This window comes from Pantherophis guttatus, chromosome 9 (assembly GCF_059756535.1).
Source record: "Pantherophis guttatus breed Tessera chromosome 9, ASM5975653v1, whole genome shotgun sequence".
Classification (NCBI taxonomy): Eukaryota; Metazoa; Chordata; class Lepidosauria; order Squamata; family Colubridae; genus Pantherophis; species Pantherophis guttatus.
This window is the reverse complement of record NC_142071.1, coordinates 28,728,770-28,800,858: the sequence shown is the minus strand read 5'-3', so window position 1 is coordinate 28,800,858 and position 72,089 is coordinate 28,728,770.

The window sequence follows — 72,089 nt, the reverse complement described above, 5'->3', positions numbered from 1 at the left end:
CCTTCCTTTCCTTTCCTTTCCTTTCCTTTCCTTCCCTTCCCTTCCCTTCCCTTCCCTTTGCTTTCTTCGCTTTCTTCCCTTCCCTTCCCTTTCTTCTCTTCCCTTTCTTCCCTTCCCTTCCCTTCCCTTCCCTTCCCTCCCTTCCCTTCCCTTCCCTTCCCTTCCCTTCCCTTCCCTTCCCTTCCTTTCCTTTCCTTTCCTTTCCTTTCCTTCCCTTCCCTTCCCTTCCCTTCCCTTCCCTCTTTCCTTTCCTTTCCTTTCCTTTCCTTTCCTTTCCTTTCCTTTCCTTTCCTTTCCTTTCCTTTCCTTTCCTTCCCTTCCCTTCCCTTCCCTTCCCTTCCTTTCCTTTCCTTTCCTTTCCTCCCTTCCCTTCCCCTTCTTCCCTTCCCTTCGCTTTCTTCCCTTCCCTTTCTTCCCTTCCCTTCCTTCCCTTAATTCCCTTTCCTTTCTTCCCTTCTCTTTCTTCCCTTCCCTTCCCTCCCTGACGGAGGAGAGATGAGGAAAATGGCTTGGAAGATAGCCAATGAGACGCAGAGAACTGGGGATCGGAAAGGGAGGGATTGGGGGGCAAAGGTCAGTACTGACCGCGCAAGAGCCAGGGTCGGATCACTATGCTCAATAAAGAGAAAATTTCCTTAAAGAATCAGCAGTTTGGAAATTCCTTTATTTTGAGATAGCATCGAAACCTGACACCGCCCTTCTCCCGAAGGACTCAGGGCGGTGAACAGCCAAAGGTAAAAAAAACACGAAATACAAAAATTTAAAAGCAATTTAAAATATATTAAATAATTTGGCCCAACAATTTAAATACCCCATTAAAATTCAGATTAAAATTAAACAATTTTAAAAATTAGGCCAGCCCGGCTTGGTGAAATAAGAAAGTCTTTAGGGTCCGGCGGAAAGTTCGTAAGTCCGGGATCGTCCGTATCTCCGGGGGAGCTCGTTCCAGAGGGCAGGTGCTCCCACTGAGAAAGCTCTCCCCCTGGAGGCTGCCAGTTGACATTGTTTGACCGACGGCACCCCGGGGAGCCCCTCTCTGTGGGAGCGTATTGGCCAGTGGGAGGCTCTCGGCAGATAAACCTACAGTCCCAACTACCCACTGCAGGTAGCATGCATATAACTGTCCTTTGTTACCCATGCATGGGACAAGAACTGGATTAGGAGCTGTGGTGGTACAGTGTTTAGAATACAGTACTGCCAACTACTTCTGCTGACTGCCAGCTGCCAGCAGTTCGATCCTGACAGGCTCAAGGTTGACTCAGCTCTCCGTCCTTCCAAGGTTGGTAAAAGGAGGACCCATATTGTTGGAGGGGGCAAATATGCTGACTCTGTAAACCGCTCAGAGAGAGCTGTAAAGCACTGTGAAGTAGTATATAAGTCAAAGTGCTATCGCTATTGCTAAATCAAGATCGCTGAGGTCCTTTCTGCATTCTGCATGGTGGAATATATCACACGGTGGATGAAGAGTGTTTTTCACTGCCATCTACTGGGAATGCAGCTCACCGACAGCTTAATTTCAGAAGGCCCCACGTTATTTCTCTGAGTCGTTTCTGCTTTCTGTGTCTCTCTGAGCCTTTCCTGGCAAGGATGCTCCCTCTCATTTCACAGTGTGAAAAGTCTTTGTAACATCCAGGAGGACCCAGATTGTTGGAGGGGGCAAATATGCTGACTCTGTAAACCGCTTAGAGAGCAGCTGGAAAGCACTGTGAAGCGGTATATAAATCTAAGGGCTATTGCTATTTCATCTGCAAGCTGTCCTTGCAAATGTTTGCAAATTAGTTGCTGTTTTAATCCATCTAATAAATCCCTCGATATAGATGGTGCAAGATTGAGTGATCTTCGGTGGACTCCGCCTTGGACACGATTTCTGCGCATCCGAAGTTTCACCTGTGGGAGTTCTACCCAATACAGAAAGACCATTATTGAGCCCAAAATTATGGTTGCAAATCATACCAGTTGTTAATCTGGTCATCACATGACCGACTTGAAGAGATGTCACGGTCACACAACACACATATGTGTGTCTACGCTCTCACACATCAACACAGAGACGTTTTCCCCAGTGTTTCCTGGAAGGAAAGGACATTTCTCAGTTCTCCAACAGAACCTGCTGCAAATCCTTGCTTCTCACGTCATTACGGCTGTGGGAAACCAGCAATCTTGATTAAAGAGGCCTTGGGATTATAACAACTCGATTCCTAGAATATTATTGGCATTCTAAAAACCTCAGCTTTTATTGTCCTAGGATGCGATGGTTCTCTGGAGAGAATGTGGCCATTTGTACTACCGGCAATTAAATTAAGAGGGGGGGAAAACTGAGCATGGACAGCATGGACATAATTGCACGCCTTTGTGTGCAAGTGGGTTTCCTCTTAGGAAAACAAGCCTGAGCAGCAGACTAAGGAAATGCTATTCCTGGTCAGTCTTGAGTTACAAATATATTCCCACCAACTCTGCCGGAGAGTGGGCACGGCCAGCCCCTTAACCCCGCGGGCTCTGCCACGGGGAAAATAAACCGCCCAGCCAATTTGTAGAAGTGAATCTCCCAGTAGGCACTCAAAGACGAAGGACGACCTGCTGTTAACTAAGCCAGCCCTGCTAAAATAATTTCTTGAATGCAAGAGTCAAGGGCTGCAACCCGACCAAAGAGGAAGGAGAGAGAGAGAGAGGAGGAAAGGCAGAGAAAGAGAGAGAAAGGGAGAGGGAGGGAGGGGGAGGGGAGAGAGGGGGAAGAGAGAGAGACAGGGAGAGGGAGAGGTGTGTGTGTGTGTCTATGTGTGTAAGAGAGAAAGAGAGAGGGAGGAGAGGGAGAGGAAGAGGGTGTGTTTGTGTGTGTGTGTGAGAGAGAGAGAGAGAAAGAGAGAGGAGGGAGACGGAAAGGGGGAGAGAAGGAGGGTGTGTGAGAGAGAGAAAGAGAGAGGGAGGGTGTGTGAGAGAGAGAGAAAGAGAGAGAAAGAGAGAGGAAGAGAGGGAGGGTGTGAGAGAGAGAAAGGGAGAGGGAGAGGGAGGGAGAAAGAGAGAGGGAGAGAGAGGGAGGGAGAGAGAAAGAGAGAGGAGGGAGAGGGAAAGAGGGAAAGAAGGAGGGTGAGAGAGAGAGAGAAAGAGAGAGGAAGGAGAGGGAGACAGAGGGAGGGTGTATGTGAGAGGGAGGGAGAGAGAAGAAGGAGAGGGAGACAGAGGGAGGGAAGGTGTGAGAGAGAGAAAGAGAGAGGGAGAGAGAGGGAGGGAGAAAGAGAGAGGGAGAGAGAGGGAGAGAGAGGGAGTGTGTGAGAGAGAAAGAGAGAGGCAGAGAGAGGGAGGGGGTTTGTGTGAGAGGGAGGGAGAGAGAAAGAGAGAGGGAGAGGGAGGGAGGGAGAGAGAGAGAGAAAGAGAGAGGCAGAGAGAGGGAGGGAGTGTGTGTGTGTGTGTGAGAGAGAGAGAGAAATAAAGAGAGTGAAGGGAGAAAGAGAATTTTCTCCTTTGGATAGTACTCATCTTTTGTTCCACTTCTGCCACAATTCAGTTAAAGTGGAATCATTTGGCAGCAAGGCCATCTATATTATAGACAAAATCCTAAATGCGTATAAAAATAGACAGCAGCACACCAAGCTGCAATGGTCATCAGTGTGAAAAAAAGTCATAAGTCACTTTTTTTCCCGGGCCGTCGTAACTTTGAACGGTCACTAAGCAAACTGTCCTAAGTGGAGGACTGCCTCTATTATTTTAGTCTGCTGTCTTTTAAAAATTCTCTTTGTGAAAGTAGAGAGGCTTTCACTATATTAACCTCGATTTTACATAATTATTAATTTAAAGGTCTTTTTTTTAAAAAAAAAAATTCATTCTGCTTTTACTCTCTAATATGTACATTTTACAGAAGCGGGCAATTCTTTTTTTTTTTCCCCTGATTCATGTCTTTTATTTTAATTTTTGTAAAAAGTTTTTTTATTTTTCTATTTAAACAAACCACACGTCATAAATTATTCAGTGCGTCATGTGAGTACATATTTTTGTGTCATCTTATTCCTCCTTTACCATCATTTCCTTACTACGTTTCTATCTTACGTTTACATTTTAATTTATTACATTTTTTCCCCAAATTTCTTACATTTATATTAATTTTTATTATATCTCATCTCTATCCATTGATAGAGTTGCCCCCATATCCTGTAATACTCCGATTCTTCCTTTCCTTGAATTGCCGATGTTATTCTATTCATTTCTGCACATTCCAATATTTTCTTAATTACTTCTTTCTGATGCAACTTATCTTAATATAAGCCAGTGGTGAAATGTAAAATTTGTTACTACCGGTTCTGTGGGCGTGGCTTGGCGGGAGGGTAATGTGACTGAGTAGGCGTGGCCAACTTTTTTTTTTTTTTTAAAGAAATTTTAAAAGCATTTTTTCTACAACTTGTAAGCCGCCCTGAGTCTCCGGAGAAGGATGGCATATAAATTAAATTTAAAAAAAAAAAAAAAACTTCTTCGGCCGAAGAGGTCGTAAAAAAAATGCTTTTAAAAGCCTCTGATGATCAGGCAACTCAGCTGGGATTGTCAGAGCCTTTTAAAAGCGTTTTTTTACAACCTCTTCAGCAGAAAAAAATGCTTTTAAAAGCCTCTGACAATCAGGCAACTCAGCTGGGATCGTCAGAGGCTTTTGAAAGCATTTTTTTTTTCGGCCGAAGAGGTTGTAGAAAAAATGCTTTTAAAAGGCTCTGACGATCCCAGCTGAGTTGCCTGATGGTCAGAGGCTTTTTTTTCTTTTAAAAACATTTTTTTCTGCAACCTGTTTGGCCGAAGAGGTTGTAAAAAAAAAATGCTTTTAAAAGCCTCTGACGATCAGGCAACTCAGCTGGGATTGTCAGAGCCTTTTAAAAGCATTTTTTTTCAGCCGAAGAGGTTGTAGAAAAAATGCTTTTAAAAGTAAAAAAAAAAAACCTCTGATGATCGCGGGGCTCAGCTGGGCATGGGGGGGGCGCAGGGATTTTTGCTACTGGTTCTCCGAACCACCCGCCTCCATCGCTACCAGATTGGGCAATCCGGTCCGAACCGGGAGCATTTCACCCCTGATATAAGCTCTTCTTTTTAAAAAAGAACAAAAACAAAAAAATCCATAACCAGCCTTATTGGCTTATCACCTTCGCTATGTACCTTTTTCAACGCTCTTTTAAAAATTTTATATTTTGCAGATTTGACATCCAAGAAAAGAAAAGAAAAAAACTCTCAGACAAAGGGCTTTGTTTATCCTCGTAGGTGGCTTACGAGTTGGAAATGAAATGGTGAAGAATTTATTTTACATTCAAAAGTGGTCACAATTGCAATCCGGTGGGATAAAACGGGGGTTTTTTTTATACACTGTTCACCGTTTAATCAGATGCTTATCTTCCCCATCGCCTGTTTTTTTCCCCCCCTCCTTCATTCATTTAATCTTTCAAAGTCAAAATTATCTAATATTAATGTTCTCCCCATTACTGTCTTCTCAGAAGAGAAAAGAGGTGGGGGGAAAGTGGGGGAGGTAGGTTGTCCACCGAGACGAGAACCTTGGAAATTAATACAATATTTGCTCAAGATTGATTTTAGGCTGCAGTGCCCACAGATCGCAAAACCCCATCTGTTTAAAAAAAGAAGTATCAAATACTAATTATCTAAAGAGAAGAGCCTTTGTGTGGCAGGGCGGAAAAAAAAAATGAAGCTGCGTGCTGAAAGAGAAATGCAGAGTTCATATCAGGTTTCTGTTTTCAGGGTGTGTTTGCGTTTGTGCAAATAAGTTAATAAGAAAATTAAAAGAGAGAAGAAGAAGAAAAAAAACTCCTGATACCTATTGGAAAAGCGGCTGTTGGAGAAGGGAATTATTCATCCGTGAAACAGCAGGAAAGATGAATTCATCCCAAGAAGGAACAGCGGTGCTGTTTCAAATCATTGGGACTAGCAGAATATTGGCAGCCATTCTACAACAGCTCCTTAGGGTACCCGCGAGAGCCCCTCCAAATTTGTTCCATATCACCCATTCGGTATCTCACAGTAGAGTTGCGTGCCGGTACTTTATTAACTGGAGCACTAGATTGGATAGTTATCACTGCTGGAGGTGACATTTTGAGATAGATTTGAGGGAGGAATCTTTCAAGCAAATTATCAAAGGAGTGAACGTCTTCAAAAGCAAAATATGGATCGTTATTTATGTTTGTTACACTTGTATCAGGGGTGAAATCCAAAAATTTTTCCCTACCGGTTCTGTGGGCGTGGCTTGGTGGGCGTGGCAGGGGAAGGATACTGCAAAATCCCCATTCCTTCCCCATTCCTGGGGGAAGGATATTGCAAAATCTCCATTGCCTCCCATCCTGGGGGAAGGATACTGCAAAGTCCCCATTCCTTCCCCACTCCTGGGGGAAGGATATTGCGAAATCTCCATTGCCTCCCATCCTGGGGGAAGGATATTGCAAAATCTCCATTCCCTCCTGTCCTGGGGGAAGGATATTGCAAAATCTCCATTCCCTCCTGTCCTGGGGGAAGGATACTGCAAAATCTCCATTTCCACCCCACTCCAGGGGAAGGATACTGCAAAATCCCCATTCCTTCCCCACTCCTGGGGGAAGGATATTGCGAAATCTCCATTGCCTCCCATCCTGGGGGAAGGATATTGCAAAATCTCCATTCCCACCCCACTCTGGAGCCAGCCAGAGGTGGTATTTGCCGGTTCTCTGAACTACTCAAAATTTCCGCTACCGGTTCTCCAGAACCTGTTAGAACCTGATGGATTTCACCCCTGACTTGTATATGTCCCCCCCCCATCTCATATCAAGTGAATCTGGGCGGTTTAGAACCATAGAGGATGAGACATGGATTCTTCGATCACTGGAGGTGGAACTTCTGGAAGATCTGGCTTAGGAGAACATCTCAAGAAAGCAAAAGAACGTGATGATTTAAACCATTTTCTCCAGAGTTGAAAGGGACTTTGGAGGTCTTCTAGTCCAGCTCCCTGCTCAAGCAGAAGAACCTATACCATTTCAGACAAGTAGTTGTTCAATCTCTTCTTAAAAACCTCCAGTGATGGAGCACCCACAACTTCTGGAGGCCAGCAGTTCCACTGGTTAATTGCTCTCGCTGTTAGGAAGTTTCTCCTTAATTCCAGGTTGCTTCTCTCCTTGATTAGTTTCCATTCATTGTTTCTTGCCTTGCCTCCTAGTGCTTTGGAAAATAAGTTAACCCCTCCTTCTTTGTCGCAGCCCTTCAAATTCTGGATGACTGCTATCGTATCACTGCTAGTCCTTCTTTTCTCTAGACTAAAGGTAAAGGTAAAGGTTCCCCTCGCACATACGTGCTAGTCGTTCCTGACTCTAGGGGGCGTTCCTGACTCTAAGCCAAAGAGCCAGCGCTGTCCGAAGACGTCTCCGTGGTCATATGGCCGGCATGACTCAACGCCAAAGGCACACGGAACGCTGTTACCTTCCCACCAAAGGTGGTCCCTATTTTTCTACTTGCATTTTTTACGCGCTTTCGAACTGCTAGGTTGGCAGAAGCTGGGACAAGTTACAAGAACTCACCCCGTTACGCGGCACTAGGGATTCGAACCGCTGAACTGCTGACCTTTCTATTGACAAGCTCAGTGTCTTAGCCACTGAGCCACCATCCAATTCCTGCAACCATTCTTCGTATGTTTTTGTCTCCAGGCAAGGACCTTGGAGGTCTTCTAACTCAACCTCCCGCTCAAAGAAAAGACCCTATACCACAAATGGGTCTCCAATCTCTTCTTTAAAACCTCTAGTGATGGAGCAACCACAATTTCTGGTGGCACCACTGGTTGGAATGGTGCGGTGGCTTAGAGGTGGAGCTCTCACCTCACAATCAGGAGGCTGTGAGTTTGATCCTAGGTAGAGGCAGATATTTCTTTTTCTGGGCACAATGAGAATATATCTGCGGAACAAAACTCCGCATTGGTGACAGGAAAGGCATCCGGCCATGAAAACACTGTTAGCTCCATTCAGTTAGCCAGACTCCACCCTGCAAGGAATTATGGGGTCGTGAAGATGATGATGATGATGATGATGATGATGATGATGATGATGATGATGATGATGATGATATGTTTCCACTGGTTAATTGATCTAATGGTCAGGAAATTTCTCCTTAGTTCTAAGTTGCTTCTCTCCTTGATTAGTTTCCACCCATTGCTTCTTGTCCTACCCGCAGGTGTTTTGGAGAATAGCTTGACTCCCTCTTCTTTGGGGCAGCCCCTGAGATACTGGAACACTGCTATCAAGTCTCCCCTAGTCCTTCTTTTCACTAGAAATGTCATAATTATGCAGATAATGAATATAGCTCCCTTTCAACAATATCCCACTTGTTCTGGAGAAGAGGCACGCCAAATAAACTGGAAGGTTGACGATCTCAGCTTTCGTTCCCACAATCATCACTTAAAAGGATTTCGGTAGAAATTCTGAGATAGTTCTATTTCTGGAGTCTTGGATATTGTTGCTAGAGTAGGCTCACATTGCTAGGGTAGATCTCAGTGGTCTGATCTCATGGCGATGTGCCATGTGTTCACAGTTTCCTGCTGCTTGTCTGCTTTTCTTGTTGGAAGCTTATCCTGCCAAAGGAATCTTTTAAAAACAAAAAAAAAATATTCTTGTGAGATACATCATTGGTTTATACAGTTTAGACCCGTCAGCATTGACTATCAACGTCTCTTCCGCGTTTCAGACTTTCAGGAGTCTTTCCAAATCCTATCAGAAGATGCTGGAGCATGAAGCTAAATCTTTTGCACAGAACAGATGTGAGCGAGTACCGAATTATAATCTTGATCTTCTCATACGGTCTTTCCATGCTTTAGGAAGAGTGGCAGTGAAAACTGGGTCAGATTAGTCATCGCCGAGGCTTCTAAAGTAGAGCAGTCTCGAAGGTGCTTTTTCAAGAGCAACTGGACTTTGTTTTTCCTTGAAGATGTTTCGCTTCTCCAGAACTGAAGAAGCTTCTTGGATGAGGAGCGAAACCTCTTCAAGGAAAAGCAAAGTCCAGTTGCCTCTTGAAAAAGTACCTTGACTTTTCCTTGAAGACATTTTGCTTCTCATCCAAGAAGCTTCTTCAATTCTGGAGTTTCAGTTCTCCAGAACTGAAGAAGCTTCTTGGATGAGGAGCGAAACCTCTTCAAGGAAAAAAAGAAAGCCCAGTTGCCTCTTGAAAAAGCACCTTTTCAGGACAACCACGACCTGGATGACTGAGAATCTCCGTAGACATTTAGAAAATCCTTGTGTTAGCATTTTTTAGGCTAGAAGGAAATGTTTTGGTTTCAGGTAAGCAAAAGGCCAATTAGAAAACACAAAGGCTCTGTAATATACTCCACAGAAGGGAAGAGAGACGGAGTCTCCCTCAGGATAAAACCAGACAGTTCTTCAATACAGAAGTCTAACTGTATCGATTAACAGAAGATTTAAAAATAAATAAATCTGACCTCTGCTCTCAAACCCAGCTGGGTTTCCAAACTTCTTAAACTTACTTAAGCAACATTTCTGTTATTCACATATAACGTTCTAATACACCCATACCACACACACAGATAGATACATAAAGACTCTTCATTTCACACAAGGCACAATGTCAGTTCTGCTCTTTGATGCAGAGCTCATCTTCAACGATTCTTTCCCCATTCCAAATTTCTCCCAGAGCAACCGCTAAAAATAAACCTAGATTTGTTGGTCAGTTGTATGTGAAAGTGTATCTCGGTAAACATACTGTACATGTAAGTTTAGAGCAGGAGTTTCCAATCTTGGCCTCTTTAAGACTTGTGGACTTCAACTCCCAGAATTCCTTAGTCAGGCTCCAACCAATCTTGGCCTCTTTAAGACCTGTGGACTTCTACTCCCAGAATTCCTCAGTCAGGCTCCAACGAATCTTGGCATCTTTAAGACTTCAACTCCCAGAATTCCTCAGTCAGGCTCCAACCAATCTTGACATCTTTAAGACTTCAACTCCCAGAATTCCTCAGTCAGGCTCCAACCAATCTTGACATCTTTAAGACTTCAACTCCCAGAATTCCTCAGTCAGGCGCCAACCAATCTTGGCCTCTTTAAGACCTGTGGACTTCAACTCCCAGAATTCCTCAGTCAGGCTCCAGTGAATCTTGGCCTCTTTAAGACTTCAACTCCCAGAATTCCTCAGTCAGGCTCCAATCAATCTTGGCCTCTTTAAGACCTGTGGACTTCAACTCCCAGAATTCCTCAGTCAGGCTCCAACGAATCTTGGCATCTTTAAGACTTCAACTCCCAGAATTCTTCAGTCAGGCTCCAATCTTGGCCTCTTTAAGACTTGTGGACTTCAACTCCCAGAATTCTTCAGTCAGGCTCCAATCTTGGCATCTTTAAGACTTGTGGACTTCAACTCCCAGAATTCCCCAGCCAGCAAGTCTTAAAACTTGCCAAGGTTGGAGAGCCCTGGTCTAGAGAGTTCTTCAATCTACTTGTGGGTCATTTGAGGTGTTACACAACAGATACGTTTGGACGGAACACCGTACCCTACCATCTATATAACCCATGTTTGGGAGAAGTAATCCGAGGTCCTTTCCCTTTAGTGCAGGGAACGACTTACAAAAATGGCATTTCGTGACTTACAATAAATCCTGAAGAAGATGCTTCTCTATGCTTCAAAATTCTGTTAGCAGCTCTGAGTGTTTTTAAGCACACAGTTTAAAAAAAAAATTCTGGAAGAATAAATCAATTTAATTCCCTAAAATAAATTCACTCCCCAGTCTTCAATGATGAAAAATTCCTAGGAAAAAGGCCTTTGTCTCCATCCTTCTTGGCAATCGATTGTTGGGCCTATCACAGAGGTGAGAATAATGATCTTGTCAAAAGTCCCTAGAAGCAGAGCGACAGATGGCTGGGTCAGCATTTGAGGGTAATCGTAGATCATCACCTTTTCCTCTGCAGGAAGAAGGGTTCCTCCAAGGTGTAAACTCTCTTTCCTTCTCTGGAGGTTGCAGGCAAGGGTGGAGAAAGCCCCATCAAACATCAGTTGAGAGCTTGATGAGCAATGTTGTGTTTGCAGTTGAAGAAGTAGGAAAGAGTGATGAAGTCAGGATAAGAAAAGACGTATTCCAGTTGGTTGCCAGGATGCAAGTTGGCTCTAAATCCAAAGAAGTTGAAGGTCCTGGGTCTATTTCAACCAGTGTTGGTTGGGTGCGAGTGTTGTGGCCCACCAGCGGCCAGCAGATCTGGCAGCAGATTCGGACAGTGAGGAGGTTGGGGAGGAGCATGGGCCAGTCCTGGAGTCTGGGAAAGGCTCTGATGAGGGCTCTGCGTCGGAGGCAGAGAGGGGGCCAGGGCCATCTGACAGTTATCAACTGCCTTTGGAGTCAGACATCAGTGAGGCAGAGGAACAGCTGGAGCCTGTTCCCAATCTGCGCATGCACAGATTTGCCAGATGAAGGGAACAGCTAAAGAACAAGGGTCGACTTGGGAGTAAGGCCACAGGTGGATGATGAATGGCCCCTCCCAGAGGGAATAAAAGAGGAGCAAAAGGGGAGTGGAGTTTGCAGGAGACAATTCGTTCATTCCTGCATTCTTGCTGAGTATTGCAATTGGCCTGGCCACTCTCCAAGCCTGATAAAGGTCGGTAATTGTGAACTATCTTGAAAGGCTGTGGGAGAGAATAGACTTTGCTGGAGAGGAATTCACTGTTAATTAAATAAAAGGGGTTTATCGGGACGAGGACTCGGCTTCATGCTGCTAGGGAAGACTAGGTCAGAACAGCGAGAATTTGCACTCCAGGAAATAGACGGGTCCAGAACAAACCAGAAATTTAATTGAGATAAAATAATGAATATACCTTCAAATCAGTCTGTAATTCTCATCCAATGTTGAGAGCAACCGTCCCAGTCAGGAAAGGGGGTCAAGCAAGGAATTAGTCTGGATTCATTCCAAAAACACAAGAGGACAAGGTCTGACTCCCCCTCAATGCCTTCGAACTTTACCTGGTCTTTCCCAGGCAAAAGCCACCAGATTCAGAAGATTCCTGTAGAATAGGCGTAGAACAATAAAGTAGTTAGTTTGAACTCCACCATATATGGATCTGTTTGTTTGCACCTGACATTAATGTAGGTTTTCAGGCAGTGAGACAGAAGTGATTTGTATCACTTTCTACTGAGGTATCTTTTAATTTCTCTGATTAGTCTACAACCTGGATAGTCTATAGCCATGATAGCAGTATTCCAGTATTTGAGAAGTTGTCCCAAAGAGGAAGGGGTCAACTTATTTACCAAAGCACCTGAAGCAAAGACAAGAAAGAATGGATGGAAACTAATCAAGGAGAGAAGCAACCTGGAACTAAGGAGAAACTTCATAAAAGTGAGGACAATTAACCAGTGGAACAGCTGGCCACCAGAAGTTGTGGGTGCTTCATCACTGGAGGTTTTTAAGAAGAGACTGGACAGCCACTTGTCTGAAACGGTATAGGGTCTCCTCCTTGAGGACTAGAAGTCCTCCAAGATCCCTTCCAGCTCTATTCTGATTGTATTGAATTGGAAATTTCCTCCTCCATCCAAGTACTAGACAAGGTTATCCCTGTTCAGCTCCTGAGATCAGCCGAGATCCATCTGGCGTGGCCCCCAGGTGTCTATTCATTCAATACATTTAATATAATTATTTCATGAATTTAATAATTTTCCCATTCTTCACCTTAACCATTATAATTAACTGGCAAATACTGGTGGGATTCTGGGAGTAGTATTCAAAATTTTCAGAGGCCCCGTACGGCGTTGAATTTTAAGTTGTGCATCCCAGCTCTGGACCGTTCCTGAATTATCCTTTTAGAATTGTTGGAAGAATTGCAAATTGTTCTCCCTTTCATTGCAAACTCCATTGTGCATCCAGGCCTATAATTAAGTAGAGACATTTAGGTTCCTAAAAATGTGTGCAACACTTCCTTTAGTATGAAATTTAAAGAGAAAGAGAAAAAAAAAATACAAGCAAATTATCAAGACTGTGACAAATGGGCACTATTGTGGTATGATTCATGGCATGCCAAATATTCACTGTAAAAACGTCATTGGCGACCGCATCAACACAGAAAGGATAAACATGTCATTCTTTTACACAGGAAACTGGAATTATTTCTAGGGAGACAAGCCTAAAATGATATACTTAGCTGAAAATGCTGAAACCCCCGAAGTTTAAGTGCAGGTGAGATCATGTTCATTTTGCTTTGAACATGAAGAAGGATGAAATCGGGGATATAGTTTTGCTCCTGGTCTCATCCTAAACGTTCTCCTCCAAAATCCAAGTTGCATTCCTGAAGTTCATCAGGTCACTCTAACACAACCAGGGACACACTGCTGATGTTCAAGTCAATGATCTTGGTTTGTGATGGAAACCCCTCAAGCAGTGGTGAAATCCAAATATTTTTACTACGGGTTCTGTGGGCGTGGCTTGGTGGGCGTGGCAGGGGAAGGATACTGTAAAATAGGGGGGCATTTGCCCAGATTCGTCTGGTGCGCCAGTTGCGCCCCTACCTGAACCGTGATGCCCTACACACAGTCACTCATGCGCTCGTCACCTCCCGGATCGACTACTGCACTGCTCTCTACATGGGGCTGCCCATGAAGACTATTCAGAGGCTTCAGCTGGTGCAGAATGCGGCCACGCGGGTAGTGATGGGACTGTCCCGACACTCTCATGTTACATCCCTCCTGCGGGACCTGCATTGGCTACCAGTTGCCCTCCGGGTGAGATCCAAGGTGCTGGTAATCACCTATAAAACCCTACATGGCTTAGGCCTGGAGTATTTGGCGGACCATCTGCGGCCAGTGACAGCTCCCTATCGCCCGGTGCGTTCCCACAGAGAGGGCTTCCTTGGGGTGCCGTCGGCCAGACAATGTCGGCTGGCGACCCCTAGGGAGCAGGCCTTCTCTGTGGGCGCACCTACCCTGTGGAATCAGCTCCCCCTGGGGCTCCGGGTGGCCCCTGACCTTCGCTCTTTCCGCTGTGGCCTTAAAACATGGTTGTTTCGCCTGGCCGGTTTGGACTGAAGGGGTTTTAGAGGAGATTTTAATGGTTTTTATAGTTTTATTGGGTATTTTTTTTTTAAAAAAAAAATGAACTTTGTGTGTTTTATTGTTGTGAGCCGCCCTGAGTCCTTTCGGAGATAAGGTGGCATATAAATCCAAATAAGTCCAAATAGTAAATAAAATCTCCATTTCCACCCCATTCCTGGGGGAAGGATACTGCAAAATCCCCATTCCCTCCCCACTCCTGGGGGAAGGATACTGCAAAATCCCCATTCGCTCCCCACTCCTGGGGCCAGCCAGAGGTGGTATTTGCCGGTTCTCCGAACGGCTCAAAATTCCCGCTACCGGTTCTCCAGAACCTGTCAGAACCTGCTGGATTTCACCCCTGCCCTCGAGGCACAGACAGCAATCAGAACTAGGAAATATGGATGCAGTGATTAAAAGACAAGCTTTTGAATCCACCAAGTTGATGATGCTTCAAATTAGCCAAAAGAGGGCATAGCTTCTCTTCAGACCAAGAAAATCAGGTGTTATGGACTACCTATGAGTCCTGCTCTCCAGAACTATGTTCACCTCTTCTGAAGGAAGTTCTAATGAAACCTGAGCTACTGTCTACTTAACATTTATTTTATTGTCATTCCACCGCATCATATTCTGATACTATTCTATTTAATGCAGTGGTGAAATGTAAAATTTGTTACTACCAGTTCTGTGGGTGTGGCTTGGTGTCTGGGGGTGGGGGGGTAATGTGACTTGGCCAAGGCATTTTTTTTTACCTTGGCCAAAGAGGTTGTAGAAAAAATGCTTTTAAAAGCCTCTGACAATCAGGCAACTCAGCTGGGATTGTCAGAGGCTTTTAAAGGCATTTTTTTTCCTACAACCTCTTCAGCCATAGAAGTTGTAGAAGAAAATGCTTTTAAAAGCCTCTGACAATCCCAGCTGAGTTGCCTGATCGTCAGAGGCTTTTAAAAGCATTTTTTCTACAACCTCTTTGGCCAAGGTAAAAAAAAATGCTTTTAAAAGCCTCTGACGATCAGGCAACTCAGCTGGGATCGCCAGAGGCTTTTAAAGGCATTTTTCCCCCCTACAACCTCTTCAGCCGAAGAGGTTGTAGAAGAAAATGCTTTTAAAAGCCTCTGACGATCCCAGCTGAGCCGCACGATCATCAAAGGCTTTTTTTTTTTTTTTTGCTTTTCTTCGGCCAAAGAGGTTGTATAAAAAATGCTTTTAAAAGTAAAATAAAAAGCCTCTGATGATCGTGCAGCTCAGCTGGGCATGGGGGGGCGCAGGGATTTTTGATACCAGTTCTCTGAACCACCCGCCGTCATCACTACCGGATCGGGTGATCCGGTCCGAACTGGGAGCATTTCACCCCTGATTTAATGGGTTCTTCTCCCGTTGCCTGATCATATTTTGGTTCTTTCCTCATTTTGCAAGCCGTTGCATGAAGACTCAACCTTAAGTGACAGGAAGAAGGGACTCTCCGTTCCTGTAAGCTGCTGATGGGTTGAAGAAGAACGCAGGAGAGCCCTTCCCACCTATTATTTCAAGGAAGCATGTTCTCCTCTTTTCATTTATGAATTGTGCCAAGCAGATGACAGAACATGCTCCTGCATTTAAATCAAATGAGAGTTTCAGGTTTCTTCTCAACACAATAGATTCTTCTGGGATATGGAGCATAAAACCTTGCTCGGTAGCAATAGAATATTGTAATTTTTAATGCCTGCAAAATTTCATGTTCATTTATGACGGCATGTATTGATTGAAAGAGCTCAACAATGAGTAAACGGATCAGCGTAGTTGGAATAAATAAATACATGTACATAATTTGCCAGCGGTCTTAATGTTCCAGGACCTCCAATTCAGTAATGAAAATTTTCTGGCCATTCTTCCTTTCTTTAGATCAGTGTTTCTCAACCTGGACAACCTTAAGATGCTTGGACTTTAAGACTGGCCGGCTGGAGAATTCTGGGAGTTGATGACTACACCTCTTAAAGTTTGCTGCTTTAGACCAGCCGTCACCAACTGGTGGTCTGCGAGAAAATTTTGGTGGTCCGCAGAAAAATTATTTGCATTTTTTTATATTGCACTAAATCAGGGGTCCTCAAACTACGGCCCCTGGGATGGATACGTGTAATGAACGCTTGTGTTGTTGCAGAGAGTCTCCCCCTTCGGGGTCTTTTTGTGTGGGTTGGAGGGGAACAGAAATAGTGAAGAGCCGGAGACCTTGTTCCAGGGGGACTGCAACATGGCCTGGAAATTGGCTGACCATTTCATCCCGCTGAGCCTCCAGGCGCCAGTACCTGGCCTTGCACTCCCGCAGGTCTTCCCTCTGCTTGGAAAGCCTATGCTCCTAGTCCTCAGTGAGGAGCTTCTGTTGAGCCTCCATCTCGGTCAGATCCAATTTGAACTGAGCTCTTTTGCCAACTCTTTCTCGTGGTGGCTGCTTAGCTCCAGCAACTGCTTCCTGTTGGGGCCCTGAGGAGCCCGGGTGGGCAGTCGAGGAGTGGCTGGCAGGCGAGGGGTGAGTAGAGGCCAGCGAGGCGCCCCTCAACATGAGTGACATTGAGTTGGTCATGCCCACCCAGTCACATGACCACCTAGCCACGCCCACCCAGCCAGTCATTAGACAGATCATATTAGTGGTCCGCGGGATTTAAAATTACGAATTTAGTGGTCCCTGAGGTCCGAAATTTTGGTAATCCCTGCTTTAGTCCATGTCCTATCTTGTGGGTTTGGCCAAACCTATTTACTTCTGGTGCTTCTTCAAGATCTTTGACTCCAAGCCACACGCCTTAAATCCCAGGAAAGGTGTAATTCATAATCCACATTGAAGAAAGTATTCCAAACAATTGGTTCCTCTTTCATTTTTAGCATTACCTGGAAAAGATCTTGCAAACTTTTGATCACCACGATGTAAAAAAGATGTGGAGATTCTAGAAAGAGTGCAGAGAAGAGCAAGAAAGATGATTAGGGGACTGGAGGCTAAAACATATGAAGAACGGTTGCAGGAACTGAGTATGTTTAGTTCAGGGGGTCTTCAAACTTGACAGCTTTAAGACTTGTGGACTTCAACTCCCAGAATTCCTCCTCCAGTCATGTTAGCTCAGGAATTCTGGGAGTTGAAATCCACAAGTCTTAAAACCTGCCAAGTTTGAAGACCCTTGGTCTAGTTTAATGAAAAGAAGGACCAGGGGAGACATGATAGCAGGGTTCCAATATCTCAGGGGCTGCCACAAAGAAGAGGGAGTCAGGCTATTCTCCAAAGCACCTGAGGGCAGGACAAGAAGCAATGGGTGGAAACTAGTCAAGGAGAGAAGCAACTTGGAACTAAGGAGGAATTTCCTGACAGTTAGAACGATTAACCAGTGGAACAACTGGCCTCCAGAAGTTGCCTGAAGTGGTGTAGGGTTTCCTGCCTAAGCAGGGGGTTGGACTAGAAGACCTCCAAGGTCCCTTCCAACTCTGTTATTCTATTCAATTCTACCTTGGAAAGCTTCCACCATCTACCAACAAGAAACCATCTCAGCAGTCTGTTAATTCCAAGGAGCTGACCAGGAGAATGTCCCAATGGAAATCAACCCATCATTCGGTGGAGTTCTGTCCATTTCCCAAACGTAATGACAACGATCTACAAAATCCCATCTCACAGACCCAGAAACAACCCAAATTTCCCTATACTGGAGCCAATTTTTTTTTTTACCACTATTCATAACTGGAGCAGAACCCAGCTGTGGTATCGCTGGTGTGCATATTTATTTTTGAATTGTTTCCCTTCCTTCCTTCCCTCCCTCCCTCCCTCCTTCCATCACTGTCAAAGATCCAGACTGTGTCAGCATTGTGCATCATTTCTGCCACTTAACAGTGGTCTCCTCTAATAATAGGCTAATAATCATAGCAACTTCCTGAGGTTACTGCCTGCCTTCCACACCGATTATATGTTGCAAATAAATATACTTCCTTCTGCATAGTGGGGTCAATAATTAAAGTTCTCGCTGGCTCTTTTTTCTTGTTCCACTTTCCTGTACTGACATGAGCCGATGGCAGATGAAATTGCAGCTTCTTGCTGCTCAGATAGAAGTTCTCAGGGGGTTCCCCCCCTCTCTTTTTAAAGCATTTGCTGAGTCCATTAATTTGTGGCTGTTTTGCCTGTGACAAAGACAAGAGTTGGGCTGCACTCTAATTAAGCTGTGCTAAAAAAAATTCCTAAATGGGAATCGAACAGGGAAAGAATGGAATAAATTAACAGAGTTGGAAGGGACCTTGGAGGTCTTCTAGTCCAACCCGCTGCTTAGGCAGGAAACCCTACACCACTTCAGACAAATGGTTGTCCAACCTCTTCTTAAAAACTTCCAGTGTTGGAGCATTCACAACTGCTGGAGGCAAGTTTTTCCACTGGTTAATCGTTCTAACTGTCAGGAAATTTCTCCTTAGTTCTAAGTTGCTTCACTCCTTGATTAGTTTCCACCCGTTGCTTCTTGTCCTGCCCTCGGATGCTTTGGAGAATAACTTGACTCCCTCTGAGCAACCCCTGAGAAATGCATGTTACTGCTAGGAAGAGGAATAATCCAGTGGTGAAATCCATTTTTTTTTTTACTACCGGTTCTGTGGGCATGGCTTGGTGGTCGTGGCATGGCATGGCTTGGTGGACGTGGCTTGGTGGGTGTGGCAGGGGAAGGATATTGCAAAATCCCCATTTCCTCCCCACTCCAGGGGGAAGGATATTGCAAAATCCCCATTCCCTCCCCATTCCTGGGGGAAAGATACGGTAAAATCTCCATTCCCATCCCACTCTGGAACCAGCCAGAGGTGGTATTTGCTGGTTCTCCGAACTACTCAAAATTTCGGCTACCGGTTCTCCAGAACCTGTTAGAACCTGCTGGATTTCACCCCTGCAATAATCCCCCGTTTGCCATGGATCACTTATTTTACTGGGGAGGCTGGAGCCCATCATCACGTGGAGCTAAAGCAGCAAAGTCGTTGTAACAGTTCGGGAATTGCCCAGGAAGTCACACTGAGCTATCATCAGCTAAGCTAAGTGAGGAATTGCACCATCGTTAGAACTTCAGGAGATATTGATCTAGGCTACATTGTGGTTTCTTGAACTCTATTCCAGAATAGGATGCAAATAGAGAATGGCTGATTTGTCCTTTATTGAAAGGAAATCTTGGGTTGTATTGTCCCAAAGGGTTTTTGTTTCCACCCCCCAAAAAAGCAACTGGACTTTCTTGGTTTTATTTATTTATTTTTTTCTTTGAAAAGGTTTCGCTTCTCGTTCCAAGAAGCTTCTTCCGTTCTGAGAAAAGGTTTTTCAAAGAAAAAAACACCAAGGAAGCCCAGTTGCCTTTTTTGGAAAAGCATCTTCGGGACAAATCTCTTTGATGCTGGATTGCTGCTGGCAATAAAACAGAGCGACCCGAAGGCCAAGCGCAAGCAAGAGAGAAGCAGAAATTCCTCCTTGTGGAAGAGATTCCCTTTTGCTCCGTTCATTTTTTATTCAATTAATTAATTGATTGGTTCGCTGTTCTAATTTTTCCTCTTGTTGACGGGCCACATATCCTTCCATGAAATACATACAGTATAATGGCCTTGAAATCCCTATTAGGTATAAAATGGCTAATAAATCTTGAACTATAGCCAAATAAACAAACACGGTGTCTGATTAATCTGATCACCCATGATTCATCGGGACTATAAAATATGGATCGGTCTTCCCCGTGGGGAGAAATTAGCATGCAGGGAAGGCAGGATTCCTCTCTCTGTCCAATTACAACAGCGTTATCTTCTGCGGCAGAAGCTCTTTGAGATTTCAAATTGGCAGAAAATCTCTCCCCGTGACCTGCGGCCTGATCTTCTAAGGGGAATTCTGGAGAAGTCGGGAATTGATTGTAGGCTCTTTGTCTCCCAAAGCTGGGATCACTGCTTGACTACAATCTTTTCTTTTGAGCCAAAAGAGAGGTCAAGCAATCTGAATCCGAGGGGGATTCACCTGCAGTAGAGGAACTCGTTCTACTTTAATGGTGGTCTACAAAAGATAGGAGATGCTCAGTGGTGGGACTCAACTAATTTAACAAACCGGTTCTCTGCCCTAATGAACGGCTGGGTGGGTGTGGCCATGGTGGGCGTGGCCAGGGGTGTGTGACAGGCAACACTCCACCTCCTGTTCCCCCCTCCTGAGTGCAAAAATGTGCCATGGGGGGAGAAATGTGCCCTCCCCATGACCCGTTTTGGGCCTAGGAGGCCTCCCTGAAGTCTACTGGGAGTGAAAATGGACTGGGGGGGGGGCTGTCACACTCCCCGTGCCCCATTTTGGGCCTAGGAGGCCACACTTACCTGGGAGACAAAATGGGGTGCATGGGGACTCCTGGAAGGGGTGGGGAGGGGCGAGGCAGGGCCAGCCAGCAATTTAATCAACCGGTTCACTTGAACCGGCCCGAACCGGCTGAATCCCACCACTGGAGATGCTCGATGACCTCAGGAGATGTTCTCGGACCTGGGTCAGGCCTTCTGAGATGTTGAACGTTGCTCTCAGGGGAAATGCACCAGGAAATAGATTCTCTCCTCGTTTCTGTCTTGTAATACCACTTCCAGCAATACAAATCCAGATAGGCAGATCAAAGCTAAGATTAATTTTTTTTTGCATGTGTGGGGGGAAAGCTAACAACTGCCACGAAGGCTTTAGTCTGTGCATGTTCCTGCCTGTGTAGAAACACGGCATCACACGCAGTGTCATTAAAGCGGCTCTGGCACACTTTTCAAATGAAGACAAAGCACAGAGAAAAGAACCCAATAATTCTCAGCAGGGATGACATCTTCCCAAGGAAAAAGCTGTTGCTAGTCAGCTGGAGCTGGCGACAGGATTAAAAAGTGCCCAATATCTAAAATGCCAGGTAAGGGTACCCCATTTTCTTCCCCTGTTCTGTAGAACTCTGCAGTGATTCTCACTTGTCCATGTCATGGATGTCCCAAAGGTGCTTTTTTCAGGAGGCAACTGGACTTCCTTGTTTTTTTCTTTTGAGGACATTTCGCTCCTCATCCAAGAAGCTTCTTCAGCTCTGACTGGATGGTGGGGAAGGGAAGGATTGACACTCCTTGCAGACAGCTGGTCATTTGCATCCTTTTAGAGGGTTGTTGAAGCACTTGGAGGTTTACCTCTGTCTTCAGGGTTACCAAAGTAATGCTCCTGGTTCCGGTAATTGTATTGCTAGGAGTTTTAAATTGGGGCGGCCGTTTAATTTAATTTATTTTTAATTATTTTAACTTTTATATTGCATGTTATTTTAATTCTCGGCTGTTCACCGCCCTGAGTCCCTTCGGGGAGAAGGGTAGGATATAAATTTAATAAATAAATAAATAAATAAATAAATAAATAAATAAATAAATAAATAAATAAATAAATAAATAAATAAATCAGCATTTTTTTTCCCGTCTGGAAATCCATTCCTACTCCCACACCATTCAATGGATGTTCATCCCAAATTGTATAGCTAAAAGTCTGTAGAGATTTTCAGTCATCCAAAAGCATCACTCACGTGACCCTGAGGACACAGATCAACCTCCAAGTGGCCTCAACGACCCTCTAAAAGGATGCAAATGACCAGCTGTCTGCAAGGAGTATCAATCCTTCCATCCTCCACCATCCTGTCAGAAGCTTCTTGGATGAGAAGCAAAACATCTTCAAAAGGGCAGTTGCCTCCTGAAAAAGCACCTTTGGGATGTCCTGTTGTGTAGGAGGAAAAAAAAAACAGAAGGGATGGGGGGAAAACAGCAAATAGTTAAAGACACATTTAGCATCTAAAGACCAACATTTCATGTCAGCAGAAACCTTGTTCTCTCATCACCCTTGAGAAATATCAGAAATAAATTGAGACTCATATCATTTAGGCCCTTTTTATTGCAGGCACAAAGAGGCAGGGAGCAGCAATTTGCAGCTCTGCAGGTCTAAATTTCAGACTTGTGTTTTCTTGGTTGACAGGAAAATGGACAGTGGAAAGTGCTGTTTTTCCGCAGCTTCGCTTTTCTCTCAAAGAGTCTCCTGGAGAAACTTCTGACTGGGAAACAAATCCACTCTTTATACTGCTTGAACTTACCTCCACTCTGCTGAACACATTGCAGAGTTTTCCTGTCGCATTCATCCCAGATTTGTTTAAGTGTGGCCTATTGGATGAACCGGAGTTGCATGGAGTATAGTCAGTTTGGAGATTGGATTCCAAGCCAGTTCTGTTTCCTTCTCCTTCTCCTTCTGCTTCTCCTCCTCCTCCTCCTTCTCCTTCTCCTCTTTCTCCTCCTCCTCCTTCTTTTTCTTCTCCTCCTCCTTCTTCTCTGCCTCCTCCTCTTTCTTGTCATCTCCTCCTCCTCATCTTCTCCTTCTCCTCCTTCTCCTTCTCTGCCTCCTCTTCTTTTTTATCATCTCCTCCTCCTTGTCTTCTCCTTCTCCTTCTCCTCCTCCTCCTTCTCCTCATCCTCTTCCTCTTCTTCCTCCTCCTCCTCCTTCTCCTCCTCCTCCTCTTTCTTCTCTGCCTCCTCCTCTTTCTTGTCATCTCCTCCTCCTCCTTGTCTTCTCCTTCTCCTCCTTCTCCTCATCCTCTTCCTCTTCTTCCTCCTCCTCCTCCTTCTTCTCCTCCTCCTCCTTCTTCTCTGCCTCCTCCTCTTTCTTGTCATCTCCTCCTCCTCCTCCTCCTCTTCCTCCTCCTCCTCCTCCTTCTTCCTAGCATATTCCCACAGGTGAAGGGTCTACTTGTCAGATCACTGAATGCCACTTTGCACGCTTAGCTGTGTCTCCATGGCGCAGTCCCGTGGCTTGCATATCTTTGTTGACGGTGTCTTGCCATCTCTGTTTTGGATGCCCGCGAGGTCTCCGGCCATTGACTTCTAGTTGGTAGGCAGTCTTGGCCACGGTAGAAGGTGCTGCTCTCTGGACATATCCATACCAGTGGAGCCGGCCTTCTCTCATCTTCTCTATAATTGGTGCCACACCAAAACGTTGTCGAATGGTGTCATTTGTGATCAACCTGGCTTCCAATTTAATTTCATTTTCTGAATTAAATCAGGGAATGGAAGGGTGAATCAGGTTGAATCATTAATTTAAATCGAATCATGGATTTCATAAAACACCTTCTTGGCTTATTCAAAAAATCTATAACACTTTGCCTGTGTGTAGTGACAAGGCAGAAGATCATTGTTATTTCAAGGAACGCAATGACATTTTTTTCCCACAAAAATCTTCCAAAGACCTTCAAGAACCAAGTTCAGGCGGATCACGGCAGGTCCATGGACTGCAGAACCAGAACCTTCTTCTCATGCCCAACCCTACAAGCCTCCAAGTTTTTCAAAACGAGCTTCCTCTCCATTTTCAAAACCCACCCATCCATAAAACATTATCTGCAGGTACCCTCGGCTGTAAAAGTTAAGTTGTTGAAGGAGAATATTTGAATCTTCCCCTGACTCTCCACCTTCTGACTTTGGAAAGGTGCAGAACTGATTGATTATGCTAGCGCTGCAAGATTCTCTCCTCCTAAATCAATAACAAAAGAGGGAATGTTGCAGGACTTATTCAACACTGAATCCGCTTTTGCAGATATGTTGGAAGGACTATGCAAAGGATATTTACCTTGGACCAGTGAGGTCTCCAGAGTCTTCATGCTTTAACATCTCTTCCTTAAAAATGCTGCTTCTGCATTTTATCCTGGCTACCCCAGAAACTTTTAGCAACTTTAAGACCTGTGGATTTCAACTCTCAGGACTTGAAATCCACAAGTCTTAAAGTTGCAAAGATTGGACATCCCTGTTCTAGACAGACCCACATACACAGAGCTCAAAATTTGTTCAATGGAAGCTCAGCGTGTATGCTTGTAGACACAACAACCTTTGCTCCAGGGGTGGGTTTCACTTACCTTTGCTACCAGTTCGCTCGCGCGCAAGCTTCTGTGCATGCACAGGTTGTATTTGATGACGTCCGGGCAGATGGGTGGAGCCTCCCACCACCGCTGCTACCTGTTCGCCCAAACTGGGACAAACTGGTAGAGCAACCTACCATTGCTTTGCTCATTCTGCAATCTCTTCCTTCTCTCTCCATGCTTTCTTTTTCGTTGGAAGATAACCAGTGTTTTGTGGGCAGGTTGGAAGACAAAGCAAGTTGGAAGACTGAGCGATGAGCAATAAGGGAACAGGGCTAGAAACCACAAGCAGATGGCCAAACAGACCTTTGTTCTTGTCAACACATGCCCACACTTTTTCTCCAGCGATCTAGATCGGCACTGTGTTTTGATGATGGCCAGCCAAGCATCTCCAAGGCGTAAAGTCAACATCACAGAATGCCATAAATTCCAGAGATCAACTTCTCAATCAAAAGAATGGTGCACCTCCCACGTTCTCCTTAACTTCTCCATATATCTCTCAGCTTGTTAAATCAGCTTGCTCATTTTCACCCTAAATGTATGATTTTGTTGGTGTTATTTTCGGGAGCAGGCATTGTAACAAGGCTTAAGGCTTTTGTTTCTTTTTCTTTTAAAGAAAAAAAAATCCATAAAGGCACAGATCATTAGCTGAATTAGCAGAGGGTTGAGATTTATGATTCTATCAGGAGGAAAACACTGACGGTGTTGTATTTTTTTTCCCCTCTTTGTTTTAAGTTGGACTCCAGTTTAAGGGCTGATCATAGGAGGGTAAATCAGATTATCATATGCCCGCTTCAAGAAAAGAGAACGTATTTTTGGTTTAAAGATCTTGAGAAGGTATATGAAGAGGCGAGAGCTGCCTCTACTTTCTAGACTCCTGCTCTTGATGATTAAATCTTCAGAAGAATTGGCCTTCTCCTAGGTGGACAATATATTCCTTACTTTAATGAGATGGCCATCAGATGTCTGTTGAAGAAACTTCCCTCAATCTGCCAGATCTTGGCAATTATGGAGCACACAGTTACCTGTAGAAAGAGAGCAAGTGGAAAAAAAAATTAGAAGCATAGGGCTGGAACGGATCTTGGCTGTTTTCTACTCCAACTGCCTACCCAAGGCAGGAGTTCTTAACCGTCATGGAAAAATGGTTGTCCAATCTTTTCTTGAAAACCTCCAGTGATGGAGCACCCACAACTCTGGGTGATTAATTGCTCTGTCGAGAAATTCCTTCTTATTTCCTGGTTAGATCTCCCGCTGAAGAGTTCCCATCCATCGCTTCTTGAAACGTGTCATGATGCAGATCCCATAGCTTATATACTTGCATTAGACCTCAGGATTAGATCCTTCTAATCAAATCTCCTTCTAATCAAATCTTCAAATCAAATTGAAGCAAAGGTAAAGTAGAATATTGGGTCATCGATCCAGAGTGAGCCTTTGACGTCTTGTTTACTATTAATCAATTTGCTTTCACCAATCGTTGATTTCACTTGCTGTAGTGACACCGTCACAGAATTAAATATAATTGCATTCTGTATATGTATCGGTTGATATATTGAGACAAATGCAAAGAATCACAAGTCATCTATTTTTAATTTAAAAATTAAAAAAACGGAGAGAGAAAGAAAACAGGAAAAAATCATTAATTCATTTGTTCATTCATTCATTCGTTCAATTGTTCATTCATTCATTCATTCATTCATTCATTCATTCAATTTCTATAGCCACCCATCCCAGTCAGTGAGTCAAAATGTTGACTTCTGACTCTTTCCAACACAGTAAAATACTAATATATTTGCAACCTCTACTTTTTACATAACCTATAATTATTACGAACCATTTCTGTAACTACATCATTATTCAATCTTCAAACTAAGTTCTAAATTTTGTATTCCCCCCCCCCTTTCGAGCATAACAATGAGAAACAATATCCCAATGAGAAGAAAGGCAAATGAAATCTCTTGCTTTACAAATCACAACTAATCTTAAATAGAAGTGCTCAAACCTGCCCTTAGATGAGCTCTTAAGAATCAAGGAGTTTTTTTAGCATTAAAAGAACTTCACATTGTTTTCCTCCTAATGATATTATTGTAGTTTTGTCCCTAAATTTGATGACATCGTGATTGCTGCTGGTAATTTTAACTTGATTATTCTGCTGGGTTTTATATATATATATATATACTCTGTAATTTTTATTTGTACGTTTGTAACTCATTTGCACCCAACATGGAAAAGTGCATTTAATGGGCAGATTAGAAATGCCGTAATTTATTTGAATTTGAATTTATTTGAAGAGGCTGTTTTGGTTTTAGAACTCATTTGGGCCATTGTGAGCTAGTCTTACACCATCTCACTTACTTCTAAAACTTTATTAAGTTTCCTGCTGTGAAAGGCATTGAGTTAGAAAGACATTCTACAGTCCATAAAAGTAATTTGTAATGAGTTTATTTGTTGAAACATTTATTGCCTGCCTACTATCCTAAGGAACTCAAGGTAAGATGAAACAATGAAATACAACAAAAACCAAGACGACTTTGAAAGATTCAAGGGGCAATTATTATGGATCAAAAGTTCTAAAACCTTTGATAACATCTTCTGAAGAAGAGTAAAAAGGCTAAGGTAGACTAAGAGAAGTAGATCATTTTCTGAGCCCTTCTAATTTCTAGGAGACTTGGTCTTCAACACCTAGTTAAAAGAGTTCTCGTTTAACTCTTCCCATATTAACAATGAAACTCATCATTATCGAACGGGAGATTCTTTTACTCCTTTATTCTTCTGTATTTTTTATTTCTTTTCTTGGTTTTTTTGTTTGTTTGTTTGTTTGTTTACTTGTATACACCGGAGACATTGGGAGTCTGGTGGTATATTAATTTAATGAATGAATAAATAAAAGTGCTGGTTCAAAAAACTTTGGAAAGTTTTTATTTCTCTACTTTCATCTTGCATTTCCTTTTTTAAAAAAATAATTTTTATGAGTATGTTACATTTTAAAACCAAACACACAATAGCAAAAGAAGCCAAGAGACAAAAACAAAAACACACGCACATCAGACATTAAAATACAATACTAACAACAGATATATACAATTTTACAACTTTCTGCATCGACTTTTGTCTTTACTCTTAGCTTTTATCCTCCTGCTCCTTCTCTTTATTTTTAAATATTCATAATTAACTGTTTTGTTAGCAGGATCGTTATTTACATTTATATCCAGTATGTTAATATCAAATTTCACTTTATATTCTTATTTCTTAATTTGATTTCTGTTTTCCAACCATGTATAAAACCTATTCCATGTCAACTTGCAAAGCTTTCAAGTTGCCATGAGCAGGAGGGAGGGAGAACTGAAGTGAATTCCATACATTCTTTCTGGCCGCAATCAGAAGGAGGGTGTTAGGTTTCACAGCCAGCCAAAGTGGTTAATTGGAGAATGTGATTTATGACATGGCCAGAGAGGAGGGGAGAGACAGGGTCATAGGGGAACGTAAATCTGCGTGGGATCAGTCCTAACTGCATCCGAGTATTGCCGGAATGTTGCTCCTAATAAATGACTGTATTTCCTTTGAAGTTTGGATCATGGCTCATGAATTAATTAGGGCATCTTTCGGAAACTTGACATTCCACACTTTATAATAATCCGAGTCTTCTCTTTCTTTGATCTCCATCATTAATTTATCCATTTTGGCGCATTCGAGATTTTCTTTATTATTGTTTCTTCCATTTAATGGGTAGTTGCATTTCCTTCCATGTTTTACTGCTTTGGCCCACATCGCCCTTGCCTGAACTTCTAAACTTTCTTTTTTCCCTAGTTTTGTAGTATGTTTCTCAGTGTCCATGTTCTGCTTTACCTCCTCTTAGTTGAGCAAAATGATCAATGTTTGGGCAACATTATATTTGTTGTTACTGATCTCTGGAACAAGTTTATTAAGAGCAGGAGGCTGCAAAATGAATCGATGTGCCAGAATAGTCTTCTAATCGCAGTTCCTCAAGACGGTACACATGGAGTTTGCTTTTCCTTATCGAGATAAGATGCTGAATTTGGGACAAGCAGCATTTCAGTTTGTTCCATTCTAGCCCGGGGAAGTTTTTTCAAGCACGTCGTCGGATTGCGGCTGACGGTCTTTTTCCTCAAGCCTTTTGGAGCGCGATAGAAGACTCAAGCTTCAAACCGCAAGATAGTAAAAGAAGGAAACTTAAATGCATTTAAAGAGCTCTAAGTCCACGAAATAAATAGTAAGCTGGAATCAGAGGGGTGGGGGGTACGGTGGAATAGAACGGAAATAAATAGACTCCTTGCCAAGTGTGAAAGCATTAAAAGGAGAGTGCTGTAGTTGGAGCAATTTTGTGGTAAGAACAAACTGACATCGTGTCGTGTTTTTGAATGGCCTGGCCTTCACCGTTGGTGACCCCAATTTTGTTTTTCTACTTGCTGAATCATATTAGCTAAACACATTTCTTCTGTCAAACTAAGAAAGCCACATGTTTCTTTTTATCTAAAAAATATTATATTTTGCCTATTATCTCTTGTTCTCTGTATCTATCTATCTATCTATCTATCTATCGATCTATCTATCTATCTATCTATCTATCTATCTATCTATCTATTTATATTATCTCTCTCTCTCATCTATCATCTTTCTATCATCTATCTATCTACCTCTCTATATCTATCTATCTATCTATCTATCTATCTATCTATCTATCTATCTATCTATCTATCTATCTATATCTAATCTGTCCATCACTGTCTATATCACCTATCTGTATCTGTCTGTCTGTCTGTCTGTCTGCCTGCCTGCCTACCTGCCTGCCTGCCTACCTGTCTGTCTATCTATCTATCTATCTATCTATCTATCTATCTATCTATCTATCCATCCATCCATCCATCCATCCATCCATCCATCCATCCATCCATCCATCCATCCATCCATCCATCCATCTATCTATCTATCTATCTATCTATCTATCTATCTATCTATCTATCTATGTAATCTATCTATCTATCTGCCTATCTCTATCTCTACCTACCTACCTACCTACCTACCTACCTATATCTATTATCATCTATCTACTATATTTATCTATTATCATCTATCTTATTTCTATCAACTGTTTATCATCTATCTATCTATCTATCTATCTATCTATCTATTTATCTATCTATCTATCTATTATCTATCTACATCTATTTAATCTATCTATCTATATCTGTCTGTCTGTCTATCTGTCTGTCTATTTCTATCTATCTATCAATCTATCAATCTATCAATCCATCAATTTATCATCTATCTATCTATCTATCTATATCTATATCTATCTATCTCTACTATCATCTATCAACTATATCTATCTATTATCATCTATCATCTATCTATCTATCTATCTATCTATCTATCTATCTATCTATCTAATCTAATCTAATCTATCTGCATTCTATATCTATCTTGGTAGATCCCTCTAAAAATCCAAATTTAAAGTCTTTCATTTGGGAAAAGAAATCCAGCATATATTTGTCTGCAATTGTATCATAATCTTAGAGGGAGATCATAGATCCGCAAATTGGATCCAGCTATGCCTGTACCTTTATTGCTTTTTATGAGGATGAAATTTATATGCCACCATTCTCCTAACTATGTCTTACCCTAACTATGTCTGAAAGCAAAAGAGAAGAAAATTCACGGCTGCGCGCTTGTGGCTTTCTACACAAGCAGGGGAGAAACGTCTCCAACCTGACCCAAATTTTATTTATTATACAAGTCCACCCTAGTATTGTTGGGATTGCTTGATCCCAAATTGTATATCTGCATTAGAAGATCCTTGAACTTTAAAGCTTCATGAATTCAGACAACTATCATCATCTTTTAACGACCCCATAATCCCTTGTGGAGTGGCGTCTGAATGGAGCTGAGTGTTTACTGGCCAGATGCCCTCCCTGTTGCCAATGTGGAGTTTTGTTCAGCAGATATATTCTCGGTGTGCCCAGAGAGAGAAATATCTGCCTCTACCTACGATCGAACTCACAGCCTCCTGATGGCGAGGCCAGAGCTCCACCTCTAGGCCACCGCACCACTCTTGAATTCAGACAACAATGGTTTAGATTAAGCAGGATTGAAGAAGTAGATGTTGTGGCCCGCCAGTGGCCTGCGCGGCTTGTGGCTGATCCCAACGATGAGGAGGCTGGTGTGGTGTCGTGCCAGCAGCCTGCGCAGCCGGCGCTCGCATCAGACAGCGAGGAGGCTGAAGAGGATGTGGTGCCAGAGGCAGAGACTCAGCCAGGACCTTCAGAACCTCCAGAGGCTCCTTCAAGTGCAGAGAGTGAAGTGGAGGAGCCTCTCCTCAATGCTCGAGCACGCAGGGCTGCCAAAAGGCAGGAGTGGCTACTCAGGAGGAGGAGGTCTCCTCGAGAGTAAGGCTTGGGGCTAACTGGCCACTCCCTTAGCCTATTTAAGTCACACGCAGTTAGCAATTGTTGCTGGAAACAACGTTTAATTATTACGCAGAGCATTTTGGAGAGTGAGTTTCTTATCACATCTTGGTTTCTGGGCTGGTTGCCAACCTTTGTCGGACTTTGTTTATTCTTTGTACTTTATAGCAGGCTGATAAGGACATTTGCACTGAAAGCCTGCATTTTGAAAGGGGTCTGTTTGTAATAAATGGAGTTTTTGGAGCTTGGTGTGTGTCATACTCCTTGGGATCCGGAGCTGGGGCAGAATAGTAGGGAAAGTCACTTTCTTTTCTGAAGAGAATTTTTCAGACCAAAAGAATGATGAAATATCTGCAGCAGAGGGATCTAAACGAAGTAAATGTCACTCATCGACATTTGGGGAAAGGATCTTCCCACCCACCCCCACTTTCCTTGAACAGGTAAAAAAGATTGCTGGGCCACAGGATCCTAATCCCAGTAATCTAAATTGGGGAAGTGGACAGGATATTCCCCCCCTCCAAACACACGCTTCCTTTTTTCCCTTCTTCCCTTCTAATCATTCCACCCATCCCGAATTTTAACACGCCACGTTTCAATCAAGCCAGCGTTGGTCTTTTGCTTCCGATAGCATATAATTGCTAGTGGATAATCCCATATTAACTCCCCCACCCCCACCCCAACCCCTGTCCTATCGTAAGGAGCCTGGTGGGAATCAGTCACATCCCATCTCTAGACGGCGCCGTTATCATGTTTATGAAGAGCTACACCAGGTGGGGATATTTGCATATAAATAACCTGCCAACCGAGAGAAAAGGCACCTGGTTAACTATTTCATTTATTATTCCTGGAGAGAGGTGGAGGCAAACGGACCAACGTGTTGGGTAGCCATGTCATGGAAATTCAACTGCCGTCATTGATTAGAACAGGCGGTGACGGTGACCCCATAAATGCAGGGTATGTGTGTGGCTGTATTAAAACCATTCATGTTGATCGGTGTCCTTCTCTCCTTTTATTAGGAAGCTACAGAGATGAAGAAGATCTCCTTCTGCAGGACTATGACCTCCGTTTTCAATGCCTAAGTTCTCCCGTTGTCAGCTATGGACACCCGTGGCTTGGTGGGGGGGGGGTAATGTAACTGAGTGGGCGTGGCCAACTTTTTTTTCTTTTTTTTACTTTTAAAAGCATTTTTTCTACAACCTCTTCGGCTGAAGAGGTTGTAAAAAAAATCCTTTTAAAAGCCTCTGACGATCTCAGCTGATTTGCCTGATCGTCAGAGGCTTTTTTTTTCCTTTTAAAAACATTTTTTTCGGCCGAAGAGGTTGTAGAAAAAATGCTTTTAAAAATTAAAAAAAAAAAGCCTCTGATGATTGCGTGGCTCAGCTGGGCATGGGGAGGGGACCAGGGATTTTTTCTACTGGTTTTCCAAACCACCTGTCGCCATCGCTACCGGATCGAGTGATCCGGTCTGAACTGGGAGCATTTCACCCCTGTGTGATAGGCAGCATTCGGCCTCCTGCACCCCCCCCCCGGAGCAAAAACAATCCACAGGGGGGGATGTACCACTCCCACACCCCATTTTGGGCCTAGGAGACCTCCCTGAAACCTCCTGGGAGCGAAAATGGGCCGCAAGGGGACTCCTGAAGGGGCGGGGCAGGAAGGGGCGGGGCCAGCCAGCAATTTAACTACCAGTTTGTCAAAACTGGCTCGAACCGGCTGAATCCCACCGCTGATCCCAGGTCCTCAGAATCTGGGTCTGTCTACCAGAAATGCATTCCTTCCTGGAATTCCAGCATGTCATTTAGCTGTACCATAATCGGGCAGTTTCCTGCAGTGTCTGGTCTTGAAAGTCTTATTTAGCTGAATCTACTGCCTATGTGTTTTCACCGAGTGATTCTGAGAGCTAATTTTATGAAGTACAGAAAGGCAGGATAGTTCCAGATAAACATCTCCTAAGGCTCCCAAGCAGAGGAATTATAGAGCCATCCATCTTTCCGTCATAATAGTTTGTTTGTATATGTGCGCGTGTTAGGAGCTAAGATGGAAAATTTTTACCAGATGGTTACAAATCAGGAAATGTTATCCAGCTACCCTGTAAAAAAAGAAAAGAAAAGAAAAGAAAGAAAAAGAAACAAGGTGAATACACAATAAAAGCTCTGCCTGGAAGTATCTGCGTCCTTTCCAACCTTACTACCATCCATAATTTTATGTACTTCTGTTCTGTCAGCTTCCCCATTTCAGCTGTCGCTTTCCAAAGTAAAAATAGCTAGGAACTTTAGCTTTTCATTGCAGGGTTTCAAAATCCTTCAATCATTTATAAAGCTACTCTGTCTGGGCTGGTAATAACCACAAGATGGTAGCAAAGAGCTAAAAAAAAAATTTTCTGTAACTCTGCTGTGCCATCTACTGGCCATCTGGAAATTTGCTGACCAGATCTGGAATGTCATCCTTGGTGATTGTCTTTCAAGACAATCACCAAGCCATCATCAAGCCATCATCCCATGGAACTGCAGTATCAAGGTTTATTTGTTTTATTTGGTTAGGAAATGTATTTGCTGCCCATCTCGTATCCAACAAGGTTTTGCAAGAATGAAGAAAGTGGTTGATTCTCTTTGTCTCTTGTTGCAACCATCTATTAGGAGCGCTTGTTTGTTCTAGTAAAGAACAAAAAGTCTTCAACTTATGACTGGTCATTTAGTGACTGTTTGAAGTTACAACCTACCTAGAAAAAGTCCTCAGCCCAAGAAAGTCATTATGAGCAATTGTTGCATTATTCCGAATCCTTTGGAAGGATTGCTTCCTTTTTTGGAAGCAATCCTTCCAAAAAAGGAAGAAAGGCCTATACTACAGAAGGTCTAGTTTAGTGAAAAGAAGGACTAGGGGTGACATGATAGCAGTCTTCCAATGTTTGAGGGGCTGCTACAAAGAAGAGGGGGTCAAGCCAGGGATGAAATCCAGCAGGTTCTGACAGGTTCTGGAGAACCGGTAGCAGAAATTTTGAGTAGTTCGGAGAAACAGCAAATGCCACCTCTGGCTGGCCTCAGAGTGGGGTGGGAATGGAGATTTTGCAATATCCTTCCCCCGGGAGTGGGGAGGGAATGGGGATTTTGCAGTATCCTTCCCCTGGAGTGGGGTGGGAATGGAGATTTTGCAGGATCCATCCCCTGGAGTGAGGTGGGAATGGAGATTTTGCAGGATCCTTTCCCCCCACCACACCCACCAAGCCACACCCACGAACCAGTAATAAAAATATTTGAATTTCACCATTGAGTCAAGCTATTCTCCAAAGCACCTGAGGGCAGGACAAGAAGCAATGGGTGGAAACTAATCAAGGAGAAAAGCAACCTAGAACTAAGGAGAAATTTCCTGACAGTGAGATCAATCAAGCAGGGGAACAGTTTGCCTTCAGAAGTTGTGAGTACTCTATCACTTGAGGTTTCCACGAGTACATTGGACAACCGTTTGTCTGAAGTGGTATGGGATCTCCTGCTTGAGCAGGTGTCAACTCTGAAACTGGCCTGACTGAAGCCATCTGGGAGGCTTCAATGTTGCCACTATGGTGGTGAGGGATAGATAGATAGATAGATAGATAGATAGATAGATAGATAGATAGATAGATGGATGGATGGATGGATGGATGGATGGATGGATGGATGGATGGATGGATAGATAGATAGATAGATAGATAGATAGATAGATAGATAGATAGATAGATAGATAGATAGATAGATAGATAGATGATAGATGATAGATGATAGATGGATGGATGGATGGATGGATGGATGGATGGATGGATGGATAGATAGATAGATAGAGAGATAGAGAGATAGAGAGATAGAGAGATAGAGAGATAGAGAGATAGAGAGATAGAGAGATAGAGAGATAGAGAGATAGATAGAGATAGCTGGGGTTTTGTAGCCAAAACAAAATACTTTCCCCTGAGAACCAAGGACATTCCCACGGATGGCTGAAGAGAGGAGGAGTGAAGTTTCCAAGCAACTGGCAAGCACCTTGATTGGACCATGTGACTGATTATTTGGGAAAGAGGGAGAAACGTTTACTTTTAATTAGGTGAAACCTGCAGGAATCTTTAGAGTCGGTTTTCACCAGTCTGTGCCAATGTGATATATCCAATAATCCTGTTCTTTGAGGAACCTACTTGTCTCTGTTCTGTTGTTCTGTTTGCTCTGAGTTCTGTTTGCTATGGGTGTATTACTTGGAACCCTGACAGCAGGGAGTTGGACTAAGAGACCAAGCTCCCTTCTAACTCTGCTTCTCTGTTATTCTGTTACATGCGGTGTCTGGTTGCAATGGCTTATTAGTGTCACAATGTCACCCAATTCATAAAGTGACATCTGGCTAGGTTTACCGGAGGAAGGTGCCTTCATTAATAGAGCGAAATAAGGAAATTAAAAAAGGCAGCCAAAAATGAACCAACAGGATATAATAGCAGTGAAGAGGTTAACAAACCTGCACCTCCCTTGAAATGGATTTGGGGACTAATAAATCCATCCTCGGCAAGTGACACCTTTTATCTGAAATTGAAATGGATGAATATTTCGTGCGGTCTCTGCAGATCCGTAGCCTAAAAAAGAGACACCAGCAGGTTATGCTGTGTGGGTGGATGGATGGTTAACAACCCGAGTGGAAAACTGGGTGGTCTAGATTCCTCTTATTGAACGTGGGTTGTTTATGTGACATTGCCATGGCAACGGAAAGTGAAGGTTGGCCTGCGCTGATGCTGTCACATCGAAAGCACTAATGGAGCCTATTAGAGGATCACAATCCATTTTGGCAACATGGTTTGCACACGTAGGAGACCAACGCAAAATAGTTCGATGAGTTTTGTTAAACGGGAGAGTCAAAGCTACAAGGAACGGGACGAGGGGTTCCAGTCGTTGGTGAAAACGTTTTATGTGAATTTTGTAATTGCACTCAACGAAGAGCCTGGAAGTCAAGGGCTATCCCGTAAATGCTATCACAAAGCAGAGACTGCAGAGGGGCGAGAAGTGACCCATTTCTCAGGTGGGCGAGAAAATGATAAGGAAGGATCCAGATTGCCAACATCAACTGGTTAAATTTGCCAATCCTGGTATACATGGAATCCTGGATTCAGTTTTGGTCTCCATGATGTAAAAAAAGATGTTGAGACTCTAGAAAGAGTGGAGAGAAGAGTAAGAAAGATGATTAGGGGACTGGAGGCTAAAACATATGAAGAACGGTTGCAGGAACTGAGTATGTTTAGTTTAATGAAAAGAAGGACCAGGGGGGATATGATAGCAGTCTTCCAATATCTCAGGGGCTGCCCCAAAGAAGAGGGAGAGAAGCTATTCTCCAAAGCACCTGAAGGCAGGAGAAGAAGCAATGGGTGGAAACTAATCAAGGAGAGAAGCAACCTAGAACTAAGGAGAAATTTCCTGACAGTTAAAACAATCAGTGGAACAACTTGCCTCCAGAAGTGGTGATTGTTCCAACACTGGAGGTTTTTAAGAAGAGATTGGACAACCATTTGTCTGAAATGTTATAGGGTTTCCTGCCTGAGCAGGGGGTTGGACTAGAAGACTTCCAAGGTCCCTTCCAACTTTGTTATTCTATTCTACTTTCTACCAGTTTCTACCAGTTTGTCCAGGTTCAAGCGAATCGGTAGTGGGGGCAGTGGGAGACTCCGCCCACCCTCCCAGACGTCATTATGGATGCTCTGCACATGCACTTTTAAAAGCATTTTTTAAAAAACCTCTTCAGCCGACGAGGTTGTAGAAAACATGTTTTTAAAAGAAAAAAAAAAGCCTCTGACGATCCCAGCTGAGTTGCTTCAGCCAAAAAAATGCTTTTAAAAGTAAAGAAAAAAAAACAGCCTCTGATGATCGTGCGGCTCAGCTGGGATCGTCAGAGGCTTTTAAAAGCATTCTTTTCTACAAAAAAATGCTTTTAAAAGAAAAAAAGGCCTCTGATGATCAGGCTGGGATCATCAGAGCCTTTTAAAAGCATTTTTTTTACAACATCTTCAGCCGAAGAGGTTGTAGAAAAAATGGTTTTAAAAGTAAAAAAAAAAAAAAGTTGGCCACGCCCACTCAGTCACATTATCCCCCCACCAAGCCACGCCCACAGAACCGGTAGTAACAAATTTTACATTTTACCATTGGTCCAATCCCCAAGAGAGGGCGTGGCTGAAAGGTGACGCCACACCCATCACCAACCCCCTCGAAGTAGCTTCGAGCAGCACGGGTGATAGTTGCGGCGTCGACATCCCCATCAACCCAGAATTTAACCTGTCAATTTCTCGGCTGCCATCTCATTACCATCACAAGGCGAAACCTTACAGAACGGGCCCTGGCAGACCGTAACGTCATCCAGGGTCCCTCCGAGGACAAGTCATTGGTCCCCGGTAAAAATGAGCTGGAATGCCACTCTATCCGTGATGACCTGTTCCTTATCAACCTCCAAAATCTGCTAATGCTTTACTAGAAGACGTGCGAAGGCAGCTTCTTTCTTCATTTCAGGAGAAGAGCACGAGCAGCAGGAACATCTTCAGAGGCACACCAAATAGGAAATGCTATTTTTAGCATTTATAGGCCACTCTTTAACGAAGTCCTTGGGGCAACTCGCAGCCCGTCGCAAAGCAATTCAATGCTGGATACGCGCTATAGAGAGAGCAAGCCTCAGTTCCACTGCAGAAGGGTTGCAGAAGGAAGAGAGGTCGGAGAGAAAGAGCCACCACTTAAGACAACCTTATGACGCCTCTTTGATTCTCCTGTGAGCACTGGAACACCAGGTAAGGTGGAGCGTTTGCAAGCCAAAGGAAGGGAAGACAACTAAAAACCGAAACGGCTCATTTTGAAGGAAAAGAAATCACAGTTTCCCCCGCTCTCTGCATCTGGAGTTTTCCTCCTAATTATTCAGGTAAATTACTGTATATTTTGAAAGGGTGTTTGTGAAAAGAAAGAGACACTGCGAAAGATAGACAAATGCACACACACAGACACACTGTGAGAGATCTCGCGAAGATCAATGGTTCGTTGAGGGCGCTTCCAAGAAAAGGAAGCACGCAAGGGTGCAATCAAGTTGAATCTTTATTTAGGAATAAAGTAGGTAAAATGAGTTCCCTGGCATGGAGGCATCCATGCCTGGATCGAGCCCATGGATCAGTCCCGTAGGAAGCTAGAACAAGAGCCAAAGAGCAGCCCCTGTGCAGGGGGTCTTATAGGGGCCCCTGGCCCCTCCCTTACCAATGGGTGTGAGGGGGCCGGAGGGCCATTAACTCTCCCAATGGGGCTGCAGGGGCCGGAGCCCCTTGACCCACCAGTGGGATCAAAGGTGCCTCTTTGCTCCCATCTGGTGGCCTTTTAAGAAACTGTCATGGCTGGCACAAAACACCTAACACACACATATTCTGGAATTCCCTTTGGGGCGAGCATTGTTAACGCAGAGCACAGAAAAAGAATAAGAAATATCAAGCCAGTAAACAAAGACATCCTATTATTTTTTTGGAAAGTTATACGTTCAGCTGCATGGCCTTTTCCAATTCGGAGAGACACTTGTTCAGCAAGCCGAGGCAAAGAGGCAGTCCCGGAACCAGCGAAATCTGGGGGCTGGGCAGGGGACAGAATGTATCTGCCCCAGGAAGTCTACTTACCTTTACTCTATTAAGAGCCTTAGTGGCGCAGCAGACTAAAGTGCTGTTAAGTAACACCAGCTGCCTGCAATTACTGCAAGTTCAAATCTCACCAGGCTCAAGGTTGACTCAGCCTTCCACCCTTTCAAGGTAGGTAAAATGAGGACCCGGTTTGTGGGGGCAATAAGCTGACTTTGTATAAAAAACAACACCACTTGGCAGGGGGGCAAAAGCCCTACTAAGCAAGTATATACAAAAGTATGAAGGCTATTGCTTAACGCATTGTAAGCTGCCCTGAGTCTCCGGAGAAGGGTGGCATATAAATTGAACTAATAAATAAATAAATACTACCGGTTCGCAATGGGATCGCATGCTCAGATCGCTGATGATGACATCCGGGGCAGTGGGCGGGGCCTCCCACTGGTTTTACTACCAGTTCTTGCAAACCGGTCCAAGCCGAGGACAACCCACCACTGATCTGCCCACAGTGTGGAAGGGATTGCCACTCTCGAATTGGCCTTTTTAGTCACACCAGGTGCTATTTTAGGACCCCTTTCCAGAGCACGATACCATAGTCTTTGGAGACTGAAGGTTGCCAATGAAACATTAAGCAAGCTAACATTAATTTATGCTGTGGTCCAGTGGTAATATTCATCCGGTTCTATCCGGTTTGAGTGAACCAGTAGCGGCAGCTGAGGGAGGCTCCACCCACAAGCCCGGATGTCATCACGTCCCATTTATCCGCGTTTTTGACGCTCTGCGTATGCGCGGAAGGCCCTGCACATGCACTCACATTTGCGAACCAGTAGCGAAGGTAAGTCAGTACCACCACTGCTGTGGTCCTTCCTGATGGAAGGGGTCCTCTATCTTTTTCCCCTCCTCTGGCTGACCATGAAAATTGCTGATGCTTTCACTAGGCTTAGGATGAGCTGATGAACTTCAAAGGTCACCAAGATGGGCTACTGTTGACACGGTCCCTTAAGGTGACATTTGTCACACGGAGTAGATCATGGACCACGCAAGTATTATAATGTACTGTAATGTACAAAAGTCATGAACTTGAGGCCAAGGCATCTCAGACGGATAATCAGTTCCAATTAAGGGTGTCGGCTTTCATCATCACAAACACTACTTTGCGTAGAGGGCCAACTAGAAATAGTCACAACTTTGCTGTCGTCGTTCCACCAACCACTTCAAGGTCATTTGCAGAACCTCCGAAAAAGACAGTTTGATCGAGAGAAATTGGCATGGCCCCGTGGAGTCTGGAATATACGGGGCTCCAGAGTGTCTAAAATTCTCACTAAAATGCAGAGCAGGAGGTTAATTAAGATATTGAATATTCATGGGGAAAAAAAACCTCTAATCCCTAATTAGGCTGTGTTTGGATTCCTATGAAAGTGGCCTTATCTCCACCGGCATTCTAAAGTAATATTGGAAGTGTGTGTGTATGGGGGGGGGTTGTTTGCGTGTGTATGTATATGCATATGTGTGTGTATGTGTATATCCAGACATGCACGAGGTTGTGTATTGTTCAGGAAAGGGTTCCCTCCAAATATGAAAATTCCCGCAGGCAGTGTTTTTCCCTCCCTCGAAAAGATACAGCTCTCGATTTCATTAACCTCTTTCTGAAAATAATACACAATTAGGCTGCATATGTGGCTGAAAAATAAGAATCTGTCAGCAGGAGGAGGAGGAGAAGGAGGAGGAGGAGGGGAAGAGGAAGAAGAAGAAGAAGGAAGAAGGAGTAGGAGATGGAGATGGAGAAGGAGAAGGAGAAGGAGAAGGAGAAGGAGAAGGAGAAGGAGAAGGAGAAGGAGAAGGAGAACTGTACTAAGGATTCAAACTGCTGAACTGCCATCTTTTCTGATTGACAAGCGAGGGGTGAAATCCAGCAGATTCTGACAGGTTCTGGAGAACCGGTAGCGGAAATTTTGAGTAGTTTGGAGAACTAGCAAATGACACCTCTGGCTGGCCCCAGAATGGGGAGGGAATGGGAGTTTTGCAATATCCTTCCCCCAGGAGTGGGGTGGGAATGGAGATTTTGCAGTATCTTTCCCCTGGAGTGGGGTGGGAATGGAGATTTTGCAGTATCCTTCCCCTGGCACGCCCACCAAGCCACGCCCACCAAGCCACACCACGCCTACCAAGCCACGCCTACAGAACCGCTAGTAAAAAAAAATTGGATTTCACCACTGCGACACAAGCTCAGTGTCTTAGCCACTGAGCCACCTAGTCAGGCTTAATGCAATGATGCCTGTGAAGTTTTTTTTTTTTAAGGGACCATAATAATTGCTGCTGGTAATTTAGCATCACGGATTCCTGCCCTTCAGCTCACTAAAACAGACCTGCTCCCCACGGCTCCGACGAAGAAGGACGGAAGGGGGCATAACCCCGACTTAGCTTTGATTAACTCACCGAGTGATGCAGCCCCGAATAAAACCCGTAAAGACAGATGTGTCACCCCCCCACACACACAAGCCATTTGATGGCCCCGCTCCCCAACTGTGTTGTCACCGGATTATTTTGATCTATCTCTTTTCAGAACACAGCAATTCGTAAAGCCAAGAGATTTGAAGCAGGACAAAAATCTTATTTAAAAGGATTTGCCTTTTTTTTTTTCTTTCTTTCATGTCTTCCCTTCACAACATCCCTTTCAAATGTACTTTATTAACAGGTCTATTCAATCCAAACTGGAACTTAAACTGCCTCTGAGCTTGAAAAGTTGATTTTTTCTGAGTCAATTTTGCTTCCGCTAATCCCCCCCACCCAAGTCTCTCATCTTTCTTCTTTTCATACATTTTGCGTCGCTGTTTCTTCTTCCTCAGCACATTTTAATCCAGCATCAGACATAAAATTCTCTCTTTTTTCCCTCCCTCTCTGATCTGCTGGGGGTAATTCAATTTCTCTCTTTCCTTCTTTCTTTCAGAGATGGTCTCACTCCTGCGATCCCCATGTTCACACAGATTTCTGCAGTGGGGCTGTGCAGGCACAGAGGCGTCTCTTCTGGTAGTATAACTATTGAAATTGAGGGGGGCTTTTATTGCCCCCCTCAATTTATTGACAAGATAATAGTTACTGGAAAGAGGGGATGTTGGGGATGGCTTGCATTAGAGACAAATGGCATTCTTTCATTGGCTGTTTACTTGACAGGTGAGAAAACCCCAGCTTTAACCAACCAGAATCTTCAAAAGGAGGACAGGGAGATAGATAGAGAGATAGAGAGATAGAGAGATAGAGAGATAGAGAGATAGAGAGATAGAGAGATAGAGAGATAGAAAGAAAGATAGAAAGATAGAAAGATGATGGATGGATAGATAGATAGATGATGGATGGATGTGATAGGATAGATGATAGATGATCGGATAGGATAGATGGATGGATGGATGGGATAGATGATAGATGATAGATAGAGAGAGAGAGAGAGAGATAGATAGATAGATAGAAAGATAGATAGATAGATAGATAGATAGATAGATAGATAGATAGATAGATAGATAGATAGATAGATAGATAATGATAGATAGATGATAGATGGATGGATGGATGGATGGATGGATGGATGGATGGATGGATGGATGTGATAGGATAGATGATAGATGATAGATGATAGATGATAGATGGATGGATGGATGGATGGATGGATGGATGTGATAGGATAGATGATAGATGATAGATGATTGATAGATGATAGATGATAGATGATAGATGATAGATGGATGGATGGATGGATGTGATAGGATAGATGATAAATGATAGATGATAGATGATAGATGGATGGATGGATGGATGGGTGGGTGGATGGATGGATGGATGGATGGGATAGATAGATAGATAGATAGATAGATAGATAGATAGATAGATAGATAGATAGATAGATAGATAGATAGATAGATAGATAGATAGATAGATAGATAGATAAGAGAGAGAGAGAGATGATGGATGGATGGATGGATGGATTGACAGAGATATGTGTGTATAGAGGAGCACAATCCTTAGCACAATGTCTGCTATGTTCCAAAGATCATCAGCCCAAAAACATCAGCACATCCAAAGAAGCTTAGAATCTAATCCTGCATTCAAATCGGTCATGCAGTTTTTCAAATATTTATCTATGTAAGAGGCTTCTATCCTACTAACTTTGGTTTAAACAGGCGGTGGGGGGGGGGAAAGTTGTTTGATTGCTAGAGATGATGTAAGTGCTACTGATGGCATTTCTTTCCAACATACCTCCTTCACTCTTCATGAAAACTCCTTGGATACACCCTTTCCAATCTGTAAGGACCCTTTGGGGTGAAGTTCTTCCTGAAGTCTTCTTCTCAGGTTCAGTTGAAAAACATTGTCCCATCTGAAAGTCCAGTCATCTCTTACATATTGGATAAGAAGGACCATCATCTCATCCTTTATCTCAGGTGCAGAGCATATTGGGGACTACCTTGAGCTTAAGAAGACAGGAGAAACATATGTGCAAATCCATGGCGTGTCAGCACTTCAAGCTGCATTTACTCTAGTGCTGACATAAGAAGGAGAAGTGGAGGCATCTGGAAAGGGAAGGCTGACTTTTCACCTACTTATTTTCCCTGGAGATAATATCCCCTAGGAGATGGGATGGGAGGGAGGAAATTCCTTTGAGCTGGAGCAGTAGATTAGGCGTAGAGTGACTTAGAAGATGGCCAATGAGTGCAGAGGAGTGGGGAAAGGAAAGGGAGGGTTTTGGGTCAGGAAGTCAGTGTTGGCTACGATGGAGTCAGAGTTAGAATGTCGTGCTTAATAAATGGGAGTTTTTCATCAAAGACTTTGTTTGAAATGCAATTTATTTGAGACGACCTCGAAACCTGACATGGCGTACATTCTCAAGATTGGACCAATGTGATGAGTTCTCCAGGGCTTGAAAAATGGGCATTTGGACAAGATTAAAGACACCATGGATTACAAAAATATGGGAAACAGAGAAGGGCCTCTGGAGCCTGGGGAGGCCATTTTCGCCCTCTTGGAGGCTCGAGTAAAGCCTCTGGAGCCCGGGGAGGGCAAAAATGTCCCCTCCCCTTCCATGGTGCAGGAGGCTGACTAGGCCATGCCCACCATGCCCACCCCCACCCAGCAACCAGGCAGAGAATCCCTTGCTAAAAATTTTGAAGCCCACCCCTGCATATATGGCCACGGAGTATTCATAACACATGTGAAATTCTCCTTGTTCAAGCACTTGGCTGTACCATTGAGTCTACAACCAAACCAGGCTTCAGAATCTATCCATTTGTCTTACAAAAGCTCAATTACTACAATTATTTTCTTAAAAAGAGATTTAATAGGCTCACCTCCTGCCCTGCGGATTCCTACACACAAGAGACACGGCATGGAAATTATTTTTTTCCGCTGATTGCTCGGCTGTCCCCCAAATTTAGATTTCATACAACCTAATCATCCTCGTTAGCATAATTTGGGTGGGATTCATTCCATATCTCAGTGACACGGTTGATTATTTATAGGGCCCAACAGCTGATTACAATTAACTTTGATTAATGAAAGACTTTCTGAAAAGAATCCCAGGACAACAGAAACAACAAAGCGTTGAGTTGTTTTTATAGCTCGGCTATCATTTATAATGCAGATGTGAGACTGTATCTTTTTTTAAAAAAAAAAAAAGAAAAGAAAAGTGACTAGATCATAAAGCATTAAAAGGAAGCATGAAAGTGTCTCTCTGTGTGTGTGTTTGTGTATGTATTTCTAGTTTCCCTGTTGGCAATTGCTGCCTCTATTTTAGCCACGCGATACTAATTTATGCCTCCTAATGAGAAATTGCACTGGGCTGGTATTCCTTCCCTCCTTATCTACTTTATAGTGAGCTGAAGACTAAGCTGATGAAGTACGGGGCAGTGAATTTCCTTAATTTATGCAGATGCATGCACAATGCCAATATTTTTATATGTGAAGGTTGCAAAGAAAAACTGGGATGGGGGAAAAAAATGGCTCGTTTTATGAAGCGTCCATGACTAAGCAGACTCTTCATTCTTCTTCCTGAGATTTTTACCCTGTTGAAGGGCCACGTTAAGTGAGATAAATGTGCTCATAATCATTCTGAAGAGGGAAGATGCTGACAGCATAACCCAAACTGATGTCTCTTGGAGTTGCAGAAGGGATTGAATATGTCTAACGTCTCGAAGTAGGGGTGCTCCACTTCTGGGGGATGTGTATTACCTACAGCCAACAGGGAATTAAATCAAACCTGGAGGAAATTAAGGATGTGACAGATCTAGCAAGTTAAGTGAGACGAGTGTTATATTTCAAGACGTTCAGAAATTCTTCCAAAATATCTATGATTCTATGATTTTGTGATTCCGTGATTCCATAATTCCATGAGTCCATTGATTCTATGATCGATTGCTCCACATCTTGATCAGAGACCTTGTTTTAAGACTGTGAGATATGTAGCATATTTCAAGACAAAGGACATTCAGAAATTCTTCCAAAGTTCTATGATTCTATGATTCCATGATTCTTTGATCCTAGGATTCCATGATTTCATGAGCCTATGATTGACTGCTCTACATCTTGATCAGAGACCCTGTTTTAAGACAGTGAGATATGTAGCATATTTCAAGACAAGGGACATTCAGAAATTCTTCCAAAATTTCGATGATTCTATTATTCTGATTCCATGATTCCATGATTCCATGATTGACTGCTCTATACCTCGATCAGAGGCTCTGTTTTCAGACAGTGGAGTTTTCCTCGTTGCCCGTTCTTCTTCAAATAATCCATTCCTTCTCTCCTTGTAAGTTCTGCCTCTCATTTAGACCAGCCCTCCCCCACCAAATCCATGTTAAATTTACTCCCGTGCACAACATGGAACACCAGACTCTTTCTCCCTTGAGTTGTGGGTCTGCTGTTCCAACTACTTGCTCCACAGGAGGTTGCTTGTAATTCTGTTTCCCCAGCAGGGGCCCAGTGATCTGATAGGCACTCTATGCTCTAGTCTGGTTGTGTATCTTCAGATCTTCCCCCTGGTATTTAGCAACTAAGCTCTGAGTTTGATCTTGAGCTTCTTACAAAGGAGCCAACTGTTAATCTTTCCTTCCCGTTGAGAGAGAAAGACAGAGGGAGACAGAGAGAAGAAAATAGTGAAAGGAGTTCAGCTCACTATGGAATGAATCATATAGGTGCACACATACCAGATGGAGTTTTCCACCATTGTTGGCTCATAATGGGTGGAATGCAGAACATTGGAAGAAGCCAAGAAGATATATTTTTTTGTACAGTGGTGCCCTTTGGAAGTGTTACTCTACAGCACCCAAAATCTCCATCCAGCATGCCTAGGTAGCCAGGAGGCAATGAAAACAGAAGTCCAAGACATCTGGAAGAAGCTCTGGAGAAAGTGTGATTAGCAGATCCTTCTTCCTCACCTCACCATCAAAGCTCACTAGCCAGAGCATAGAAGAACTCGAGCAAATAGTGCAAGAACAGAAGATGTGGAGAGACCTGGCCCATAGAATCGCCAAGAGTCGGGCATGACTGAACGGATATCATCATCATCTTCTTCTTCTTCTTCACCTTGTTCTACATGGAAGATTGCCATTGTAAGATGCAGAATGACGTTCTAGAACAGGCTGTCCAACTTTAAGACTTGTGGACTTCAACTCTCAGAATTCCCCAGCCAGCATGAGGAAGTCCACAATGTCAGGGTTCCAAGTAACACCCCCAACCAAAGAAAACTCCGGAGCTTGAGTTTCCTCAAAGTTCCATTTTATTAGAGATGTCATATTGGCACATCTGGGAAACCCGGAATCTGACAGCTTCCAGGTTTTCCCCACCCAAAGGAAAGTTCAAGTCCCTTCCCCTGCAGCTACGTGTCCATCCAATCCAAGCACCCTCCCAACTGGAGATGCCTCCCAGTTCCAGCCATCCAGATGCAGGGCAAGATGTCCTGCAAGATGTTGATATATTCGTACTGAAAATCAAGATCAAGCGAGCTTTTGCCCTTCTGCTCTGTGGGAGGTTTCTGACTTTCCTGAGCTCACCTTAGCACACCTGTGTTATGGTTTGACAGGTGTACTGCCTCAGCAGTGGTGAAATCCATTTTTTCTTACTACCGGTTTTGTGGGCATGGCTTGGTGGGCGTGGCAGGGGAAGGATACTGCAAAATCTCCATTCCCTCCCCACTCTGGGGCCAGCCAGAGGTGGTATTTGCCGGTTCTCCAGAACCTGTCAGAACCTGCTGGATTTCATCCCTGCACCCCAGTCAAACTTCCCACTTGACACTGTCCCCGGAGCAGGTCACCTTTCTCTCAGGACCAACTGACCCATGTTCAACTGCTGTTCACATGGAACCTTTCTCCACTTCGGCCTTCGAAGTTCTCGTTTGAATATTTGCTATTACCACCAAGATCTGTGCCTGCGGCGGCTCCACCCAGGCCCACTGTCAACTTGCAAAGCTTTCAAGTTGCCATGAGCAGGAGGGAGGGAGAACTGATAGAGCTGATTGATTTCCCTAACTGAAGCTGCATTCCATACATTCTTCCTGACCGCAATCAGAAGGAGGGTGTTGGATTTCACAGCCAGCCAAAGTGGTTAATTGGAGAATGTGATTTATGACATGGTCAGAGAGGAGGGGAGAGACAGGGTCATAGGGGAACGTAAATCTACGTGGGATCAGTCCTGACTGCATCCGAGTATTGCCGAAATGGTGCTCCTAATAAATGACTGCATTTCTTTTGAAGTTCGGCTCATGGCTCATGAATTAATTAGGGCATCTTTTGGAAACTTCACACCCACGTCTTAAAGTTGCCAAGATTGGACACCCCTGTCCTAGATGGATCTATCTTTGGTCTAGCCCAGCAGGATTAACGTTTGCACCCGCTACCAAATCTGGCACAGGATGAGTATAGAATAGACAATAACAGTGACAAATTCATCTCTGCAGACGTTTCAGATTCCTCCTCCCTCTCTCCCTCGTCTTTGAAAGCGAGTTTCTAGCCCTTAAGGCAACGAAGCTGGGCTCCAGAATGCAAGCTTTGTGAGCTACGCTGATAACAGTGTTATGGTGAATTGGATTTTGTGGTTGTCCATAGAAGACTAAGGTCTTTTGAAGAGTTGTCCTCATCTTCTCACATGCCGGCTAGCAGGAATCGTCATGCATTATGGAAATTGGAGCAATGGGTGCTAATTCTCCCCGTTCACAGCATTTACAGTAGTGGCCGAAATTGTGGAAACGTTTTGGGAAAAGTGTGTTTTTTGAGGTTTGATGACTAATAACACTACTTTTTTGGAGTTTCAAAGATAATCCTATTCCATTGCTGGAATTGCCTGGGAGTAGCCCAGACCTTCACCCAATTGAAAATCTATGGAGCCGACTAAAGAAACTTGTTAGTCAGAAGTCACCCAGCAATAAAACCCAGTTCATAGAAGCCATCATTCCATCTTGGTTTCACATTAGAACAGCTGCAGAACTAAAAGACTTGGTTCACTCCATGGGAAGACATTGTAAGGCTGTCATTCATGCTAAAAGTTACCCAACTATTAACTGACATGGTGATAATTTTTATATATCTCGTTTTTTCCTATGATGATAATTCTTGTATATCTCGGTTTTTTTCTACATGTTTCACTTGTCTTCTTTATACTGTAACTGCTATTCTAATAGCAAATCCTTCCTAAAAGTTATTGCATTACATTCTTGACTAAATTATCTTTCCATCGATATATAATTTTATGGTACTACTCCAAAAAAAAAAAAAGTGGTGTTATGAGCTAGTTTTAGAAAATACACTTTTCCCAAAAAGTTTCCACAATTTTGGCCACTACGGTATATCTGGGGTGGCTTTCACCCCTTTAGACCCGCATATCTTGGAGCAGAATCCTTGAAAATGATCGCCTGCAAGATCAAGATGCTAGTTTCTTGCTTTTTCACATCCAGCTCGAAATCGCCTGACAACACCGTCTGGATGAATACTTGATTCGCTGCAGTAAATATTCATTCTATATTCATTTTAATTCTGCTCGGGATCAATAATTTATTTGGCATCTTTCTTTCTTTACATCTTTGCTCTCTCTCTCTCTCTGCCTTGCTGAAGGAAGGAAGCAGCCAGAGAGAACAAAATAATTTTCATGGCTTGCTGATCTCCAAATATTGCAAGGTGCCTGACTGGATCTCCAGGTGAGGAGGGGGCTTCAAATACCCTGACCCCCCCAAAAAAGGAGCGAAGAAGGTGGCCATTATTATTTATGTATTTAAATGGATTGACTGCCCATCTCCAGTGAACTCCGGGCAGCCCACAAAACTAAGAATATCGATTCAAAAGTAGTCTGGACTAACAAAATCTAAAAAACCAATCAAGGGCCATGTCAGGATTCCGATGGATGCCCTAATTAAATCATGAGCCTCGAGCCAAGCTTCAAAAGAAATCCAGTTATTTATTAGGAGCTCCATGTCGGCACGTTCCAAGTGAAGCCAACTCTGACCCCACATAATTTACGGCCCAATCTTGACCCTGTTTCCTCCCTCCCCCCAGGGTGTGTCATCAATCACATTTGCCAATGGAGCAATTTCGCGGGTTGTAGAGATCACTCCGCTCCAGGCTGCTGTGGGTAACCCTGGGAGACAGCCTTGAGAGATATATGTCTGGAATGTGCTTTTGTTTTTGGCTGCCATGCTGCTTCGCTGGTTTCCCATCCCCCTTGCCTATGGAAACTCGAGAGCAGGCCAGGGATGCTTTGCAAGTTGAACAAATAACAAACATCAATCCTGCTCCCAGAATTGGCTCTTCAATCACATGGACCCATTGTTAATTTACATCTCCAAATACGAAAGTTGCATTTATGGAACTTAATGTACACAGGAACACAACACAACACATTGCTATTGAGCGGAGAAGCTGTTGGCTGTCTCTCGGTGGAAGTCCAGGCTTCTCCCGACCTTCCTTGAGGTTCTCCACCAGACAGACAGACTTGTAAAAAGAAAGAACTTTGAAAAATTGCACTCCAGACTATCGTAGACCCAATTGGCCTAATTAAAGACTATTTTAACTTTGTTTTTGGTATCACCCAGAGGTCCACCAAAGCAAATCTGAAGACCATCCTTGGAGAACAGAGTTGGGTTCCTTCAATCTCACTGTAGTCTGATATACAGCCATGTCTGACTATTAGAATGATGGATGATACCCTCGTGACCAAGGCACAGCTTGTAAATCCAACGGTACAGATTTCCTGACAAAAGGCAAGTTGCTTTGTTTGTGGCAGCTGAAATGGGGGAGGATGAAAATGGTAGCTTCTCCAAGTCGCTCCTCCAAGATTAATGTAGCTGCAGGGCCCCAGCATGGAACAGATGAAGGAAGAAATTATAAATGAGAATCCTTCATGTCGTGTATCTCGTGTTTTTATACAGCTAGGGAAGGAAAGGTGTCCCATGTCAGTTAGCCACCTGGTATTTTATTTCTGTTCTGGGTGTCAACTTGCAAAGCATCCCTGGCCTGCTCTCAAGTTGCCATAAACCAGGGGGGGATGGGAAACTGGTGAAACAGCATGGCAGCCAAAGATAGATGCACATTCCAGACTTATCTCTCTCAAGGCTGTATTCCAGAGTTACCCACAGTGGCTGGAGGGGAGTAACCTCTATGACCCACAAAATTGCTCCGTTGGCGAATGTGATTGATGACACACCCTGGGGGGAGGAGGGGGGAAACAGGGTCATAACTGGGGCATAAATTACATAGGGTCAGAGTTGGCTTCACTTGGGAAGTTGCCAACATGAAGCTTCTAAATAAATAACTGGATTTCTTTTGAAGCTTGGCTCGAGGCTCATGGTTTAATTAGGGCATTTGTCAGAATCCTGACACTGGGCCATAGCCCAATAAGAAGAGGACCCAAAATGGATGATAGGATTCCTGGGACAAGGTAATTCTCCAGGACAACAGTGTGCACCCATCAACTTCTATGTTTTTTCATAATATTCACTTGGGCATGTGGCAGAGCAAGGCACCAATTTTCAGCATGTTTATCTGCCACACTATCTTTGGGGTTCACGTAGGACAGGGAGTCTTCAAACATGGTGACTTCAAGACTTGTGGATTTCCAGTCCCAGAATTCCCCAGCCAGCCATCCCAAAAACCAGCGAGGTTGATTAGCTGAGACAGAGGAAGGAAGAGCATCTGATCCACTTTAACCCAGTAAGCTCTGGGATCAAGTGAGGACTTCATTATGGGTCTAACTCAGCATCGGCGGGGCCCAAATGCAACATATGTGACGCCAGACTCCAGAATCAATTTTCTAGCCCAACTTCCTCCCAGACCACGTTGATCAGACCATCGATTTTAAATGAGCTTTGAACGACACAGCTGAAAGTTCTGCCTTCTCTGGATTCGATGCAAGTGCATTTCCATCCTGCCCTCCTGGCTCAACTGGGCCATATTTTGTGAAAGGCTACTTCGCTCTTACATCTTTATGGAAGCCTCAGCTGCATTAGTATAATTGATCTATTAGGCTATCCCATTTATGGATTTAATCACCCTTCCTTCTCCAACGTGGCTTGGAGCCAAAAGCCAATTAAGATCAATAGACGGATTTCAGTGGATTTTCTATTTGGCTTTTTAAGCAGGTGAATTTTTCAACACCTAGGATACACACACATACACACAGAGACACACACAGGTATTTCTGATTGCTGTCTTTATAGAACTTTTTTTTTTTGAGCTGCATGTTGGATTAAGATGAAGAGAAAAAAAATAATCCAGGAAGGGTACAAGAGCAAATCACTTCTCTATATAAAAATGTCCCTATAATCCAGGGATGGATTCTACTTACCTTTACTACCAGTTCGCCAGGGGGCCACGCACGTGCTTTTCTGCACATGTGCAGAAGCTTCCTAATGACGTTGGGGTCGGTGGGCGGAGCCTCCCACTCAGGGGTGAAATGCAAAATGAGTTACTACTGGTTCTGTGGGCGTGGCTTGGTGGGGGGGGTTAATGTGACTGGGTGGGGGTGGCCAACTTTTTTTTTTTAACTTTTCAAAGCATTTTTTCTAATGCTTTGAAAAGCCTCTGCCGATCATTTGGGATCGTCAGAGACTTTTCAAAGCATTTTTTTTTACCACCTCTTCGGCCAAGAGGTTGCAGGAAAAAAATGCTTTGAAAAGCCTCTGACGATCCCAGCTGAGCCGCGCGATCGTCAGACGCTTTTTTTTTTTTTACTTTTAAAAGCATTTTTTCATCGGAAGAGGTTGTAGAAAAAATGCTTTTAAAAGTAAAAAAAAAACAAGCCTCTGACGATCGTGTGGCTCAGCTGAGCATGGTCGGGTGGGCACAGGGATTTTTGCTACCAGTTCTCCGAACCACCCGCCGCCATCGCTACCGGATCGGGAAATGCTCCTGGTTCGGACCGGATCGCCCAATCCGGTAGCGATGTCGGCGGGTGGTTCGGAGAACCGGTAGCAAAAATCCCTGTGCCCACCCCACCATGCTCCCACTGGTTCTTGTGAACTGGTCCAAACCAGGGGCAACCCACCACTGTTATAATACCAAGAGAAATGTTTTCTCAAACTTAGCAAACTTTAAGATGTGTGGACTTCAACTCCCAGATTTCCTCAGTTGGATTTCATGACTGAAGCATACTGGCTAGGGAATTCTGGGACTTGAAGTCCACACCTCTTAAAGCTGCCAAGTTGAGAAAGGCTGCCCTAGACAGTGGCAGTAGCATTTAGTCAACCTGGAGGTACGGAGAAACTGAGGCTCCGTACATGCCCTGCACTTACCTGCATCCAAAATGGGCCGCATAGGGATTCCTGAGAGGGGTGGGGTGGGGTGGGCAGGGCAGGGCCAACCAGGAGTGGGATTTGAGGGGTTCTCTGAACTGTACAGAATTCTAGCTAGAGGTTCTCCTGAACCCCTGCAAACCCCCAGCAGCCTACCCCTGCATGAAGCACATCCACAGCGAGTGTCCATATGCTGAGACACACTCCCTATTTCTTCACTCTGGCTGTGTCCCCAGCCCAAAATCTCTGGGGTTTTTTTTTTTGTTTGTTTGTTTGTTTTGTTTTTACAAGAGAAGATAAGCAAACTCTACCTGCCTGTCTCTCTCTGCGATTTGCAATTCCATTTACACTTCAAAAGTAGAAATAGTAGGCGTGCAGGCCCAAAGGAGATCAGGTTAATGATGGAAGAGGCAGGAGATTTTAATCCTGTTCATTTTAGTGGAACCTCACCAGATCAGTGGATTTGCAGCTCCTGTTAGCAATTAAAAGGAAACTCCTTTTGGTACAAACAGGGATGCTTGATTCGGTCCTGAGCAAAGGGTAGGGGAGACATCCAGATGGGAATATTAACAGGTTCTTCCCAATTACATATCTCCTTCTCAGAAGAATTCAGCCAGTTGAACAGGGAATCTAAAAAATAATAATAATGATCCCCATGTTCAGTAAAAGAAAGAAGGAATGTGGTGTGATGAGCAACATGGTCTCCAAGGGGGCAGGAGACCCCCAATGATGGACCTTCCACTCATTTTCTCATTGAGCTTCCTACCACACCATCCGGAACAATGTATCTCAACCCTGGCAACTTGAAAATGGTGGACTTCAACTTCCAGAATTCTCCAGCCAGCAAGCTGGGACAAGAGAAGTTAGGATAAGGGAATCTATCTAGCCACTCATGATATGTCAGCAGAGTCAACCCCATTTCTTGTGGTTTTGGGACCACCAGAACATTGAGGGCTGCAGGACTGAGCACGTGGGAGAACCTCAAAGATGTTCTCCTAGTCCAAGGGTACCAAACTTGATTGCATTGAGGGCCACATCAGGGTTGTGTTTGACCTCGGGGACGGCAGGGTGGGTATGGCCAGCTCAATGTCACTCATGTCGGGGGCACCTGTTCTGTCCCCTTCCCACACACGCACCCCCATAGACGGCCCAGAGTTAATAAGCCACACAACAAAATCTTTGAAGATAAAGTTGGCAGCAACCCAGTGGCTAGCTGCCAATTCAGACTTTACTCACACAAAACAAAGATTAGACTGCAATCATTCTGATAAAACAGGCAGAGTGTCAACAATACAAGGATTAGTCCAAATGCAGTCCGACAAGGCAGGCAGAAGTCCAGTAATGCAGAGACCATGGATTATTTCTAGTTTTTGCTCGTCACAAACTGAACCAGCCACCACACCCACATTTATACCCTGTGGGGTGTGGTCCAGTGACTCAGCTAATCTCTGGCACGCCTTCCCCTCTGCTGTGCACGCTTCTCCCTGCGCCTCTGCCGAGGATCCAGCCAGCACTTATCTCCTTCGTCGCTGTCCACCTGTGGCTGGGGGGACGTGCTTGACTCTGAGCCTATCGTTTGGCCTTCGGTGTCCTCCGGAGGCATTGCCAGAGAGGAGGGTCCTGGAAAGGGAGGCCTTGCCAACTCCTCTCCCTCACTCTCAGAGTCTGCATCTGTCGATAGCCCAGGCTCAGGCAACGGAGCCACAACAGCACCTGTCGGGGGCACCTGTGGTGGCCCCAGTGCTCTGCCAACAAAAATGGGCTGGTGGCATTTGGGGGAAGGGCTCCAATGTCTTTAGGAAAGCAAAACGCTTCTTAGGAGAAGGAACGGGAGGGGGAAGAGGGGGTGGCATTTGACGGAAGCTACGTCTAATGCCAGGGTTTGTCCTCCTTCCTTCCTCTCCTTTTTCTCTCTCCCATCCCCGCTCTTCCCTTACTGTTCTTTATCAGGAGTTTCCACCCCCTCCCATTCCTTCTCCTAACAAGTGTTTTGCTTTCCTAAAGTCATTGGAGCCCTTCCACGAAATGCCACCACCATGGCTTATGGTTCCTTGGTGGCTAACTGTCCCGGGCATCAAAAAACCCAGGACGAACCCTCCTTCGGCTAATGGGCCTTGCCGAAGCGCATGTCCCATCGCCCAGGGCGAATGAATGGAAGCATGTCAGCTGAGCAGAATAGTCAGTGGAGAATTACCCAAGGGTGGAACCCTGGAGAAGAAGGAGGGACGGCCAAAGGTATGAGATGAAAAGTCCTAGATCCTTCCTACAAGCCTCTGCCAGCGAAAACGGAGCTCAGGAGCTCCGTTTTTGCTGGTAAAGGAACCGCAGGCCAGTCCTTTGTTGTTTCCAGGGCAGTGCCGTGGACCAGATCTAAGCACACCCCCCCCCCCCCGGGGCTGGATCTGGTCCCCAGGCCTTGAGATTGACACCCCTGTCTGAGTCAAACACTTGAGGAAGAGACCTATCACTCTGGACAGCTTTTATCAAAGAGGGAAGCTTCTCTCCACGGAAATGTACAAAAACACACCAAACATACCAGCCTGAATGTAGCAAAATCCCTGCATTTTGGCTGCTAGCAGTTGAGTTGAATCTCTTTAGCGCTGTTGTGAGAATCCAGGCAAAACTATTTCTTTCCAACAAATGTCTCAAAAAAACCCAACACAAAACCTTCACTGCTTTTCCACAAATGCTAAAAAAAAAAAAAACTTTCACATCGGACAAAGTTTATGCCCTATGCTCCACCCATAGGGGAGGGAAGGCGAGTCGTGGCCTTGATCTAGAACTTTTTGTGCAGTGTATGAAAAATATATTAACATTTGTTTGGCTATTTTCTCGGGGTTGTTTTTCTTTCCTCTCTCTCTCTCTCTCTCTCTCTCTCTCTCTCTCTCTCTCTCTCTCTCCCTCCCTCCCTCCCTCTCTCTCCCTCCCTCCCTCCCTCCCTCCCTCTCTCTCTCTCTCCCTCTCTCTCTCCCTCCCTCCCTCCTTCTCTCTCTCTCTCCCTCTCTCTCTCTCCCTCCCTCCCTCTCTCTCTCTCTCCCTCCCTCCCTCTCTTTCTCTCCCTCCCTCCCTCCCTCCCTCTCTCCCTCTCTCTCTCTCCCTCTCTCTCTCTCTCCCTCCCTCTCTCTCTCTCTCCCTCCCTCCCTCTCCCCCTCTCTCTCCCTCCCTCCCTCCCGCCCTCTCCCTCTCTCTCTCTCTCCCTCCCTCTCTCTGTCTCTCTCTCTCTCTCCCTCTCTCTGTCTCCCTCCCTCCCTCCCTCCCTCCCTCTCTCTCTCTCTCTCTCTCTCTCTCTCTCTCTCTCTCTCTCTAGTATGGCTTGGCTTTAAATTAAAATTTCAAACTGGCAACCCTGCCGCGAGGCCAAAGGAGAGCATTTAATTCTTTAAAATGTACCTGACCTCCTGCAAAAGGGGGAAAGCTTTGGGATCCCTGCACTCAGTTGGAGGTGGGGGTGGGGGGCTGGAGGGGGTCACCAAAGGATGCTGGCTGGTTGACAAGCTTCTACTGAACAAAAACAAAAACAAAAAAAACACAGCACCATCTGGGCAAAGCTGTGTCTCAACTCAGCACTCAACAGATCTGTTGGCTGAGGGCCATATTTCTGGGTAGCAGTGGTCTAGTTTAGGGAATATGATACCTTTGTTGCAGGAGGAGGAGGAGGAGGGGAGCATGGCAAACCCCAGTCCCTTCTAACACTGATGTTGTTGTTACCCAGTTGAGTAATGCAACATCTGCAAGAAAACAAGCAGGCTCAGAGAGCACCAAGGGGCCCACAGTCCTGTCCACCTCTTCCTCTCCACAATCCCCATTCTCTTCTAGCACTGATGATGTTACCTAGTTGGGTATGGAAATGTCTACAAGAAAAGGAGGAGGAGGAGGAGGAGGAGGAGGAGGACTGTGTTGCTCTCTGGTTGTTTTCTTGCAGATGTTTCAATACCCAACTAGGTAACATAATCAGTGCTAGTAGAGAGTTGGGTTTGCTCTGTATTATATAATGGTAGAATAGAATAGAATAGAATAGAATAGAATAGAATAGAATAGAATAGAATAGAATAGAATAGAATAGAATAGAATAGAATAGAATAGAGGAGAGGAGAGGAGAGGCGAAGAGAAGAGAAGAGAAGAGAAGAGAAGAGAAGAGAAGAGAAGAGAAGAGAAGAGAAGAGAAGAGAAGAGAAGAGAAGAGAAGAGAAGAGAGATTGGAATAAATAAAAAATAGAATGGAATAGAATAGAATAGAAGGGAAGGGAAGGGAAGGGAAGGGAAGGGAAGGGAAGAGAAGAGAAGAGAAGAGAAGAGAAGAGAAGAGAAGAGAAGAGAAGAGAAGAGAAGAGAAGAGAAGAGAAGAGAGATTGGAATAAATAGAGAATAGAATAGAATAGAATAGAATAGAATAGAATAGAATAGAATAGAATGGAATGGAATGGAATGGAATGGAATGGAATGGAATGGAATGGAATGGAATGGAATGGAATGGAGGGGAGGGGAGAGGAGAGGAGAGGAGAGGAGAGGAGAGGAGAGGAGAGGAGAGGCCAAGTGTGATTGGACACACAAGGAATTTGTTTTAAGTGCATACTCTCTCAGTGTACATAAGGAGGATAAAATACATTCATCAAGAATAAAAAGATACAACACTTAGTGATAGTCAAGGTTACTAATAAGCTATCGAATCGTACTAGGAAACAAGTAAGAACAATATATATTGAAAGATACAAGCAACACGGTTATAGTAATAAGTAGGAAGAGACAGATACTAGTAAGGAAGAGAAGAATAATAGTAATACAGTCTTAGTAAATAATTTGACAGTGTTGTGGGAATTAGTTGTTAAGCAGAGTGATGGCATTTGGGGGAAAAACTACCATATAACAGTAGACATTTAATAGAGAGTTCAATCCTGAGCTACAAATATTTACTTTTATCTGTTGTCTCCATGCTTGATGTTCAATGTCCACGAGCAGCTCTGCCTTTCGGGGCCTGTAAGATGAGTCACCCAGAGTTGATGGACATCTTTTAATTAGCAGGCAAGTGAATTACACTGAGCTACCACAAGCTCCATCTCTTCTTGACAGGCTGGGAAAAGGGAGATTCTCTCATTTTCAGTTCAAGATAAGAAACAAAAGGCGAGATGGGCAGCATACAAGTCTAATAAATTAGACTTGTTAGATAGTGTCTGTTGATGATGCCAACAGATTACAGGATGGATATTCACCAGGATTTGCAAATATTCAACAGGAAAGCAGAGGGCACCAGCATGCTAGGAATTTACTACAATCTTCTGCATTTGTTGGTTATATTTAAGGAAAGAGAGAGGTGGAAAGAAAACAGGCGAGGTCTTAATTTGGGAGAAATTTGCACAGTTTTGCCAGCCTGTCTAGAATGCGGAAGCCAAAGGTCTAACATAGAAAGAGAAGTTTTGAAATAAACTATGAGTAAATGACCCCTTAAGGTTTTGTGAGTGGCCTCCAGCCCATTTCGTTTCATTCATTTATTTATTTATTTATTTATTTATTTATTTATTTATTTATTTATTTATTTATTTATTTATTTATTTATTTATTTTAATTTATTACACTTGTATGCTGCCCAGCTTGGCTTTTATTTATTAAATAGATTTATATGGACACCCAATTCATATACAAGGACTCTGGGTAATGTTAGGGTTTTTGCTGATACTGTGGTTCTATTTTTTTTTTTCCAGATGGGACTGCAATAATCTTTTTAAAAAAATATTAGTTTATTTTATTTTTTTATTTTTTTATTTTTTTTTTATTTGATTTATATGCCGCCCTTCTCCGGAGACTCAGGGCGGCTTACAATGTGCTAAGCAATAGCCTTCATCCTTTTGTATATTTATACAAAGTCAGCTTATTGCCCCCACAAACTGGGTCCTCATTTCACCTACCTTAGAAAGGATGGAAGGCTGAGTCAACCTTGAGCCTGGTGAGATTTGAACTTGCAGTAATTGCAGGCAGCTGTGTTAATTACAGGGTGCATTAAACCACTGTACTACCAAGGCTCCTCAGTTAACCTAGTTAACGTTCAGTATGGTGTAGTGCAGGGGTCAGCAACCTTAAACACTCAGAGCCACAAAGGTCCTAACCGGAAGCCCCCCGTTCAATTCTGGAGCCGCCTGGAAATCCGGTTCCCCCACCATAGAGTCTCCTCCTAATGCAGCGTCCTTTTTTCTTCTGCCTGTCCTAACCAAAAACCCTATCAATTGTGGAGCCGACCGGCAACAGGGAGCTACTGCAGAGGAATGAAAGAGCCACATGCGGCTCCAGAGCCACGGGTTACCGATCCCTGGTGTAGATGATAAGGAAAGAGAATCAAGAAGAAAAATTTACTGGATTTTAGGCTGAACACACCCACATCCTGGTACCCTAACGACCCTTCTCCATATACTCCACAAGATTCATGTGTGATTTTGATCCTAGATCAAAGAAAAGTTGGCAGCCTATTTTTCTATTGTTGGATCCCACCGTTTCCCCAGCTAAAATACAACCCAAAAATGGAAATGCTTCCCCTCAAGAGATTGAATTCTCCACCCCACGTTTCTCTCTCTCTCTCTCTCTCTCTCTCTCTCTCTCTCTCTCTCTCTCTCTCTCTCTCTCTCTCTCTCTCTCTCTCTCTCTCTCTCTCTCTCTCTCTCTCTCTTTCTTCTAAAGGAAATTTGCACCACAGTCCATTCATCAAAACACAGCCATCCAGAAGCTGGCTTGAAACAGGCCATAAATTCAGCCAGCCACAAAACAAACAGCCCTTCAGCCACAGACAATGAATGAATGCAGGAAGATTTTTTTCAGAAATGTCTTTATCATGATCAATATGATGTTGAATTGTAGGGCAGGCTCAAAAGACAGACCAGGTTAAGCTAAACTGAGAATAGAGTGGTTTGTGGGTCAGCAACGCCAGGTATTTGAACCAGGCTATTACCTTAAGCAGTGGTGGGATGCAACAGGTTTAACAACCCGTTCGGTGAGCGCGCACTTCGAGCTCGTGCATACATGTACCTAATGCACTTCCACGCAGAGTTCAAAATACAGCAATTTGAAGCTCAGCTGCTTACCTTCTAAGGCAGCCCCAGTAAGTAGAACAGTGGAGGCGTGGAAATCAGCTGTGCCACAAGAATCAACTAAGCCAGAAAGAATATAGGACAGAATAGGGCGGGGTTGGGTGGGTGGAGCCAGCTGATCATCGGAACTACCGGTTCACCTGAGCCAGTCTGAACCGGCTGAATCCCAGCCCTGACCTTAAGCCAGTGCTTTCCAAACCTGGGGAAAATTTACCCCAAATTGAGTAAAAAGTAGTTTTTCTTTGAGTAACCACACATGAACCAACTACCCACCATCACATGATCTTTTAAATTGACCTAAAGATTGAGATATCTACGTTGTGACCCAAGCTCAAGTAGGTATTATCAGACACGATCAGTTCAAAACAAACAGACTTTATTAGAACAGTTGAGAATTAACTCATTCTCAGCGTAGTCCAAACTAAATCAAAACAAATTCTTCATAACACAATTCTTCAGCCTTATCACCAAACTTGGTCTAGTTAGGCAACCTGCCAAAGGCTTTTCTTGGCAAAAGTTCAGAAGCAGAAGACGCCAACAAGAAATAAATGCAGCAAGACAAGAAACAAATCTATCAACGTTGTTTTCCGACAAAGAGCCCAAGAGCCTTTGCTGGTCTTTTAAGCCTTATGGGAGGGGCCAATCATCTCTTGGCCTTACTCCTGAGTCGTCCTTTTTGCTTTAGCTGCTCCTGCCTTCTGGCAGCTCTTCTCATACGTGCACTAGGAACAGGCTCCTCCTGTTCCTCTGCCTCTCTGCTGTCAGCCTCTGGAGGCTCCGAAGTCCGCACATCACTCCCCGATGGCCCTGGCCCCATCTCTGCCTCTGACGCAGAGCCCTCATCCGGGCCTTCCCCAGCCTCCAGGACTGGCCCATGTTCTTCCTCAGCCTCCTCACTGTCCGACTCCGCTGCCAGCTCCACAGGCTGCTGGTGGACCACAACAATCTATTTGAAAATCTCCCAAAGTATTCCTATTAAGACAAACGTCTATAAAATTACCAATGGGAATTCGTTGAGGTGATCTAAGGATCATCCCATGATATTCTATTTAGTCTGCTGAGCCTGGTGGCGCAGCAGACTAAAGCACTGTTATTAACATGTTATTAATATCAGCTGCCTGCAATTACTGCAGGTTCGAATCTCGCCAAGGCTCAAGGTTGACTCAGCCTTCCATCCTTTCTAAGGTAGGTAAAATGAGGACCCAGATTGTGGGGGCAATAAGCTGACTTTGTATAAATATACAGAAAGTATGAAGGCTATCGCTGAGCACATTGTAAGCCGCCCTGAGTCTCCGGAGAAGGGCGGCATATAAATCAAATTTAAAAAAAATAATAATACAGGAAGTCCTCCAATTATGACCATCCATTCAGCAATTGTTTAAAGTTACGACAGTGCTAAAGGAAGGGACTTGCAACCCGATCCTTGAAGTTCAGTAGGACGTTCTGATAAGCAGTGTGAAGTAATGAAGGAGAAAATTTAGGAAGCATTGCATTAAGGCCATAGTAGGGTTTACTTGTTTAGGCATCACATATTGTGTGAATGTCATCATTGTCATCAATTCAGTCATGTCCGACCCTCGGCCACTTTATGGATCAGAACTCTCCATGTCCCTCTGCCTCTCACCGCCTCCTTCAGATCTACAATGATCATCCCAGTGTCCAGCCAGTGGGTGCTAGGGCAGCCCCTTCTCCTTTTTCCACTGATCACTCCCAGCATGAGTGAAGAGTGGTGCAGTGACCTAGAGGTGAAGCTCTCACCTCACAATCAGGAGGCTGTGAGTTCGATCCTAGGTAGAGGAAGATATCTCTCTCTCTGTGTACAATGAGAATATATCTGCTGAATAAAACTCCACTTTGGCAACAGGAAAGGCATCCGGCCAGTAAACATTCAGCTCCATTCAGACTCCACCCCGCAAAGGATTATGGGGTCATTAAAAGAGGATGATGATGATGATGATGGCTCCCAGCATGAGTGACTTTTCAAGTGAGTCAGCTCTCATGACATGACCAAGGTATGACGGGCTCTGTTTGGCTTTTAGTGAGGTTTAGTCTAGGATTTCTTTGTTTCTTATTTTTGCAGTCCATGGGATACATAGTAGTCACCTGCAACATCCACCCTTCTCCTATCTGCCTTTTCAAGTTTTGCAGCCATAAGTAACAATTTGGGGAAAAAAAACATTGTGTTTACTAATCTGCATTTGATTGTGTGAATGTACTTCTTATTAATCCAGCTTTAGGTATCGGCATGCGGTGTGAACTCAACCGGAGGGTTCTTTCCTCTGTTGAAAAGACAGAACTCAGAATTATTCCCAGGGATGGTTCTTGAGGGGTAGGGAAATAGCTCTAATTCCACCAAGGGCTGATTTTGCTCTGTGCTCCTTATTAGAGGCCCGGTTCTGTTCTCATGGGTAGCAGAACTGAAAAAACATCTGTACCAAGTCAGATCACTTCTGGTCCAAGACTCCTTAATAGAAAAGCTGGGGAAGCCACGAGCTGAATTCACCCATGAAATGAAAGAGTGGCACACAGATTTATTTTGTAGCCAAAAAAGTGGGGGGCAGTTTCCAGAGTTCTTTCTCTCTCAAAGTTCTTTTCACAAATATAGCAGGAGGATATCTGAGGTTTTTAGAACATGGGAATGTTCATCTTCCCCAAAAAATTAGTACTCTGATCCGAACACCAACAAAGGAGTTTCCTTTGCTCAACTGTGGGTTGTGTGTCAGTTATGTCCTTTCATTTATCAACAACTAGCTGGTAACCCGGTGTTGCCCGGTATTTATAGACTTCAAGGCCTTTGTCTGACAGGGAGACATTGAGAGGGGCCTTTCTTCCTCCTATTCCCATGCCCATCATCCCTGCCCACTCCCTTCCCCCTCCCATGCGCTCCTCTTTCCCTCCCTGTCTACAATTCTGGCATTTTGCCCCAAATCCATCAGGCACTTCCCCATTGCTCCACTGGAGTGAGAACGTCATGGCTGCCTTTCCAGAGGAAGCTGTGAAGGAACTGACATCACAAACAATTGCCGCTCTAGGATGCCACACTCGCTCTCCTTAATGGCCCAGGCATTCCACAGTTATGCTGGAACACAAGACACACAGACACACACAAACACACAGACATACCCCAGGGGTGTCTTACCCCCACAGTATTTGTTTCTAGATAGTAAGTCATCTGTGTACCAAGTTTGGTTGAAATTGTTCAAGGCATTCCAGAGTTATGCTGGAACATACATACACACAGCCTTTTTTATATAGATAGATAGATTTCTGATCATAGTCAGTCATGCCATAGTCACCTCTCATCTTGACTGTTGCAACATCCTTCCAGGTCCAATTCAAGCTACCATTGTCATCTATAAAGCCCTCCATGGCCTAGGGTCAAGTTGTCAGAGCTGGGAGGCAGAGGATATAACGGGTCTCCTCTTTTAAGGAGGTCCACCTGGTGGGACCAGGAAGAAGGTGGCTCCCTCGTAAAATGGGGCAAAACTCACTTAACCAATGTTTCACTTAGCAACATAAAATTTTGGGCTCCGTTGTGGTCGTAAGTCAAGGACTACCTGTATATATGTGATATAGTATATCAGTAGTAGAATACAGTGTTTTTCAATCTTAGAAATTGTAAGCAGCCGGCCCTACCTTTTAATACAGAAGCAATTCTGCAGAATGATGTAGCAAAAGTGTTTTTGCGTCAGGGAAGGGTTACACTTGATTACTTTTTGTATTCCTTCCAATTTTTTTTTTTCATTCTGTCTTTGCAGCTACATTCAAAATTATTGAGAAGTAAGGATTTCAGGGTTCAGGAGGGTGTTTTTTGTTTGTTTGTTTGTTTGTGTTTTTGAGAAGAAAATAAGATAGAATGCATCTTGGGAACCTGATGATACTTCAGGACGTAAAGTTGATTTTCACAAATATCTAAGAAGAGAGTCTCAACATCAAATAGCTTTACAGATCTCTTCTTTCTACTTCTATTTCCAGAATAAATGCTACCATCATTTAAAAAATACAAGAGATTTCTGGAAGGTTGCGGGAGACTGGCCAGGGCCTGCCACACCCAAATGTCGAAGAATACAAATTGCACAGAGAGCTGGTCTTGTGTGAATCATCAATCTCTCCATTTCCATGTTTCTCATCTGTGAAATAGATGCATTAATGGATCTTCTTTGATCATGTTTTTGTGCTGTTCTGGTCACAAACGAGTTTTGTCCCATCCTTTTTTTATTATTATTATTATTCCAATTTTAAAAACTGCTGCAAATTTGCATATTAGGAAGTACCTCCGTTGTTCCTTCCTAACACACATATTAAGATAGGATAGGATAGGATAGGATAGGATAGGATAGGATAGGATAGGATAGGATAGGATAGGATAGGATAGGACAGGACAGGACAGAACAGAACAGAACAGAACAGAATAGAATAGAATAGAAGAATAAGTAGAATAGAATATAGAATAGAATAGAATAGAATAGAATAGAATAGAATAGAATAAGTAGAATAGAATATAGAATAGAACAGAACAGAACAGAACAGAACAGAACAGAACAGAATAGAATAGAATAGAATAGAAGAATAAGTAGAATAGAATATAGAATAGAATAGAATAGAATAAGTAGAATAGAATAGAATAGAATAGAATAGAATAGAATAGAATAGAATAGAATAGAATAGAATAGCAACAGCAACAGCAACAGCAACAGCAACAGCAATAGCACTTAGATTTATATACCGCTTTACAATGCTTTATAGCCCTCTATAAGTGTTTTATAGAGTCAGTGTATTGTCCCCGACAATTGAGTCCTCATTTTACCCACCTTGGAAAGATGGAAAGCTGAGTCAACCTTGAGCCTAGTGGGATTCGAACTGCCAAATTGCAGGCAGCCGGCAGACAGCAGAAGTAGCCTGCAGTACTGCACACTTACCACTGCGCCACTGAGGCTCAAGGAATAGAGTAGAGTAGAGTAGAGTAGAGTAGAGTAGAGTAGAGTAGAGTAGAGTAGAGTAGAGTAGAGTAGAGTAGAGTAGAATCGAATCTGGAAGGGACCTTGGAGGTCTTCTAGTCCAGCCCCTTGCTCAAGCAGGAGAACCTTTACTATTTCAGATAAGTGACTGTCTAATTTCTTCTTAAAAACTTCCAGTGATGGAATGCCCACGATTTCTGGTGGCAAGCTGTTCCACTGGTTAATTGTCCTCCCTGTTAGGAAGTTTCTCCTTAATTCCAGGTTGCTTCTCTCTTCGATTAGTTTCCAACCATTGTTTCTTGTCCTGCCCTCCGGTGCTTTGGAGAATAGCTTGGCCCCCTTTTCTTCTTTGTGGCAGCCCCTCAAATACTGGAAGACTGCTATCATGTCACCCCTATTAGCTGAGTTCACACCACTAAGCCACAATTGGCATGTTTTGTGAGCCCATCTACCCCACCATGACTTGTAAATCATGCTAGACTGTTACCCGCAAATGGAGTCAATGGTGGTTTGTTTTGCAGGCTTAGCTTAGCCTGACTGGGATCTCTATTTTTTTTTCAACCTGGTCTGAGTGCAATGCATAAATAAAACTCAGAGAGCTCTGTGTAACTACTTAAGCTAATTCTACATTTTGCTGCAAAATTTGGCCACCACATCAGGGGTGGGTTCTAATTGTTTTTTACTACCGGTTCTGTGGGCATGGCTTATTTTGTGGGTGTGGCTTGGAGGTCATGTGACTAGGTGGGCGTGGCTAGCTGGTCAGAGTCATTTCTGGAAGGTCCTCGCACTTACGACCCGACTCATTTGTTTGCTTTTAACACTGATCAGCTGTAGGGCGGCCCTTTGAAGCTCCGCGGCAAGAGTTTAAACAGTTTTTTTCCCTCTAGTCATCAGCTGGGACTCAGGAGGCAGCAATAGATTGGGGGTGGGACCAAATAAAAGGTAAGAATAACGTGGGGGGGTGGGAGGGCGGGGATGGGAAAACCAGTTCGGTGACGTCATATCGTCACCGCTACCGGCTCGGCCGAACCGGACCAAACTGGGAGGAACCCACCACTGCACCACATATGGCATCTGTAACAGTGATGGGTTTCAAAAAAATTGATTACTGGTTCTGTGGGTGTGGCTTGGTGGGCACGGCAGGGAAAGGATACTGTAAAATCTCCATTCCCACCCCACTCCAGGGGAAGGTTACTGCAAAATCCCCATTTCCTCCCGATCAGCTGGGACTTGGGAGGCAGAGAATAGATGGGGGTGGGGCCAATCAGAATTTTTACTACCGGTTCTCCGAACGACTCAAAATTTCCGCTACCGGTTCTCCAGAACTGATCAGAACCTGCTGAGACCCACCTCTGATCTCTGGGTAACTGCTTAAGCCAATTCTACGTTTTGCTGCAAAATTTGGCCAGAGCTGATAGCATCTGTAATGGTCAGTTCAAAAGAAAAAGCGAGTTCTAATTTGGAGAGCCATTTCCAGATCCCAAGTAGCAGGGAGCTATTAAAACAACTGAGAACCAAATTTTCCATTCTACCTCCATGGGCTCAGCAAGAAGCAGTCTAAAGAGCATTCTATTAACCTTAATCTCTTTAAGCAGATATAAACTCATTTTGGAAAATGCAGGAGGTTAATGTGTAGTCTAACCTCCAGGAAGTGGTCAGGCAATGTAAGCTGATACATGCCTGAAACTTGCAGTAATTAATTTATACGTGTTTCTTGCCTTCTCCCCAATGTAAATTAAAAAGGAACTAATCTCTTCGACTGCCAATCTGCCGTCGCCCAGTTCTCTCAGGAGGCCCAGGCTTCATCAAACAAGTTAGGGCCAGTCTCTCTGGGCAAGAATTGACCGTTCCTTGCCACTATCCCAGACCAATTTCACGCAAGCTGAAAAAATTGCAGCCGGGGTGGGAAATTCAAAGTATTTGGATCCCCATCAAGATTGCCAAGGGTCTGAATTTTGACCAAGTGACCGTGGGAACGTTGCACCTTCAGCAGCCTCTGGCTGCAAGTAGTCCAGTAAACCAGGTTAGCCAAACAGTAACCAGAGCCAGCAGTCCAATAAGCCAAGTTAGCCAAACAGTAACCAGGGCAAGAAGTTCAGCGAAGCAGGCAAATCGGGCAAGCCCCACAAGACAGAGCACAGGAATCTCCAGGCGTCGGCAAGTGCACATGAGGCTCCATAGATTCAACGCTTGTTCCCGACAAATGTCCCTCCCACCGGCATCTCCTTACATCTCAGTCCCCAGGTGCGCCTTCTGAAGGGGGGCGGGGCACTCTCCTCCCTCGTAGCTGGCTCAGTCTGCGTTGTTCTCGCCTTCTCTCTTCTCTCCATGCTCTAGGATCAGGAGGGGCAGTCCGTGCTCTTTGCCTGAGCTCTGTCTCTCCTGCTCCTCCCTGTTTGCAAGCCTTTGTAATCCTGAAAAGCCCTCCCCGGACTGACTCTGCCCTTCCCCAGTTTCCCCCAAGGCCAACAGAGCCGCCTTCTCAATCTCTGTTGATTCCTGTTCCAGCTCATCTTCTCTCACAGATTCAGACTCCGATGAGGATATGATACACTTTTTTTCAGGAGTGTTGTAACTTCAAACGATTACTAAATGAACTAAAGTCAAGGACTCCCTGCATTATACTATTGATACATTAAAAATGCATTATGCTGCTGATAATAATTCGTCGGGGGTAGCAGTGAGTGTTAAGGGATGGAGCAGCCTAGAACGGAGCGTAAAAAATGGCTCTTACAGAACTGAATAATGGAATCTATGACCTTCACACCCCGCCTATCACTGTCATCCTCATCTTTGTCCTTTGCCTACATGTTTTCATTCTCCGCCAGCTATAAATGGGAAAATGATGTTTTCCTCTTGATCCGAGAAAAGATCAGCCAATGTGACAGCCCAAATATCCAAAATAGCAATATTCGGGGACACGAAACAGCAGAACGGAGCCAAGAATGGTGTGTGATCTGCAGTGAGGCAGTGACATCTGCTGTCCATTTCTGTCTCTGCAGACCTCCAAATTGTTGTTGTTGTTGTTGTTGTTTTTGTTTTGTGATGCTGTAATAGCAAATTACAGTTTCCCAGGTCTCGAACCTGGGCCACGCGCAACGGACTGAGCTCCCGTTCCTTGGCTCACCTCCTGCCCACCTAGCAGTTCGAAAGCATGCAAATGTGAGTAGATAAATAGGTACCACTTCGGTGGGAAGGTAACAGCGTTCTGTGCGCCTCGACATATAATCATGCTGGCCACATGACAACGGAAGTGTCTTTGGACAACGGAGATGAGCACCATGCCCAAGAGTTGGACAGGGAAATATTTTTTCCCACAGTACTGTTTTATGTCTAAATATATTTACCTATGTAACATGTCTAAGCATATTTATTTTGTAGTAAGGCTGTAGCATTGTTATCCTTCTCATCTTCTCTACTAACTTCTTTTATCAGTATCATTATTATAATTATTATTACTCTGTTGTTTCGCTCATACACTGAAAGCTTCTGTACCAGAAACAAATTCCTTGTATGCTTAATCACACTTGACCAAATAGTCCATTTTTCTCTTCTCTTCTCTTCTCTTCTCTTCTCTTCTCTTCTCTTCTCTTCTCTTCTCTTCTCTCCTCTTCTCTCCTCTCCTCTCCTCTCCTCTCCTCTCCTCTCCTCTCCTCTCCTCTCCTCTCCTCTCCTCTCCTCTCTTCCATCCCATTCCATTCCATTCCACTCCTTCATTCTTCTCTTCTCTTCTCTTCTCTTCTCTTCTCTTCTCTTCTCTTCTCTTCTCTTCTCTTCTCTTCTCTTCTCTTCTCTTCTCTTCTCTTCCCTTCCCTTCCCTTCCCTTCCCTTCCCTTCCCTTCCCTTCCCTTCCCTTTATTCCCTTCCATTCCCTTCTCCATATTCTATTCTATTCTATTCTATTCTATTCTATTCTATTCTATTCTATTCTATTCTATTCTATTCTATTCTATTCCATTCCATTCCATTCCATTCCATTCTCCATATTCTATTCTATTCATTTTCTATATTCTATTCTACTCTACTCTACTCTACTCTACTCTACTCTACTCTACTCTACTCTACTCTACTCTACTCTACTCTACTCCACATTTTGATTCTGCAACCATGAAGATGCTACAAGGTTTGTAAGTGCGAGTAACTGGTCATAACTAGCTTTTTTTCCCATGATGTTGTAACTTTTAACAGTCTCTAAACCAAGGGTTGTAAGGCAAAGACTACCAATATTGGGAAAAGAGTTGAAATCCGTTTATTTTGGTTTTCTTCCCTGGGAAGGTGTTAAATAATAAATCAGGGTTTTCAAGAATGCAGCCAACTTTTCGGAGGAAATGTTTGAATGTCTTAGAGCCCGCAACCCAGACCATCTCAGTGTTCTTGGTTTGGGGTTGTTGTTGTTGTTGTTGTTTGTGTGTGTGTGTGTGTGTGTGTTTGGTTGTGGTTGTTGTTGTTTTGAACAGTAGCTCAAGTGGTAGGGGGTGTTATTTTTTGGGGGGGGAAGGAGGCATCTTTTACAATGATTTCAGTTCAATAGCTTCCCAGGGTGAAGATTATCTTCAAGGTTCTTTGTTTGCAAGAAGAGATGCTCAAACACGGAGAGGCAAGTTTGCAGGGCCCTATTCCTCTTCTAACAAATGCTTGCCTTTTGAAAGTCTTTCTTTCTGTATTAAAAAGAATAGAATATATATTCTGCCTCGAATGCGGGTGAACGCAAGTAGTCCTAGACCTAGGGGTGAGCTGCTGGGGGTTCACAGGGGTTTGGGAGAACCTCTAGGTAAGATTCGGTGTAGTTCGGAGAACCCCCCCCCAATCCCACTCCTGGCTCGCCCCATCCCACCCACCCCGCCCCTCCCAGGAGTCCCCATGTGGTCTATTTTGGATGCAGGTAAGTGCAGGGCGTGCACGGAGACTGGGGGAGGCGAAAAATGGGCCTACCGTTTCTGGCCTCCAGAGGACTTCCGGAGCCTGGGGAGGCTGTTTTCACCCTCCCTGAGGCTCAAGGAAAGCCCTGGAGCCTGGGGAGGACAAAAACACTCCAGCCCCGCCGTGGTGCAGGAGGCTGACTAGGCCACACCCACCATAGCCACGCCCATCCAGCAACCGGGCAGAGTTCGAACCCCTGGCTAAGATTTTTGAAGCCCACCTCTGCCTAGACCTACAACAGTTTATTTAGTGACCGTTCAAAATCATGACGTCACTGAAAAAAAGGGGACTTTGGACTGTTTTTCATACAGATGACGGTGGCAGCATCCCCACAGTCATGTGATCAAACTGCAGATGCTTGGCAACCGAATCCTATTTATGATGGTTGCAGTGTCCCAGGGTCACGGGATGTATTAGTACCACTTTGTAAAGCCTTAGTAAAGTCACCCCTGGAATCCTGCATCCAATTTGGGTCACCACGTTACAAAAAAGATGTTGAGAGCTCGGAAAAAGTGCAGAGAAGAGCAACTAAGAAGATCAAAGCAGGGGTGAAATGTAAAATTTGTTACTACCAGTTCTGTGGGCGTGGCTTGGTGGGGGGTGGGGTAATGTGACTGGGTGGGCGTGGCCAACTTTTTTTTGTTTTTACTTTTAAAAGCATTTTTTTCTACAACCTTAAGAGGTTGCAGAAAAAAAATGCTTTTAAAAGCCTCTGACGATCAGGCAACTCAGCTGGGATCGTCAGAGGCTTTTAAATGCATTTTTTCTACAACCTCTGAAGATGGGATCGTCAGAGGCTTTTAAAAGCATTTTTTTCTGAAGAGGTTGTAGAAAAAATGCTTTTAAAAGCCTCTGACGATCCCAGCTGAGCCACGCGATCATCAGAGGCTGGTTTTTTTTAATTTTAAAAGCACTTTTTCGCCCAAAGAGGTTGTAGAAAAAAATGCTTTTAAAAGTTTTTTAAAAAAACCTTTCATTATTGTGTGGCTCAACTGGGCATGGTGGGGGGGCAGGGATTTTTGCTACCGGTTCTTCGAACCACCTGCCGCCATCGTTACCAGATTGGGCGATCTGGTCTGAACCAGGAGCATTTTACCCCTGGATCAAAGGCAGTGGTGGGCTTCAAAAAAAGTTACTATCAGTTCTGTGGGTGTGACTTGGTGGGCTTGGCATGGCTTGGTGGGCATGGCAGGGGAAGGATACTGCAAAATCTCCAATCTGAAATTTTCCAGGATTTCCCCACCCAAAGGAAAGTTCAAGTCCTTGCCCAACACCCACATATCCATCATATGGTCCAATCAATCCACCGTCCCAACTGGAGATGCCTCCCAGTTCCAGCCCTCCAGGTGCAGGGCAAGATGTCCTTGACTCTCTGAGAAAGGAATGTTATTATGACTACATATCACCCCTGCTCCATACAATCCCCCCTCCCAGTTTCCCACGGTAGTAAATGTGGCAGGCCTGAAGATCCAATGCAAAAGATGACTTCCAGGCCTGACACCCTGACCTTCAGGGATCAATGGATCTCACCAATATTTCTGTCCCCTCCTACACAGAGAGACCATGTCATGTCCCATAGATCCCTATCAGGACGCTGCCATTCTGGTCGGGAAAGGGCCTGGGTGCATTCTATAGTTTATAGCCTTTTTCCTGGTGCCTATCTAACCTGTGCTTTGATTTACTTTCTTGGGAATGTAGGAGCGGGGAGGGCCATCTGTTTTGCCTCAGCTCCAGAGCCTCCAGCAAGCGACACCTGAGAGCAACGTCTGATCACGTTCTCAGCCTGCGATTGTCAAAACAACTTCGCACCTGCGGATTGGCTTATTCAACACCGGACAGAGGGGAGAGGTTTCTAAGTGCTTTACCAAAGTGGCACACAGAGCCATGTCGCCTGGCACGCGTGGCATCCCCCGTTCCTCTTTTGGGTTTCCGGTACGCACGCGCGCGACAATCAGCCGGCCTTTGTCTGTGCAGCAGTGCTGGTAACTGGAAGAGCTGGTCTTCCTTTTTCCTGCATGTTCATGCTGGCCAGATGATCGTCATGTGCGCAGAAACCCGGAAGACTAGCTCACCAGTGCGGATGCACACACCGGAAACAGGAAGTTCATTTTCATGCGCGAGCATGGACAGCTCCTCTTCCGGGTTGCGACCCAGATGAGCACGCACGTCAGGGGTAGGTTCTACTTACCTTTACTACCAGTTCACAACAGGGCCGAAACTTCCTGATGACATCCAGGTCAGTGGGCGGAGCCTCCCGCTGGTTTTACTACCGGTTCTTGCAAACTGGTCCGAACCGGGGGCAACTCACCACTGATGCATGTGCACTCCCTTTTCAGCACTCAGTGCCGAAAAGGTTCGCCATCCCTGCCCTAACAGAATTGCGCAGGGATCCTCAGATCCTGCTTCCTTTGTCCTGCTATCACTTTTCTTCAAGAAAAGGTTCCTTTTGAAATGTTGATTGTTTCAAGAGTTCTGCTTTCTTGAACGGAGAGGAGAGGCAGTCCCAAACAGACAGACAGACAGGCAAGCAGACAGACTTGCAAAAAGACAGTTAGACACACACAGAGGCAGAAAGACAGACAGACAGGCAAATAGAAAGACAGACACATTATGCACAGCATCGTTATCTGTGTTTCTGCCTCCATTTTCCAGGAAAATAAAAAGCAGGGAATGAAAAGCACTGATGGAAATTGATTGATAACAGGACTGGTTTGCCATCCGTTTGGTGGTTAGAATGCAGTATCGCAGGCTGCTAATTCTGCCCTCTGCCAGCAGTTTGATCCTGACTGGCTCAAGGTTGACTCAGCCTTCCATCCTTCCGAGGTGGGTAAAATGAGGACCCAGATTGTTGGGCGGAAATATACTGACTCTGTAAACTGCTTAGAGAGGGCTATAAAAGCACTGTGAAGCAGTATATAAATCAGGGGTGGGTTCTAAATTTTTTTACTACCGGTTCTGTGGGCATGGCTTATTTTGTGGGCGTGGCTTGATGGTCATGTGACAATTCTTTAGGATTTAGCAGAGGTACTGGTCTACAGGCTTTTAACTGCTTGCAGAGCTGTACCGATCTACCCACTTATTTTTTGCAGGCACTGGTCTACCCATTTATTTTTGCAAGGACAGATCTACTCATGTATTTTTGCAGGCACTGGTCTACCCATTTATTTTTGCAGGCTCTGATCTACTCATGTATTTTTGCAGGCACTGGTCTACTCATGTATTTTTGCAGGCACTGGTCTACTCATTTGTTTTCTTTTAACACTGATCAGCTGTAGGGCGGCCCTTTGAAGCACCTTGGCAAGAGTTTAAACAGTTTTTTTCCCTCTAGCCATCAACTGGGACTCAGGAGGCAGCAATAGATTTGGGGGCGGGGCCAAATAAAAGGTAAAAATAACGTGGGGGGTGGGGGGCACGGGGGGGCCGGGGGGCAGAACCGGTTCGGTGATGTCATATCATCACCGCTACCGGCTCGGGAGAACCTGGCCGAACCGGGAGGAACCCACCACTGATATA